Source organism: Strongylocentrotus purpuratus, unplaced genomic scaffold (genome assembly GCF_000002235.5).
Source record: "Strongylocentrotus purpuratus isolate Spur 01 unplaced genomic scaffold, Spur_5.0 spur5_scaffold_8, whole genome shotgun sequence".
Taxonomy (NCBI): domain Eukaryota; kingdom Metazoa; phylum Echinodermata; class Echinoidea; order Camarodonta; family Strongylocentrotidae; genus Strongylocentrotus; species Strongylocentrotus purpuratus.
In genome coordinates, this window is record NW_022145614.1 from 18,928,513 (window position 1) to 18,996,834 (window position 68,322).

The following is a 68,322-nucleotide window of genomic DNA, read 5'->3' on the forward strand; positions in this document are numbered from 1 at the left end:
GCGCTGTCTGCAATAAGTGCGATAGTGTAGTGTGCAGCAATCCTCTGGCGATAAGAAGAAAGCGATTTCTACGTAACCTGCATCACAGAAGAAGAAGAAAGAGTTTTTTTACGGTTGCAACCGAAAACCAAGTGATGAGGTATTGAGGGTATGTAAACGCACAATGGATCAAATGATCCCGGTTCGAATCCAAGCTTCGGCGCCTATGTCCTCCGTCAAGAACATTAATCTATATTTTGTTTCGCTTTACCCAGGTGCAGAACAGTGATAGCTTAGAGGTGGGGGGGGGGGGGTGTAATGCGCAGTTGAGCATCATTCCAATAGAAACTGCAGTAGACAAACTTCCATATCAATGTTTTTAAGACAGTTTATTCAGAACAAATGTTTTCAATTCTTCCGTGACAACGCTCAAAGCGCGCAACATGACATAATGAGGGCAGCGTCCAAAATATATGACCAATATAATGTACATATATATTATATAAGCCTTTATGTCGCAACATTAAATGTCGGTATGTTCTGAAGCGGCAGTTTTCGCGAATACGTTGTATGTACCTAGCACACAGCTTTGCCAACGGTTATCATGTTCATTAACGACGACCCCGCCAACGAAAAGCTCATTAAATCATATCAGGGAGCGCACAGGCGTCTATTATTTTACATGACGAAGCTCTCTAGTCGATCACGGCTTCACTACAGGTAACACTCTAAACTTGTCGTGAATTTCGCTAAATGAACGCTTCGTTACAAGCTCCGATTGTATCGATTTTTTTTTCTTCAAATAAACTTGGGTAAACAACTTTGCCATTCGCCAGCAAAGTCCTATATTTTTCATCCTTGAGTATATACAATTAAAAAATGCGGATACACAGCGCTAATTTTTCGTGCCGGTACTATATGCAAAATCGGATGAGTGATGTACACATCCTCTCAATTTAAGTCAATACAATGAGTAAAGCAAGAGAAATGAAAATCTGTCGAAAATCTTTTGTTTGCGGAGCACTAACTGCTATTGACACTTAAAAACTAAAACACTGCAATGACAAGCGAAATGCATTTTTATCATTTTTAACATGTCTCAAAATTATAAATGAAGCGTGATATTCTGGTGATAAACAATCATGAACAGTAGAATGAAACATTATGAAACCATTGCAAATATCGAGGAAAAAAAATACAAAAGGTAATAAATGACAAATGATGGAATTGGAAGAGAAGATGCACCGTCGCCTGTCATCATCGCTACTTTCTTATTCCATGCTCAAAATGTACGTTACTAGTTTGGTTATTTCGAGCTTTGTGACGAGGCATTTCGATTCGGCTTACGAGCAAGCGCGATTTCTTGACGTATAGTTCAGCACATGAACATGTCTGCATGAAGCCGCTTTCTATACTCGATTGCGTTCTCTGGGCAGCAAACATTTCGCGGTAACTGACTGAACTTATTTTTAAGAATGAAATATCCAACTGGAGAAACTTTGTCACGGAAACGATTTGTATACGATACGTGTGTATGTAGACGATGTGTATTCCTCGCTGTTTTTTAAAACATTTTACATTTTTATAGAATGTATACCAACTATTCAGTGACGAGATGTTATTGACTTAAGCTTCATGCCATAACTACCTAATTATTACCAACCACACCATCAAACTGATTACCACAGCTAAAACATCTCAAATAACAAACACGCAAAGATCAATTTATATTCACATTCACAAGATAAGAACAATGATCAGTTTGGCAAATAGTTTAAGAAGGAACTTTATTAACGCCACATAACATCAACAGGGAAGTGATTTTGACAATACACACAATAAATCGTTAATCGTTACTAAAAGAGTTGGTGATTAGTCTAGTGAATTCTCGAAAATTGCATTTCTTGAAATGTTTATCATTTTAAAGGTGAATTTGAACACCAATATTCTCTTGGGTCTTTTTTTTTAGGGGGGGGGGTCAAAATTACCTTGATATCTTAACATCACAATACTCTTATAGAAAGCACAAAGAAGTTTAAGTGTAATCATTTTCCATTATAAAAAGCGAATTCAGAGGAAACATTAAATACATGTACACATAATCAATTTTCAATAGCTCCTCTAAGAGTACAGTTAAATCTGGGCCCTACTTGACAACTGGGGCAAAAATAGCACATCTATGCAAATTTTAACATTTTAACATTGATCTCGTAATTTGTTTACAATTGATGTGCCAGCTCTCTATAGAATTTCCACACAATATCATAATGGAAATATATGGGTTTCAGCTAATAGTACATAATGCACTAAATCACAGTAACATAATAAATGATGTCAATCATGTCATAATCATATATTGTACACAACTTTTGTAGCCTGTCGGTTTAGCAGGAATCTCTTTTAAGTGAGGTTTCTCAAAACTTGTGGAGTATTTATTCACCATTATCTTGCAAAGTGATGAAACGTTCCTCTCATTGTGAGCTGATTATGAATTGAGACTTTGTGCAGAATAGCATGACACTGGGCATTACTCGTGGCTTTCTTAATTGAGGAAAAGCTAAGTTTTCATATAAAATGGCTCTATTTACAGAAGCACAAACCCTAGAGGAAATAAGGGTTGAACATGGATATAATGGACAACCAACTGATGGCTGTCTTTTTACATTTGAAAACATTGATGGAAAACAAGTCACTAATACATGATGAAGCATGACCTCATTTGAGCATACCAAAACAAAAATGTAATGTTCAACATAATGATTTGTTTATCAAATCAATATTGATATAAATGATGCTCTTCCAGAATAAGCACTATCAATATCCATTAAGTGATTGAATGCTTTGTAACTGCCGTAGGAACTGACATTAACTAAACAAAGCTCAGGTCCCCTTATTTCGGACATACAATAGTAAAAAAGAGTATATACAACATATCTAACGAAAATTACTTTACAAGATTGGTAGATAATTGTAGAAGCTTGCTATGATAGCGACTGCAAGCCCCTATAACGCCATTTTCATACATGTGTCGTTTAGGGACATGGACAGCTTAATACATGTGACGTCCAGGGGGTGGGCCAACAGGAGGTGGAGGGGGCTGTCCCCTCATGCTGTAGGCCATACTATGGGCCTGGAGGGCCTGAAGCTGCTGAGCAGTCATTCCGCCAGGACCAAGGTTGTTTGGGTTGATACCAGCAGCCATGAGGCTAGCCGCACCGGCCATCTGGATATTCTGCTGCATGTGCTGAGGCGCTGGTGCAGTGAGTTGGTGCATTTTGTGAATGGCTTCGGCCTGTGCCCGGGCAATCTGCTCCTCGGTCATCATGTTGGGGTTCACCTGGGCTGCTTGATGGGCACCTCTTGCCCCAGACATGGCCGTAGCAGGGGGCTGGACAACCAGTGCAGCGGGCTGGGGTGCACTGATTCCACGCAAGAGGTTAGGTCCGGTCTGGATGAGGTTGTCCAGAGCCTTCTTGACAGTCGGGTTGTCCAGATTGAGTGGCTTAGCAGCTGCTGCAACAGTCCTGGCAGGAGGTTGGGCGACTGGAAGGGCGCTCTGAGTAGGCCTGCCTCGATTCATCAGTGACTGAGGAAGGTTGGACTGGGAGTTTGGGGTGGCAAGCAGGCCCATGTTTTGTTGGGTTGGGGTGGACATTGGGACTTGCCTGGGGGACTGCGATGGGATCACAGGAGATGATGACACAGAGGTCACCTTGGAAACAGCAGCTGCTACAGATGCAGGAGACACATTGGACCCAATTAAACTCAAGATTTTGGCTTGCAAGTCCTCTTGTTTTGGAGTGCTATCTGCTGGTTTAGCAGCAGAAGCAGCTAAATTATAAAAAAAAATACAAAGAAACATGCATTAACCTGAGAAAGAGAAATCACAGAGGTCAGGTACAATATTGAAAAACATTACAGATTTCAAAATGGAAGTGAATGAAAAAGAATTATATTGAATCTTAATTGCATCACATTTGTTTACTCTTTCAAGATAGAAGATTATTTCATTATCATTTCATAGCTTACGGGTACACACAGTGATTTCTCTAAGGAAATGGTGATTTACAAAGTCAATGCAAAAACAAATATTTCATCGTACCTGGATATTCTTTCTTTCTGAGGGAAAGTCCCTGATCTTCAGCCATACGGTTACGCATCTCCTCCAGGAACGTGATGACCCGGTCAACCTCAGCCAGGGTCAGCTGACGACCATCGGCCAGCAAGCTGAACAACTGTGTAAGGGTCAGCTCTGTTGCTGCCGACTGGCCATCAGCGCCCACTTTGGCTGTGGTTTCGCCAGAGGCCACCAGGCCACGCTTTTCTCGCAGCTCCAGGATGTAGCGATCGTAGTTGCGGGTAACAAGGTTCATGGCATCTTCAAGGGGCATGTTCCTGTGTTCTAAAATTGTAGAGAAATTGTACATGTGGGGGAAGGTTAGTGGGAAAAGAGATTGGGACATGTTTGTTCTGCTCTCCAACATAAGATTGATTTGAGACGTTATATATTATTTTTTTGGTACATGGAATAACGATAGACACAATATTCTGTGAACGTGATGAGAAGAGAAGCCCTAGAACCACGTGTGTAGTCAGTCCAAGCGTATCCATACTTGTATTATCCAGCCTCCACACTGCAGTGTAAATCTATTTCTACGTTATATCTAAAAGGCACCTCTCTTTTGAATTAACAGGGGGAAAATGAAGAAAGGAAATGGAGCAGACTAGGGAATCACTTCAATAATTACAGAGCCAGGATTACATTATAAACATAATTATGTATTCATTTTATTATCAGGTTATTTTAGAAATATGTCCAATCATTCACCTGGGATACTTTAATACAATAGGCATCAACAAAATCAATTGCATATTAACCGTACCATATGTTAGCATTCTACCATAATAATTGACAAATTTTTATAAATATGGCCCTGATCTAAGGTATTGGGACAGTATACAAATTGCTAATATATACAAAACCTACAGTGCATACTGATACCCCGCTCAAGTTGATTTACTTTTGGAAATAGAGAGCTAGTAAGCTAATAGTTCATGTTATTTGACAAATGGAATAAAGACTGATTTTCTACATGAATTGTTGCAGTTTTTAAAAAATAAATAAATAATAAAATAAAATCAACAAATAAATATATAAACAAGAATTGTAACTAACATAAAACAAAACAAACATTTTCAGGGGAAATCATTACCCAATGTTATACAAGTGAAATCACTACTTTCATCATCCAATGGAATTACAAAAAGTATAAATAAACAAAGACACAATAAAATGCACAAATCAATTCTCTAAAACATGTTTGCTCATCTTCTCTTCTTCCTTTTTCTCTCTCTCTTTCTCACTCTCCTGTTTTGTAAATTTTATTGGAATTTAATAAACTGAATTGAATTGAATTGAATTGAATGTGGTTCTCTTACTTTTTCCAAAATGTCTACCTAAAAAGGAAAACATTTTTGAATACCGATAATGAAAGAATGCATTCAATGTAATGTTGCATTTTAAAAAGAAGATACAAACACACCCAAGATGAGTCTCATATCCAGCACCTAGCCTAAAGGAGAAGTGAAATAGGTAAAGATCCAATGAAGATATTTCAATTCATGTTATAAAACTACAACATACGACAAAAACATTGTAAAAATTGTGATAGATGTACTGTATATTTTCAGCAGGTAGGAGAAAATCCAGTATATAAGAGGGAAAAAGAACACACACTGATGATCATTACTACATGTATGTAGTTATACTCTAAAGTAAAATTTGAACAACAAAAATAGAGAAATTGCTAAGCGTTTCCATTAACATTATATGTAGCATCATTTAAATAAATAATTTTTGCATTCTACATACGCACTTCTTCAAATAGACTTGTTCGCATACACTAACACACTGTCAACAAATCATGGAACCACAATCTGCATCACCACTCACGCAGTATACAAACTGAGAGGGCACCATTCAAAAACTTTTACACAGATGCACACACCATTCTTATTTATAACCCAGTCACACCGACAAAACTGACCCCGGACCAACCCAACAACGACCCCAGACAGACAAGAGTCAGGTCGGTTAATTTGGAATCGGTTTTTGAGTTAGTTTGACGGTGTGACTGAGGTATAAGTGATTCATCCAGCTGGCACAATGGTACAACCAGAAAGAGCTTCACTTTAATAGCAGACATATATAAATAAATGTGTATCTCAGTCTCATCCCAAGTTGTCAAATACAAAATCTAATGACCTCAAATTCCAAATATATTCGCATAGAATCACTAAAGAAAAATCGACAACAACACATACATTCCATCAGAGAGGGCTTCACTTTCAAAGACAGAGAACCTCATGTTTCTCAAATTCTCATTTCAATTAAACGCAATTGTACAGCCTGAACGTTTCAATCAGAGAACATGCATGCACATGTAACACCTCTCTGCATCCCACAAAGACATAAGTCAAGACTGAAAATATGCTCACTTTTCAGAAGATTTGCATCATACATACACTGTAACTCACCCAATCAGAAGAGCCAGAAAGAACTCCATTTTACAGAAAAAACATAATCTCTCATTTTCTACAGTCCGTAGCTACACACTAAAACCACACAATCTATCCAACAATGATCAAATACAGAACCACATCACTTCATATCATCAATCTCAAATAGTCTCATTGTGCAGTACATGTACATTGCATGCTGAAAGTAGATAATTGATATGTGCAGTCCTAACATACTCCTGGCTCCTATGCAGTAATGTTGTCATGCTCTGCTCCTGAAGACACACACACCTAGCTAGAGGACATCGATCTTATACATGTTAATGAAATGGACTTAAAATTTACAAATAATATGTCATGTTGCATAATATGAGGGTTGGTACATGGTACACGGACAACACGATATACAGATGAGGTGTGATGAATGCTATTATAATGTATTATAGTTATGTTATCAAGAATCACAAGTCAAATACAGAACAAAGTAGAGAGCTATGGGGGGGGGGGGGACAAATTATGAACATGTGCTTCTCCTTCCAACTTTACGACTGATGCTTCGGTCTCTGAAATCAAATTCTATATCTAAAAAAAAGATAACGAAACACATCACAGAAGATAAGAGAGATATAAATTTGTGTTCAATCAAAAGGAAATGAAAGTACACATGTCATACAAACATTCATGATCTCCAGGTGTATTGTAGGTTTGTCTACCACTATCAACCAAGACAAAAATCTAATGAACAAATACAATAATCCTCATTTTTCAATCAGTTTCTTTCAGTAACTGCTCAATATTTCTCACAAGTCACAATATTTCATACATGAAGTTGTGTTTTTCAAAATCATATCCAGTTGGTGAGTAAGCGATTATTATGTGGGATCCGTACATGCATCTCTTTCACTTACTCACTCTCTCTCTCTTTCAATCTCGTTGTCACATCCATGAATAGAATAACACATTAAAAAAGCAGACATTTCTTGCATCTACAAGTATTTGATGTGGTTTTCTCACTCTCTCAATCTACAAAATTTATGCAGATTTATAAATGGCTACAAAATTTTAGCATGTCTCTCAACTCTTTGCCGATTACCTTTAATTTATTTTAATACCATCTTGCTTGTCTTTTTCGCACTGCATGTTTCTCTATTTGAGTTCAAGACGTAACTATATGTACATTCGAGAGAAACCACGCAGGATCGCAAGAAATTGCAAGATCACGAATAAGACTGTGCATCTTTCTTCCTCTCTCTCTCTCTGTTTCAATCTTTTTACTAACAGATATTGAGAATGATAATTTTTTACTGTAAAATGAGGAGAAAACAAAAACCAATGCTGTACAATGTGTGGATACATTGAACAGGTATTGGTTTGTTGATAATACAAGCAAAAGTTCAAGTTTAATCAGTGATCAACTACTTCAACAGCACTCAATCCAATGCATCTCATTCTCATAGACACATAACACATTTAAATTTTTAATTCAGATTTTTTTTTAATGGAAAGATATTTTCTAATCTGTTTTTGCGTCATTTAATCATTTCATTTTCTTCACCAGGTAATTTGAATTCATGCAGTAAACCTTAAAGTAGTGACCAGTACCGGTAGTGGCCCCAGAGGCCGGCCAAGGCAAGGCAGCTGGTGTGTGAACGATCGAGCATCATATACCGACTTTGCTCTGAGCTGGCACAGCGCAAATACATGCTAAGCCATAGCGTTACTAATGAAGTGTGAGCAAACCCTCAAAACACATGAACAACATGGACATCAAGAGATAAATGAGTTGAATATTGAAGGGTAATACATGATGGAAAATCTAGTTTCGTCATACCTTGTGGTGTGCCATGGAGGATATTGAGAGTTAAAGAGCGATGAACTTCGTGCTGGCTGGACACCATGACAGCATAGAGGGCACCATTGCGGGTAGCTCCGTCCAAGACAGCAGTGATGGAAGCCTCAGGGTTAACAAACATCATGTCAGTCGAGATGCCCAGCGTCTTCAGGCGTCGCTCAACCATTTCAGCATACCCTCTGGAAAAAAAAAAAATCACATTTAAGGAACTTCTACATGAAAACCAGATTATCAACTTGTTCTACAATATACAGGTGTAGGTGAGTAAAATCACTGCTGCTTCCGCACTGAAAGGGCAGCTATTCAGGTCAACCAATACAATGCACTACTGCTACTACTACTACTAGGTCAAGCGTACTCGCACTGATTAGACGAGCTTTATCCATTATTTCAGTGCTATTCTCCATGATCTTTGGGAGCTCCTGCCTTGGTAGACAGGTGTCCTTTTCTAACTGGTCAATGAAAGTCATTGCTGGGCGCCCTCTGGTGCGTTTGCCCCTTGAGGGCTCCCAATGCACTATGGTCTTTTGCTTGACAGTTACTGCTAATACTATTTCTAAGGGCAAAAATGAGTGCCCGCACCTCCGTGTACATGAAATTGCTACATTTAATGTATAAAGCATGTGGCATGAGCGCACTAGCCCAGCGAGTAGCCTGGAGCTCCAAATTATAGTTGGCAATAAAGTACCTAAAACGGAATTAGCACTTTTCAGAATACTTTTTGCTAGTCAGGTGCTCAGTTAATAAATGTTAAACTCAAAATATTCATAATGGAATATCACAAGTGTCAGTCTGTATCTTATTTTACTAATTCTAAAGGGGAAAGGGCTGTTCAGAAGTTCTAATTTTGCTTTCACACCATATTGCAAATGTACCCTGCTTAGTTGTTGGGTAAACATGGATGTCAGACCAATGTCCACAAATGTTTCTGTAATGACAAAGACTACCGTATGCAATTTCTTGAAACAAAATGACAACTTTTTTTCTTCTCAAAAGATTCCTACGACTATTAGGGCCACCAATGTACATGATTGTTTAATTTGATCTGCATTTATGCACACATCTGCTCATCTAGACTGTAAAACCACTAATACAAATAATGGACAAATAAGTAGCTGAATCATGAAATAAACAGCAACTAATAGTGTGGTACGGTAGGATTTTTACCCGTAGGATTTTTATGCCGAAGTTGATTTTTTTTTGTTGTTGGATTTTTGGATTCATTGGGGTCCAAGCTATCAGAAATTGATGGGGTTCAAATTTTCCCGAAGACACCAAATTTCCCTATTGCGCGTTATATAAGCCATTTTGGCGCCCAATAGGGACCCCCCAGGAAATGAAGGAGGGGTCTGAAAATTTGAACCCCATCATTTTTCGCCACTTGGGACCCTTTTGAAGCGAAAACAGCAACAAAAAAACAAAAATCAACTTTGGCATAAAAATCTTACGGGATTACATACCATACCACACTATAAGGTGACATGGTATCTTACCTTTGTTGCTTGTTCAGAACAAGAATCTCGCAATCCACTGGCTTGCCCAACACCGGCGGCAGATACTCTGGCGTGGTAGCTGAAGCAGCAGCAGCAGCAGCAGCAGCGGCAGGTGGTCTTCGATCCACAGGTGCATCGCCCCTCTCCCTGGAGTAGGGGTCACGGGTGGGGTCACGGTGGGGGTCACGCCTGAAAGCAACACTACGTGGATAATACCAAGGGTGGTACGATTACATTCATGCAACACAAAGGATAACAAGACATTGGATACGTGGGTTTGTCACAGATCAGGGTATTACATGTACAAAATAAAAGAACATGATGGTTGTTCTAGATGTTAAATTCATATTTCTTTCCAAATCATAGGGTTAGGAGAAGGAATCAGGAACGGACGTTTAAAGATCTCTCTATAACATGCATAGATCCGACCTTCTGTCTTGTTTGAATTTTCAACAGTAGTTATAACATTTAATGAGTTTCCTCAATTATTAAATTGGACTTCTGTGTGTATTCACTATTAAGGCAGACCTTACTCATTATGACAATTCAGAAAGATCTTGGACATGTAGGTTATGTTGATATGAAGGGTTCACTGATAACAGGGGTACAGTAGGACCCCCCCCCCCTCCTTCTCACTTCCCTTGTATTTTACTATAGACTCAAAAGAAAATAATAACAGTAATAAAAGTCACATTTGTATAGTGCTTGACCACACTTTTAAGTGCTTTACATTATATATACTTATTATCAACCCGGGCATTGGATTCAATTGCTAATCTGCACATGCTTGTGCACAGTGACCGCTCCCTGAGGAGTATATAACATGCTAGTATCAAGCCTTGATGTATGTTTCCCATTTAACATGATGGTTGTTCTAGATGTTAAATTCATATTTCTTTCCAAATCATAGGGTTAGGAGAAGGAATCAGGAACGGTCGTTTAAAGATCTTTCTATAACATGCATAGATCCGACCTTCTGTCTTGTTTGAATTTTCAACAGTAGTTATAACATTTAATGAGTTTCCTCAATTATTAAATTGGACTTCTGTGTGTATTCACTATTAAGGCAGACCTTACCCATTAGGACAATTCAGAAAGATCTTGGACATGCAGGTTATGTTGATATGAAGGGTTCACTGATAACAGGGGTACAGTAGGAGCCCCCCCCCCCCCCTTCTCCCCTCCCTCGTATTTTGCCCTAGACTCAAAGAAAATAATAACAATAATAATAGTCATATTTGTATAGTCCTTAACCGCACTTTTACATATAAGTGCTTTACATTATATATACTTATTATCAACCCGGCATTGGATTCAATTGCAAATCTGCACATGCTTGTGCACATTGACCGCTCCCTGGGGAGTATATAAAATGCTAGTATCAAGCCTTGATGTATGTTTCCCATTTAAAAAAACCACACATGCTTTGGCACAAAGGTAGCAAGTAGCGCCAAACATTCAGCACATTGAAGGTTATTTCACATTTTCAAGGCAAATCATAGTACAGGCAATAAATAATTCATTCTTTCTTAAAGGTATTACAAAGTTTTGGGAAATTTTGAAAAATGGGTGAATGTGATTCTTTACCAATTTGATAAATTTGGATCCCCCTGTGGATGTATTAAAAACACCAGAAATTTTAGCCCCTAAAACACTTCTGCTTACGAAAAATTGAATATAAAGATTTACCGGTGCTCCCGGTAAATTTTGATAAATTTCAAATAGCTCCTACGGCCGTACAATGGTAGCTGCGACCATGAAAATCTCAGAGTATGTAGTTGTGGTATATAATTTCCGAACGAGAATAGCTAATCAGTCAATTTTAGTCAATAAACATTGTTTTATAGCTTAATTAATATCTTGACCTTGAGAGGGAGCTATTCAGCATAAAGTGTTTATTATTTACAATTTTATAACTTTAGAGTCGATTTCGACCGCGACAATGATCACTGAATATTGTAGGATCGTATATGCTTCCAATATGTTCATTTGAACCAAATTCATGACCCCCATACCAAAACTTTGTATTACCTTTAATCTGTTGCAGTATAAGAGAAGACCTTTGACATTCTTAAAGCTAATACTGTGCTTTGCTTTGCATTGCACCCCCTCAAGACAAGAACATAGATTGCACACATATATTGTGTATTTGAACAAAAAGCAGAACTGTATGCTTATGATTAGGGCAAACTGTTTGGCACAACGGTATTAGAGTAGTGTGTTAACTCAATCAATATCTTTTATTAGGGACCCTATCTTTTATTAAGGACAAAGACTATACATACTTCAAGCAATTCATATAATTTCTAGAAATTTGGATTGCTTTTACCCTAGATATACAAATCAGAAACAACAACAGTGTACTTTTTAACATACCCGTCTCTGTCTCTGTCCTTGTCCAAGGAGGGCCTGTCCCTGTCTCTCTCACGCTCCCTCTCTGGATCTCGGTGATAAGGGTCGTCACGCCGATACGGGTCGTCACGGTAGTAAGGATCATCCCTCAGATCTCGATCCCGTGGTTCACGAAGATTATCACGAAGGGGGTCACGATCGCGCAGAGAGTCACGTAGAGGGTCACGCAGGTGGTCACGCATAGGCTCACGCAGGGGATCGCGTAAAGGGTCACGTAGGTCCCGATCACGAACATCACGATCCCGGTCGCGATCACGTGGTGGGAGAGGAGGAAGGGCGCGGTCGTAGGGATCTCTTCTGTCGTCTGGGTAACGGTCAAGATCACGCCTATGACAAAAAACATCTAATCATAGCAATTACTCCAAGAGTGATTATAGATGCATGAACAGGTAATATTCATTCAAACTGATACTTGACTGTTGAAAGTTGTAGTCTTGGTCAAGATTATGGAGTTGGTTTTATCCGTCTCTGTTGGTACATTAGTTTTCATATCGAACAATACATCAATCTGATAGCATTTATGTCCAAATTAAACTCTTTCTTTTCTTTCGGCCCCTTGGTTCACGGAGATGATCACGGAGGGTGTCCCGATCACGCAGAGTTCACATAGAGGGTCACGTGGTCATGTACCATCATAAAGTATTTTAGTTTAACTAAACTAAATGGTCTATTTGGAATCTTCTCTCCCTGCATACCAGTGTACAAGAATGATGAAAAAAGTGAAACCTTTGCTCTAACACCAGGCTTCTTATTAACTGTTGTTGACAGTCTCCCATTCTTGATGCATGCAGGAGTGAGAAGATCATTGGTTACCACCTTGATAAAAATACATCAGGGCTTAAATTAATCCAAGGCCATCAAGGCCATGGCCGTGGCTGCCCCTTTGATTGCCCTCAATGTCCGTCTCATTGGCCTTGGAGATTTTTTTTTTTTTTCCAATTCCTTTATTTGTGCTGTAACATAGGAATGTGCCCTACAGAAAAGTGGCCTTGCCCTAAAAATATTGAAATTTAAGGCCTGATACATTCATTATTCAAAGCTCACCCACAAACAGTGAAAGTAAATTCCAAATCATTAATTCATTGATAAATAATGTTCGACAATCTAAAGGTTTTAAAAAACATTGAAAACTGAATAATGGATTTTTTTAAATCAAGAGAGGAATGTTTTTACTTACCGTGCTGGGTCGTCCCTGAAGTAGCTGTCTCTGTACCTGTCATCGTAGCGGTCTCGCTCTCTGTCCCTGATTGGAGAACGCTCTCTCATTCGTGGGGGAAAGTCCCGGCCTGGCATACCGTCCCTGCCGTGAGGACCGTCCCTGCCATTGGGACCGTCCCTGCCTAGCATACTGTCCCTGCCTGGCATACCGTCCCTACCATGAGGACCGTCCCTACCATTGGGACCGTCCCTGCCGTGGGGACCGTCCCTGCCCAGCATACTATCCCTGCCTTGGGGACCGTCCCTGAAGTAGAATGTAATGATTTAGAAAGTAGGGTAGAGATTAGAAAATGTTTGGCATATTGGAAATCATACATGTATTGTTCCAAATAAACATGAATGACTCATAGGACTTAATCATTGATTATACTATTGCACATTAGATGGAAATAATGATAAGAAGACAAGCAAAAAAATAAGTTGTGAAGTGGTGGTGTGGTCCAGTCACAGTGGATAAGGCTCAGGGGCTATGAATCGCAAGGTATGGGGTTCGAATCCCTGTCGCAGCACAAATGTCTTTTGGCAAGACATTAATCGACAATTGGTGAGGTAAATGGATAACTGGCAGGAATTAGTTTTTTTGAAATGCTCGAGCTATAACCACAGGCGTCCTGAAGCCAGGGTAATAATAATGGAGCGTCGGGCAAAGTGTCAGACATGAGCACTATACAAGACTCAATTATTATTATTCATATGGCTTTCATACATGAAGCCAGGTTTTACAGGTAAAGCATCACAATGTAATTAGAGACTTTTAGATTTCTACGTCGACATAGTGGACTGCTACGTGAGACGTCATTTTAAGGTACTGCGCATGCGTCACATCATCTCCTTGGTCAACTATCAGAATTGAGAACGTGTCCACCTTGATTTACCCTAAATCTAGAACACCGTAATTTATTGCCTTAGTTACTACAAAATTGCATGCAAAGCTTTCAAGGCCCATGTAAATTGAGGTAGCCCGGCCACGCATTTTTATCTTACCTGTATTTATCGCGGTAGAAATCATCATAACCACCCTGAGGTCCGCCAGAAGAGGGGTACCTATCTTGGTCACCTTTCTCCCTGGCCAGTATTGCAGCTGTGGAGTTTGAGACGTTATTTCCTGCGGGCCCTCCTCCTCCTCTTTCTCCTCCGGGCTTGTCTTCCCCTGGCTTCCGCTTAGCAAGGCTGCATTCTGCGAAGAAGATCATGAAACCATCCAATTGAAATAGCAATGACACAAAGATGCCAACACAAATTTGGTCTAAAGGATAAACAATTTTTTTTCTTCAAATTAAATACAGAGAAATGTAATCCATCAATGTTAACAATTTGAATGGTGTTCAGGCTGTAATGTGTTGTTTCAATATAGTTGAAGAAAGGTCAACACTTGAAGATGAGTGTTACAATAAGGAAAACCTTTGGCCATGCATCCATTTGAGCCCTTCTGCTCTTGATGTAGACAAAGGGTCTTCTTGCATAATTTGAATCCAAGGACACTGCCAATGTTTATATTTCACAGATATAGACATACATGACATATTCATAACTCCTGCAAAGTTCTACAGAATTTGATGTTAGCATGCATTAGTGCATCTCACCTATCTTCTTGCCGTAGAGTATCTGTCCCGATTCAGTACGGATAGCATCCTGTGCTTCTTGTGGTGAGCCGAACTGGATAAAGGCAAAGCCTTTCTTCATGAATGTATCTAGAATATGGATGAACAAGGTAGAGCAAGTAAGGTAGACTGAGCATGGTTCCAGTAGACCGGTTCACTAACATATTCAAATTTATGCATACTTTAAAAAAAGAAGAAGGTTGTTCTTGACAACCTGAACATTTGCCTGACATAGCAACACATACATTGCAGACTGGATTCCAAGTATTGTGGTTCATTCATTAATAACTAGTCACTAGGTCCCCAGGAAAAAAAATGACAATGAATCCTCATACACCAATGTTCATAATTGCAAATACATTGGAGTGACTTAAAGGTAATACAAAGTTTTGGGAAATTTTGAAAATTGGGTGGATAGTGATTCTTTACATTTTTGATAAGGATGCCCCTGTGTATGTATTATAAGCACTAATAAATTTAGCCCCTAAAACACTTCTGCTTTTGAGAAAAATTTAATATAGAAATTTAACGGTGCTCCCAGTAAATTTTGATAAATTTCAAATAGCACCTACGGCCGTACATTGTTTAGCTGTGACCATGAAAATCTCAGAAATGTAGTTACAAACGGGAATAGATAATCGGTCGATTTTAGTCAAGAAAAGTTGTTTTATAGCTTAATTAATATCTTGACCTTGAGAGAGAGCTATACAACATAAAGAGTTTATTATTTACAATTTCATAACTTTAGACTCAATTTCAACCGCGACAACGATCATTGAGTATTGTAGGATCGCATATGCTTCCAATATGTTCATTTGAACCAAATTCATGACCCCATTCCAAAACTTTGTATTACCTTTAATTCTTAAAAAAAAAATCTTTTAACAAACTTATCCCCCCCCCCCCACCAATATATTTCATTCATTTAACAAATATGTACAGGTATTCTAGAACCCACCCCCCCCCCCCCACTCCCTGTGTTTACTTGTATTTACTTCTTACATGCAATTTCTCTCTCATGCAGAGTTTGAACAGACTTTTACGTTTGCTTGGGTTAATTTGTTTATGCACTGTACGCAGCAAATAGGCACGTTAAATGACTGACAGTGTTTGAGAACTACAACATTGCCCGTAGAATGTAATTAATTACTTACTGGAAATGCGTCCATATTTTTCAAATCGCTTTATGAGCTCCTCTTTGTCCATCTGTTCTGTGGGAAGGTTGGCCACAAAGACCCTGGAGCCAAGGTTTATCTTGATTTCTTCCCCCATGGTGCAGGAAGGTAGTAGACCTAGGTTCACTTACAAGATATCTACAAAGCAAAAAAAGAAATCAAATTTGAATTTAAATCTTGATGGACAAAGGCGTTGGATGCAGAGTGTAACGGGGGTAACTGTAACGTGTATGATGAGGGGTTGGCTAGTTCTACAATTACGTATGGCGGCCGAGCAGTGGCGGTATCGCGATATCCACTTATCGGCCGCCGTACGTACACAGAAAAAGTTAGAAAAAGAACTACATGGTTCTGAAAAAATGCCTATAATTAGCCAAAATGAGCTTCAATGTTGACCTTGGAAGCTTGAGTGGGACTAGTTTATCAGTATGAGCGCTGGTCCGAGAATAAGGATTGTCCGTACAAACGAGGATCGTCTTCGTAAACGCGAAGAGACGCGTCCGCAAAATTAAGCCTTAAGGATCGTCTGGATTTTTTGCTGACGATTCTGATTTCAGATCTGCGCGTTAGCGATGCAAAAAACGGGTACCGCAATGATTTTCTTGATGCATTTTACATTGACTTTGTATGAGCGATAAACCCACGGGAAAACGGACAACCCATAAAGGTAGACGGTGAGCTGGGGGTATTTTATTATGCGGAATCCTTTTTAAGCATCGCCAGAGCGTGGATAGGGAACCCGAAACCTGCAGAGTGTCGAAGACAAAAAACATCCTTATTTTTTAGGACGCATTTATTCTTGTTCATGTGGACGATCCTCATTCTCAGACCAGTGCCCCTGATGGTTATGTAGTGACTTGACCTTTGGAGAACTTTGCATTTGTAAATATTATTGTCTTGTCTTTATTGTGTGGCTTGAAGTCTAGCCTTTTATTCCATTGTCACTCATTTCTTTACTGACACCTGTTGCATTACTAGAGTGCCACAAATACTTACTCTGGCAAGCACATTCCATACCCTATGGGTTGGGATGTGCAACCACCTAATGTACTGGTATAGCTTATACTGTACAGGGACATTACACTTGCTTGCTTTATTTGCCACACCTATTTTCATCACTTCTCCTGAGCTGTTCATATAGAGCACACGTATTCTAGAGAGTCTATCTACAGCAAAGCTAATTCAGCTTCATCTTAATTCTTGTCCTATTTCTTCGCTTGTTTCTCTACTCGGTTCTGAGGCCTTATTACTTTATAGAGATTATAAGTTTCTTCTTCTTTACTTAACTCGCGAAGAAGCGTCATTACTTTGTACATGGTCTTACATATTCTTTCTACGGGTGCTGTGCAATATTTGAACTACTACTTGTGATATAATATATGTTCCAAGTATCTGTACTCAACAGGTGTTTCTACGAGACAAGGTAGGAAAGAAATCTATTTCTATTTCATTTATTTAGGTGATTAAATTCCCTAAACTGGTGACCCCGACGTGATCCAGATTTTTTTTCTTCTGTTGATCTAATCTACCTTGTCATCGTCATTATCATGCCTGATACTGATAGCAATGTATTACCTAGTGAGGCTTCTGAGCCATCCCCTCAAGTCTCATATGTTAGTTTAAAGCTTCCACCATTTTGGGCTCATGATCCTGATATTTGGTTTGCTCAGGTTGAGGCTCAGTTTCAAACTAGAGGTGTCTCAGTTGAGTCTACAAAGTTTGCTTATGTTGTCGCCTCATTACAACCAGAGGTAGCTCTAGAGGTGCGCGATATTTTAATTGCCCCTCCCCAAACAGAGCCGTACAAGATACTAAAAGCAGCACTGGTTAAGCGAACTTCTGTCTCTGAGCAAAAGCGTCTGAACAAATTGCTGACGAGTGAAGAGTTAGGCGATAGGTCGCCCTCCCAACTCCTTAGGAGAATGCAACAATTATTAGGCTCTAATACTTTGGAAACTAGTATACTTAAGCAATTATTTTTGCAACGCCTGCCAACCAATGTACAGTTGATTCTCGCTTCCACAAGCGATGATGTCAGCTTGGTTGCGCTAGCGGCATTAGCCGACAAAATTGTTGAAGTTGCTGGTCCGCCTACTATTTCTCATGTCTTTCCTAAAGAAGTGCCAGCGCAGACTTACGCTTGCGCTCCTTCCAATGACTCTGGTGAAGTACATCGACTTTCTACCCAGGTTGCTCAACTGGCTGCTCAGGTGCAAGCCTTGACTTGTTCTATACAGGAGGACCGCAGAAGTCGCAGTCGACAGCGAGGCCCGAAGAATTCCGGCCCTCGCCAATCAGCTTCCCGTAGCCCGAGTCGGCATCAACAACATGCTGGGGCTGAATGTTGGTACCACTGGAAGCATGGCAAACGAGCCCAGAAGTGCATAAGTCCTTGTTCATACTCAGCAGGACAAAGCCACCCTGGATATGTCCAGGGAAACGGGCCCGCCAAGGAATAGCGGCGACTAATTCACTTGGCACCATTCAACCCAGTCGCCTTTTCTTTGTTCATGATAAACAATCAGGCACGCGTTTTCTTGTTGATACTGGGGCCGAAGTTAGTATTTTCCCTCATTCCATGTTAGGAAAATCGGCAATGGTAAGTGCAACAAATATCCAACTTCAAGCTGTTAACAAGTCACCCATTAAGACTTTTGGCCAGAGATCTTTCACTCTTGATCTTGGGTTGCGGCGAGTTTTTCGTTGGATTTTTGTTGTCACGGACATACCTACACCTATCTTGGGAGCCGATTTCCTTGATAACTATGGACTATTAGTCGACATCAAACATCGACGGCTGATAGACACCACCACCACTCTTACAGTACAGGGAGTCGGTACATACACAGGCATCATTAGCCCGGTGTATGTCAAGCAAGATACTTCGGAGCGTTTCCACTCCCTTCTTCGTGAGTATCCTGACATCACCCGGCCAGTGTACAAGCACTCAGAAGTCAAGCATACAACCACCCACCATATCCAAACTCGAGGCCCACCTGCTTCAGCTCGCCCTCGTCGGCTTGTTCCAGATCGGCAGCAGATTGCCAAGGCAGAGTTTGAACACATGCTTGAACTCGGCATTATCAGACAATCTGATAGCAACTGGTCAAGTCCCTTGCACATGGTTCCGAAGAAGACACCAGGGGACTGGCGACCTTGTGGAGATTATCGCATGCTTAATGCTCGTACTATTCCTGATAGATACCCTATTCCTCATTTGCAAGATTTCTCTGCGTCACTTAGTGGCAAGACGATCTTTTCCAAGATTGATCTCATCAGGGCATATCATCAGATCCCAGTCGAGCCTAGCGATATCCACAAGACAGCTATAACCACCCCTTTTGGATTATTCGAGTTTGTTAGGATGCCGTTTGGCCTTCGCAATGCAGCTCAGACATTCCAAAGATTGATGGATGATGTCACTCGCGGTCTTCCTTTCGTCTATGTTTATCTAGACGATATTCTTGTAGCTAGTACTACCAAAGACGAACACGAGACACATCTCCGTTTACTCTTTGACCGCCTGCAAGAGTATGGAATCATTCTCAACCCCGCTAAGTGTCAGTTCGGAGTACCTTTACTGTCCTTTCTAGGGCATAAAGTTGACTCGGAAGGAATACAGCCACTTAGTGACAAGGTGAAGATCATCCGTGATTTTCCGATACCTACATCACTTACCAAACTACGAGAGTTCCTCGGGCTGATCAATTTCTACAGACGGTTCATTCCGCGGTGTGCAGAAGTGCTCCAACCTCTCACAGATCTGTTGAAAAATAGATCGAGGAAGAACCAACCAATCACCCTAGGTGAACAAGAACTTTCTGCTTTCAATCAGGCTAAAGATCAGTTAGCTAACGCTGCAGTTTTAGTTCATCCTAGAATCGATGTTCCTCTATGCCTGTTGGTTGATGCATCTGATGTGGGAGTTGGGGGAACTATCCAACAGCTGGTAGATGGTATTTGGCAACCGTTGGCTTTCTTTTCTAAGAGACTACAGCCTGCCGAGACTAAGTACAGCACTTTCGGTCGGGAACTGTTAGCAGCCTACCTCGGTGTAAAGCACTTTCGACATCTACTTGAAGGTCGCACATTTACCATCTACACGGATCACAAACCTCTCACTCATGCTTTGAATTCAAAGCCTGACCGACACTCACCTCGTGAAATCCGCCAGCTTGATTTCATATCCCAATACACATCTGAGATACACCACATAGCAGGAAGGGAGAACACAGCAGCAGACGCTCTCTCCCGTCTGTGTATCGACAGAGTTGATTCATCCTCGGTCATAGATTTTGCAGCCATTGCGAAAGATCAAGAGGATGATAGTGAGGTACAGGACTCCTCGCTTCAGCTCAAGTCTATATCGCTTCCTGGTTCTCTTACTACCATGCTATGTGATGTTTCGACAGGTGTTGCTAGACCCCTTGTTCCAGTCAAACACAGACGAGCTATTTTTGACGCCCTCCACGGACTATCCCATCCTGGGATCAGGGCCACTCAAAAGCTCATCACGGAACGTTTCGTTTGGCCTGGTATTAATCATGATATCAGGAAATGGGCCAGAACATGTCTTGAATGCCAGAGATGCAAGGTGCATAAACACACAAAAGTTCCACTTGGCACTTTTACCTCACCTGATGCGCGTTTCTCTCATGTGCACATCGATCTTGTAGGCCCACTTCCTACTTCAGAGGGTAACACGTACCTTCTTACTTGTGTGGATCGTTACACCAGATGGCCAGAAGCTATACCTATCCCAGATATCACTGCGGATACTGTAGCACGTACTTTTGTGGCCAGATGGGTAGCGGTGTTTGGTGCTCCAACTACTCTTACTACAGACAGGGGTAGACAATTTGAGTCAGCACTCTTCCTTGCTCTCACTAATCTTCTTGGCACTAAACGCATTCGCACAACAGCATACCATCCAGCAGCCAATGGGCTTGTTGAGCGTTTTCACAGGCAACTCAAAGCCTCTCTCAAGGCGCATAACACAGTCCGTTGGACTGAGGTCCTTCCCTTGGTATTGCTGGGTATACGTACAGCTATCAAGTCTGATCTGGGATGTTCCGCAGCAGAACTCGTTTTTGGTACTACGGTCATGCTACCGGCCCAATTTGTGTCTCCTTCACAGACTGACTCTGCTGGCGATCCAGCTAATTACGCCCACAGACTGAAGAGACTGATGCGTGAATTACATCCCACCCCTACTCGCAAACAACGAGCTACCCCTACACAGGTACACCCAGAGTTGCATTCCTCATCCCACGTCTTTTTGAGGGTTGATGCAGTCAAGGGGCCCCTTCAACCTCCTTACAGGGGGCCTTTTCGAGTCCTTCAACGCTCTGACAAGTTTTTTACTATTGATTACAATGGTAAACGTGAAACTGTCAGTGTTGAGAGACTTAAACCAGCTTTCATGGAGCAAGATCTCCCTGCTCAATCTAAGAAGGGTCAAGATCCACCTATCCAAGTCCCTCGGCAATCCAACTCCGCAGACTTAGCACTGGATCCTGCTCCGTTAGCACTGGATCCTGCTCCGTTAGCACTGGATCCTGCACCGTTAGCATTGGATCCTGCACTGAAGCAGAACACTCCTGAGATTCGAAAGACCAGGTCTGGTCGTCAAGTTAGATGGCCAGTGAGGTTCGTGGATTTTTTCGAAGTCGGGTGAAGCATATTAAACTTACTGTGTTTCAACAGTATTACCATATTTTCGTATTTTCAAGTCAACATGCATGTAGGTCTATATTTCCTCATCGATTTGTTGCTACTTTTCATTCGACAACAAATCTAGAGGGGAGCTACTGTAGTGACTTGACCTTTGGAGAACTTTGCATTTGTAAATATTATTGTCTTGTCTTTATTGTGTGGCTTGAAGTCTAGCCTTTTATTCCATTGTCACTCATTTCTTTAGTGACACCTGTTGCATTACTAGAGTGCCACAAATACTTACTCTGGCAAGCACATTCCATACCCTATGGGTTGGGATGTGCAACCACCTAATGTACTGGTATAGCTTATACTGTACAGGGACATTACACTTGCTTGCTTTATTTGCCACACCTATTTTCATCACTTCTCCTGAGCTGTTCATATAGAGCACACGTATTCTAGAGAGTCTATCTACAGCAAAGCTAATTCAGCTTCATCTTAATTCTTGTCCTATTTCTTCGCTTGTTTCTCTACTCGGTTCTGAGGCCTTATTACTTTATAGAGATTATAAGTTTCTTCTTCTTTACTTAACTCGCGAAGAAGCGTCATTACTTTGTACATGGTCTTACATATTCTTTCTACGGGTGCTGTGCAATATTTGAACTACTACTTGTGATATAATATATGTTCCAAGTATCTGTACTCAACAGGTGTTTCTACGAGACAAGGTAGGAAAGAAATCTATTTCTATTTCTTTTATTTAGGTGATTAAATTCCCTAAAGTTACAATATATTCAGTATTCTGCATCAAGTCTTTCAAGACTTTCAGTTTCATTTTCAAGTCATTTCAATTTTTAAGAGACATAAAGGTATTTTTGAACACTTTTTTTTAGTCTACTCTAGACCTAGACCACTCCAGCAAAGCATAGAGAGTCAATGCTTATGCGTATTGACCTCTAGCACTGCATGCTTGCTGTGAGGCGGGTATTATTATACCTATACACAAATATACACACCACACATTATTGCATAGACTGTACACAGTCATGTCGATGCAGCTGTAAGCAAAGTTTGACACTAGACTTACAATTTGAATTTTTTAATTATTCTTTTTAACATCAGTAAGTTAAAAAAAAATGTATTTTACTGCTATTTAGGTGTCATCAATTGTCACTAAAGTATCGATTTTGAGCGAAATCAGTTGAGTTTTGTACAGTGGTGTTTGAAATGTTGAGAATCAAAAGCACAGCTTTTACTACACAGCCAGGATAGTGATGCTCCGAGTCCTATGTGTGACCTAGACTAGAACTAGAAGTAGTCTATCTTTTTTGTTGTCATTTTAGTCTTAATATAAAATAATAAGGGCATTTTTAGGATGTTCTGGAAGTTTCGACCAATCTGGGCAAAAATTGTAGAATTACCACTGCAGTCTATTTATTAGTGAAGTTTTAAGCATTTCAAAACAGCCCACAGCTCACACTGTATCACAGCACAGTCACCTGCATGCATGCATAGCATTGATCAACTCATGCACTCACCAGTACACACGGCACTGCACAGCACGGCAGCGCAGATTTACACGCACAGTGCAGTGTCAAAGACACAGACAGTCCCAGTCACTCGTACTGTAGTACTGTAGCCTACGTACGTCACCCTAAACTCAACTTAAGACAGTGTTTGCAGATGAAGTTTGAGGGAAGAATCTACGAGATGAAACAGTAAAATGCATGTTTTCCTAAAACTAAATAATATCCATTGATTTACCGGGAGAAAAGTAATAAATCAGCACAAGTTATACTCACAAGTCAGACAACACGGTGCACACAGGTAGGTCGATCGTAATAATTGTTTGATGATAGCGCCAGCTACCGTTCTGTTTTTTTTTGTTCACACACTACTCAAATTCTTCTATTTCACATATTCTATTTCACAAAAGTTTTCTTATATTATAACTGGATCTACACCATCAACCAGAAGCCCGCCCCCTCCCCCACTTTACCTTAGTATTGCTTAGACATTTCCCCCCGGCTTACAGGCAAATATAAAAAGCATTCATACATTCAAAACAATGGTATGTTTTTCTCCCCCCCCCCCTCTTTTGGGGATATATCCTGTCGCTTCCTTTTTGTTTGTATATTTATTTATATAGTATATGCATTTATTTAGTTTCAATTTTAGTGGAACGGAAAAGTAATTACCACTACTACAACTTCTTGTTACGAAACTCGCTGGAAAAGATCTGATTTTTTAATAAAACCTAATACGAACATGTTTGTCACAGGTATTTTAATATTTTGTTTTTTATTAATTTTGTTTCTCATGTTGTGTTGTAAAGTTCAGGAAGATGTGATTGTGTAATCTATTGTCACCTTATTCTGACCAAAAAAAAACTACAATTACTACTACTATTACTTCTACTACTACCACTACTACTACTACTACTACTACTACTACTACTACTACTACTATTACTACTACTACTACTATTACTGCTACTACTACTATTACTACTACTATTACTACTACCAGGGGCGGATCCAGGAATTTCTTACTGGGGGGGGGGGGGGGGCACACGGTGGAAAAGAGAACATATGTATATATATATATATATATATATATATATATATATATATTTGTTTAGTCTCCCAAAACAAATCGCAACGACTTAGCCAGTCGCTGAATAAGCGGGGGGGGGGGGGTATTTAAAAAAAAAAAAATTATTAAATATAATTTTTTATTTTTTTGGGGGGGTCGGGGGGGGGGCACGTTCCTGTTTTTCAGTACATTTTGGCGAATTTAGGGCTGGTTTTAACAAATTTTTGGGGCCGGGGGGGGGGGGGCAAGTGCCCCCTGTGCCTCCCCCTGGATCCGCCAATGACTACTTCCACCACTACTACTAGCTACTGCTACCTGACTTCTACTACAACTACTCTCTCTCTCTCTCTCTTTCTCTCTCTCTCTCATCCCATCCTCCGTCCCTCCCCCAACTTTTCTCTTTTCTCTGTTCTCTTTCTCTCCCTCTCTCCTTCCCGTCTCTCTCGAACTCGAACTCTCTCTTCCTCTTTTACTATCTCAACCTCTCCCTTTCCCGCCTCTGGATCTCGTTCTCCCTCATTTCGTGTCTTCGGATATTCCTTTATTTTTCTCTAGCCCTACCATTTGCCACTTCTATTCTTATGTCACCCCTACCATGTTTCCTTACTACCTGCTGCCTCCGTTCAGGTACATGCATTATCATTCCTCTGTTATCCCTGTTTATTTGTTTACATGACTATACCCCGTCTCCCAAGCGCGTAGCCAGGATTTCATTCTAGGGGGGGGGGCGGTAGCGTGCGAATCACTTAAAGAGCGCGTGTAGCGCGCTCCCTAGGTGGGTGGGTGCAGGGAGGTGGGAGTTTCCCCCCTCCCGCGCAAAGCGCGGAAGCTTTGAAAGAAGACGAATCTTGTACCTTTCTCGACTCATAATCCTTGTCTAAATTCAGTCCGCCCCTCTTGCGCATAGCGCGGAAGCTTTGACGTTTCATTAATTTATTAGAGAAAGAAGACGACTCGATGTACCGTTCTTGACTCTTAATCCTTATCTAAATTAGTTTCCTCCCCTCCCGCGCAAATCGCGGAAGCTTTGACGTATTATTAGACAAAGAAGACGATTCGTTGTTCAGTTCTCGACTCTTAACCCTTAATTTGAACTCAATTTCCCTCTTTACGCGCGAAGCGGGGAAACTTTGAAGTTTCTTTAAATTATTAGAGAAAGAAGACGATTCGTTGTACCGTTCTCGACTCCTTTTCCCCTTTTCTTCCTATTATTATTTACGTCCTCTTCCTTTTTTTCTTCTCTTTCTCTCTCTCTTTTTTTTTTTTTTTTGTTTGTTTGGGGGGGGGGGGCGGCGTTTGCTACGCGCCTGCCGTCTCCCGCTCTCGTTCTCTATAGCTATTTACTGCCATCTCTTTCTCTCTCTCTCTCTCTCTCTCTCTCTCTCCCCTCTCTTTCTACCTCTCTCTCTCTCTCTCTCTCTCTTTCTCTCTCTCTCTTACTCTCACTCTCCCTCTCCCTCTCCCTCTCCCATTCTCTCAATTTTTCCGTTAATGCCAGATCCTTTGAGAGAAACAAAACAGGCAGACCACCTCATTTGTCTTCAAGTGACGAATTCATATCTCGTAATATAATTTGAGTTCTTTATTTTTTGTTTTGTAGTAACATGAAAACGATTAAAGTAAGAAATTTTCTTTGAACTGGATTTAATCGAATTTTTAAAAATACAACACAAGTGTTGAATTAACCTATTGTCAGAACTATGATGTGGACTAAACTTGAATGATATAAATTCGATTAACATTACTCATGCATTAGGAACAAATATTTGATTCCTCACTTGATATTGTCAAAGAAGGTAAACTTTCAATTTAGCTGATAACTGTTTCAAGCATGTTGACTATCAAAATGTGATGAGTGCTATTGGTTCTCTTTTCCTCTTCTTTTCAATTCTTCATTTTATTGACTTTTCAGTACACCGTCGACAAAATGCCACTTAGTTTGTTGATATGGCAAACAAAAAAGCTTTTAGAAACAAGCTGTATACTTTTTTTTTTATCGTTGATCGCTGATGATGGAGATACAGGGGCGTACGCAGGGGGGGGGGGTTGGGGGGTTCAAACCCCCCTTTGGTATTTTTATGTGTGTAAACCCCCCTAAAAAAAACTAAACCCCCCCCTTTGTATTTTTTTTAATTAAAAAAAAAAAAAAAAAAAAAAATTATGCCCACGGCTAACGTAAAGTGACCTTACCCCCCCCCCCCCCCAACGAAAAAAAAATGTAAAATTTTCAAATTTCGAGAACAAAAAAAAAAAAAAAAGTGTCCGCTTACCCCTTTTTTTTCCTTTTGCACTTTTTACAAAAAATCCGAGGGGATATTCCCAGGGTACGTCCCCCCCCCCAAAAAAAAACCCTCTCCTACCAGAGAATAAACAGTGTGAAGTTGTAACTCTTGCTTCTAAACTTCAACGTCATAGCAGATCGACTTCCTTGCGTGACATACTAATTGCTAAATAAACGGATGTATCGATGACTATATTTAATTTTTTTTAAATTGATCTGGAAGCCCGACTGCTGAGAACACAGCATTCTTCCAGAATCTCGGGTAAAGGTAAAGGTAATAACATTCTTACTACTCTTCTCCTCTCTATATCTCTACGTTGTCCTTTCCCTTCAGGGCATTCCCGTTGTTTAGAATCTCAGTACTACGAAATTTGAGGACATTAAAAAGAACCATTTTGTTGACATTCATACACGTTGAAAACATGCTGGGATATCTGTTCCAAAATTTAATATGTACGCTCCTGCTCACGGATGCTTTTCATCATGTTGAAGGTTTGTATGTAAATTTAAGACATTTTTATTGCCAACTGTTTCTTGTTTGTGGCATTTTCCGAGACAACCTTTATAACAAAAAGTGTCCCTGTTTTTTTTTAAGCGAACACTTTAACTTCAGTTATGCGGTGGTCACATCCCGCCGTACTTGCAAGTGCGTGCTGTCTACGTGCAAAAACGTGGGCAAAATTTGGGTATCCGTACGTGATGAGTACCGCCTCCGTACGGATTTGGGAGCACGCAGACACACCGTAGCACTTTTAGTGCATGAGGAACTTTCGCTGCGTTCGGGCTGCGTTCGGGCTACCGATTCACCCCAGTGCGTGTGACGCGCGTTGCCGGTACTCCCTCCCTGCCTTTGCCACTCCCTCCCTACGTTTTCAGAAAAACGTGGCAGACGTGGCGGCCCCAAATGGGATGTGACCAACGCTTAACACATCTATTGCGTCAGTCTTTTACGTCTCTTTATACGTCTAATTACGATATTTTGGAACTTTTCTAATTTGTTTTTAAATTAAGTGTTGCCGTCATGCCTCGGAGTAAACCGATATCTCTAATACTTCTACTATTAAAAATTAAAACGAATAAATGTTACTACAAATTAATGTCACCGCAGTTCATATAACCCTCGCTATAATTTCAGCTGCTCAGTGGTGGCATAAGTTGTGTGGACGTCCCCCTCCCCAATCTAGTTACGGGAGGGGGAGTCTATCGAGGGGCTTTTGGATTGCTTTAACATAAAAACATGCATGCCTACTGACGATGCAGTGTTTGTTTCTTTTGAATCCCACTTTCTTTCAATGAATTTTGGAGAGTTGTACTGATATACATACCTCTTCTGCTACTATTTCTACTACTCCTACTCCTACTACTATACTACTGTGACTACTTTCCACTACGTTTTGAATGATATTATTCAAGTCGAATGTTGTAAATAGAAGAAATTTGTCGATATTTTGTCGATCATGGCATAACAAAAATGAAAAAGAGCATTTGAATCCCTCAACCTCTTTGATGCCTTCAGGTGGTGACGTCATTCCCGATCATGGCTGTCCATCGGGATGGGACAACCACCTCACCCGATGCTACTGGTACCTTGATGGTTCAGCGCAGAGGGCGTCGTGGGAGGATGCTACGCAGGCCTGCCAGGACATCGGGGGCGATCTCTACATCCCAAGCGACGATGAGGAGAGCGCCTTCGTGCATGAAGCCCTTGGAAAGCGCGAATCATTCGGTTCGATCACCAAGGGGATCTGGATCGGATGTCACGACAAGGAAGTCGAGGGGAGGTACGACTGCTACGTGGATAATGGATATCGGAGTAAGTATATAGTGCATAACATTGTTCATCACTTTATAGAATAATGTGCCCTTTGACGAAAATGCAATAGAATTTTTATTCGAGAAGGGAAATGCCGGATACTATGGGACATGTATTATGTATAAATTATATACAATAGATACATGTTTAATCTCAAATTATTGCATTCATAACTCCGTTTTGCTCCGTTTTTTACTATTATAGGCCCTACCGACGGAAATAATGTACGTAAAAGTCACATTCCAGTATTCCACCCCCCCCCCCCCCCCTCACCATTGCATGGCCTAAAGCTGTTTGCAGAGGCAACCTGTAGGCCGACAGAAAAATACGTCTATTCGGAGGAACTTTTTTAAAAATCTTTTGAGTTTTTACACTCTCCTCCAAAAGATATATAGGAGTGGGATTCGGTGAGCCATTATCTCATCTGAGCGGATCGTTTCCCCGAAATGAATTATACTTTGTGTATGTCCTATAGGTCCATAAATACTTGCTTTCTCAGTATTCAGATAAAAACATCGACATCAACGCCAATCGTATTATTTTGATTCAGATTGGGCTGCAGATGAACCAAACAACCTTGGGGAGGAGGATTGCTTTGCAGTCTATGCCAGTGGTTCTAACGTCTCTCTTTGGAATGACAAGAGTTGTCTGGAATTGTACAATGCTGTCTGTGAACGTACGTAAAATATATGGTTCTAGGGGTACGTTTATGTTCAACTTTTTCTGGCCAGAATGAGGCATTTGTTTCGCGTTTAGTTAAAAACACGGTTGCGTCCTTTCTCATTTTTGTAGAATCACAGAAAAACAGCGATCGTAATCGCCGATCGTAAACTCACAAAAAGGTGCGTTTTGGATCGGCGATTCTGCAAAACCAGCGATTCCGGGGAAGCATAAACGCACAATCATTAATTTTGTAAACGCGTTTAAATGGGGTCATCGTAGCATGCGCAGTGCAGGTTTGCACTACACTTTTCTGGCTCTTCCAGGCATGATTCTGGCTCTGAGCCAGAATCATGCCTGAAGGAGCCATAAACAGTACACCGTGGAACTGCGATTACGATGAGCGTTTACGATGAGTGTTTCAAATCGCTCATTCTGCCTTCAAAATTGAGCATAAACGTGCCCTAGGACACCTACCCCCTGGACATCCAACCCCAGGATATCCACCCCAGTCAACTAACTACCCCATAGGACAACCACCCTCTAGGACGACCACCCCCGGACAAGTACCCCCTATGACGACTACCCCCGGACAACCACCCCCAGCCAACTATCCCCTAGGATAGTTGTCCGGAGTAGGCCTAGTTGTTCTAGTGGTGGTTGTCCTAGGGTTAGTTGTCCTAGGAGGTAGCTGTTCGGGGGGTAGTCATCCTAGAGGGTGGTTGTCCTTGGGGGTAGTTGTCCTAGGGGTAGGTGTCCTAGGGGGTAGTTGTCCTAGGGGGTAGTTGACTGGGGTGGTTACCCGGGGATGGATGTCCAGGGGGTAGGTGTCCGGATACGAAAATATATCCATAATAATAAATAATAATAATAATATTAAATTTTTATATATAGCGCTTAATACAAATGTCTCTCAGCGCTTTACAAATATACTATTACCCCGGTCATTGGATTCAGTGCTTGCCCTCTCTCAATACTAGGCCTAAACTATTGATTATGAAACATAGATAAAAATGGTTGCCAAATATGAGCGCTCTTGTTCATCCAACAGTGCCCAGTTGTGTATAGTAGATGTGACTTCCGCAGAACCCCTGTAAACAAGACCAACAACCTACGTACGAGACTGACAACATTGGTCTGAAGAACCCCCAGAACAGTTTTCAGAAGGCCCACAATTATGACCGACATGTTGAGCTCTTGGGTTGTCCAATATGCTGTCGTGGTCCGTCGGTCAGGTGGGCTGTAGCCGCGTACGGTACTTCGTCTCGGATTCCATTCAATTTCTGATCATTCCCATTGCAGTTTTATATTTTACACGTTTTTATAAGTTTTCTAGGCAAAAATTAAAAAAAATAAAAAAAAATAAAAAATTAGTTAGCCATGTTTCCAAGCTTTATCCAGACCGCTCATCGTTCCCTTTGCAGGAGCTGGTACCAATCTCTACAGCGTAACTCGGAGATTCCAGATGTTGAGCGATATCTCAGGCGGTTCGGCCTCGTTGCTCCCCGACCACTGCCTGGTAGAGTTGCCCGATTTACAACCCGATGGCTTTACCGTCACCAGCCTTATCCGATGCGCTGCTGCCTGCGCACATGATTCAGAATGCGAAGCCTTCAATTTCCTACGTCATGGTGATGTACCGCTTTCATCTTTATCATCGTCGTCGTCGTCATCGTCATCGCGATCACCGGGGACTTGTCAGAAGCTGTACGTGAAGAGTTTATCCGAGAGTTATGTCATGACTGAAATAGATGGTTGCAGTTTTTATGAGATGAACTAACCGGACTATAATTAAGTAAAGCGTAACATTCATTTCCAGGATACAAAAACTTTAAAGTAAATCAAAGAGTATATACTGCACTATGATAGAGATAAATATTCATGATAATTGATCTAATATTTAATTTATTTTTTTTCCCCTTAATGTTCAAAGAAAAAAGTACCAAAAAAAAAATCTTGTATTGCCCTTTGTGACCGACTATCTAGGTTCGGCTTTTTATTTAAAGAAAAAAAGTATAATGATACAGGAATAGGTATAAACCGTTCAAAACTGAAAAATATCAGCCCAAAGAGGGAAAAACAGCTACCCAAAAAAAAAATGAATAAATAAATCGACCGACCGACCCAGGAGCTGGCACCTAAAGGGCAATACAACATCTCTTTTGTTTAGGCCTTATTGATTCCCTTATTTTCTCTTTATTTGTTGATCTTCTTCGACGCTGACCATTTTTACCAAATAGTACGGATCAGTATTTGGAATATCGAAATAAAATGCTAAAAATCAATGTTGAAGTCTAACAATGATTAATGCACATTGACAATAAATAATTGTACCAAACAGATTTTGCGGTGTTTACCGATCAAATTCCATGATTTTTCTATTGATGATCATGTTTGTGTACGCTGCACGTCATACATGTACGTAAATGAGTCTTTTATTATCTGTAAGCACCCGACCTTAAAAATATTGAACTCGACTTGCGCAAAAGTATTAAGTGAGACAATGAATTGAATTATCAAATGAGATGCATTGCATATTCTTTTTACAGGAGCAAAAAAGGGGAAAAAAAGCTACCCCGGGGTAAGAGGACATTTTTTTTTTTTTTTTTTGTGTTTCATAATTTGAAAATTTGGTCGATCGGTATGGGGGGGGGGGGTTAGGTCTGTCATTTTGGGTCACTAATTACCACAATTTTTTTTTGTTTTTTTTGTTTTGTTGTGGTTATTATATAATTATTATATATTATATTATTATATTATTATTATATATATTCATTTGTGGCTGTCGGCTGTGTGACAACTTTGTAAGCGAAGCATATAATGATATACAGTAAATATATCATACGAACAAAATGTGCAGGGGGTGCTGTGCCCCCCCCCCCCTGGGAAAATTCCGGGGTGCTGCAGCACCCCCAGCACCCCCGCTTCCCAGGGCCATGTTTGTGTACGTTGCACGTCATTCATGTACGTAAATGAGTCTTTTATTATCTGTGAGCACCCGACCTTAAAAATATTGAACTCGACTTGCGCAAATCGACTTGCGCAAAAGTATTAAAGTGAGAGAATGAATTGAATACATGAAATGCACTGCATATGCTCAAATTCGCAGAAGCAAAGTCACACACACACAAACACACACACGCACACACGTGCACAGATGTTCTTTGATATTTGATATGTGTGGCATGATTAATTTTGTTGGGGATGTTATTTGGATCTGCAAAGACCAAATTACTATTACTACCCAAATCCCAATTGTTTTATTCAAACATAACATAAGCATTACTGGCGCAAGTCGATTTCTGCTCTCTCTTAAACAATGTCTCCTGTTCATCCAAGCATAAACACATACCACACACCAATGATACCAAATGATTTTGGATAAAACACTCTTTCATAAGAATAATAATTTACTGTTCATTGATGATTTTGCAAATAATAAGCAATTTCCTAGATGTAAACTTGTTTTCGACTCGCACTGTATATATTGCGAACGATCAATCCTAGGGGATGTTCAAGGCGCCTTCAAAGTGCTATTTTTACCTTAAGCCTCGGTCACAAATGCCATTACGAACTGCTACGAACGGCTCACGAACGATTTTCAGACAATGGAAACTAGGGAAGACAATGGAAAACCAAGGAGATTCGTACGAAATTATCGTTCGTACGAACCTTTGTGACCGTCGCATTAGCTTTAGCCCAGCTGCCATAAGACGCTCAAAGCATTCAAGGACTAAATTCCTACTATATAGGTACCCATTTAATACACCTGGGTGGAGAGTGGTCTACTGGAACTGTGTACTATGTGATCCATAGTCCAGTGACATCCACTCAGTTAGAACATGACACCTTTACATAAAATTACAGTATTTGTGGTGTTATTTAGATACAAAATGAAAGTGTATATAGTATGTCTGAAACGTCTTGGTTTTAAATAATCATTAATACAAATTCGTTAGCATTTCAACAACTGAATATTCGTGGATATGTCGGTTTCGTGGGCCTCTTGGCAACTTGGCCTAAACGGTTACGCGATTCCACAATTTCATACTCGGGGGGGGGGGGGGGACTTTTGGTTAGATGCAAGGACGATTTCCGTTTAGGATTTGCTCAGCCAAGCTAGAGGTGTGTGAAATAATATGTACTGGTCCAGGCAGAGAGCATAATTTTGTTAAGTTTAGTATTTTCTTTAAATTTCGATATCATTTTGTTGAATCCAGTATTTTCTTGAACTTTCATTATCATGATTATGATTATGATTATCACGAATGGTCAAAGTGGATGTGCAGGACATGGTAGGCCGAGTGGCTCCAGACCTCGAACACCAAGCGACCCCAGCACTGGTCCCGTTTTACGTACGTGCTTGTCACTATGGCTACCTACCAGAGCGAACAAGCAATGATGACTAAATCTTCTAATTTCGCCAAACATTTCCATGGGAACAGTAATGTTTTTTAAAACCGCTTTGAAACACATGTATTGGTCTACCCACCTTCTTCAAATAGAACTAAAAAGAATGTTCAAGATGTTTTTGTATTTTGTTTTTTCTTCTGACGTATGTCTGTATTGTAAGTGTGATGACAACGAACGTCAGTGTTCGTTCAGAATCCGGTTTCACCCCCTAAATTAGACCCCTTGTCAATGAAATCATATTTCTATTATTGAAATAGAATTTATAGAACAAGTAGGAAGCACTTGCGTGCGTAAGTCCAGTGTAGCGTGAATTACATTCTCCCCAAAATAACGAAAATAGCCTCAATCGAAGGCAACCACTAGTTTTTTTTACCCCCCAACTCAGTCTCTTTTGGTCTTCTTAAACTGTGTCATTATTTGTGATAAGAAAACTGAACTTTCTCCTGCCTATTGGATACGTATAAGCGTAATTCTAGGATATTTTGAACGGAAATATATAAGATGTGATAAATTTTACAGACCGCCTAGAAATGAGGACAAGAAAATCACGTGGTCTTGCTCTGAATTTTTCCTTTTACCAAAACTTATTCTAACTCAGTTAGACATGAGCCTAATAAACAGTATTTCCTTTTAAACCAAATAGTCAGGACTTTCCTTGTTCATATTTCATATTTGAAATTCATGTACATTTTGTTCACACCCCGCCCTCTCTCAATATTTCTTTTTAAAATTGCAGCAGTCTGGCACCAAACCTACAACTGTACACAAGTGACGTCAAACAAAGTTAGCTACGCGGAAACTTTTAGAAAACCCGGCAAACAATCGCCAGTCTATATTCATTTCAGTTATCAGAACGCAACGGAAGAACACCTTACAAATCAATTGCACAGCGACTCCTAGTATAGTAGTAGGCCTAGCATAAGGGTTAATACTTGACAGCAAAACATTTTCTATCCTGAAAGAAACTGGTCATCCCCTCAACTTTCATCATGAATTCAAAAACAAGTTTCTCACACCTCAATTTAGTATTAATTTGCGTTCTTTTGAGCTTGGGCGGAAATCATGTCCTCGCCAAGGTGTTCGGGGACCACATCGCCGCCGGAGGAGAGGGGGCACGTGTTGCCGAGAAAGAGCCCGTACCCGAGTACCTCCAATCGGTGGTCAGCTGTAAGTTGGGAGAGCCTCATCGACAGTATCCGGAGTGCCGGTGTGGAGAACGAGTCGAGATCGTGCCGGTAGACGAGATTCCATTCGAAAGCTTGGGAGACTATCACCTCAGAGATAAGCACACTCACAGAGGCACAATTAGAGAGATGTAAGTAGTAGGGCTAGACCTTTCGTTATAATGTTTTGTTGCCTGATATTGATAAATAGAGTGCGTTTTGTTCTTTAAAGAATCGCACGTTTCTAGCATAAAATCTTTATAATATATTTGTCAAGGTAAGGATATGAATTTGTATGTGTTGCAGTGAAGCTTCATCATTTCTGTTTGGAGGATTTGAATGGGTTAATGTATAAGGCTTTAAAAAAGTTGATGTATTGCCCCGCCCCCCCCCCCCCCCCCCCCCCGCTCAGTGTTATTTAGGGTACGCATATGCTCGTTCCCTCTTTTTGAAAGCACCCCCTATCTGAGGACTGCCAACATTTCCGGACCCCCCTTTCGCGGGCTTTTCGCGCGCTTTTCCTGCTTTGGAGACCCCCTTAATCAGGAAAAATGCTCAATGTACCCCCCTAAATTCGGAATAACTTTTCAGGAGTCCAAAGAGATGAGAGAAAAAAAGGAAAAAAACACCCCCTTTTTAAAGAAATCTCCGGGTGAAAAGTCAAATACACCCCTTTTTTTTTTACAATTCTCAGGCCGGACTTTGTCGCACGAAAAGTACCCCTTTACCGGACATTTTGGCAACACGCATGCGGTCATTCCGACCTCTGAGTGGGGGGGGGGGGGAGCCGGGTGTATTGCCTTTGCGACCGACCCTAAAATCTCAAATTTACGGTCGTTTTTTTTATAAAAATATTTTAAACCGTTTTTTCGAATAAAAATGTTAAAAATAAATCAAAAAATATGTATCAAAGCATTCAGGCGAAAGAAGGGAAAAGAGAAGAAAACAAAAAAGAATAAAAAAAGAGGAGAACCGACCGACAGGTGCTGGCACCTAAAAGGCAATACAACATCTTTTGCCAGATTCGTTTTTTATTCTAATATTGCCTTAAATCAGTGATTATTCTTTTGCTGCACATGAATTTAACACACTGTGAACATTAACATGATGTTGGCTATAGTTTACACTATTTGGGTATATTGTGCACACTGTGTCTTCACATCGGCATTGCTGTAAAAGTATTCAAAATTCTCTGTTGTCAAAGCGTAATGTGTACACAGTAAGATCCTATTTATGGCCCCCTTGTGTGTGCCACTGTGTGACTGGGTGTAACATATTGTGTTTACATTATGGAAGCGTTTCCTGTGTGTGACAATGTGTTCACAGATGGAACGCCAGGGGTGCAACATCAACATGTAAACACTGAGATTATTTGCAACACCTTCACAATGCTGGCAAAGTGAAAACAACGAATTCAAACTGTGCATGGCCAACTCATTGCATGTGCTCCATACACTAATGATTATAATTGTTAACGTAACACAAATGTTCACAGTGTGTTGACACCTTGATTGACATTGTGTGGCCACAGACGAAACCACAGTACAATGTCTCCACAGGGAAAATTTACAACACTTTCACAATGTTGGCAATGATAAGATAATGTGTCCACATCTGGAACAAGGAATTGAAGAAACTAAAGGGAGAAATAATAAACCTTGCTCCTGTTATGCGAAAGTTCAAACTTTGGGGCAAATCGTGCACAAGTTACATTAAAATATTCTAAGTAGATAACTGATCTTCTATAAATTGGACCTTAAGAGTAGACTGCAATTGTGTAGGCATAAAAACAGTCAATTCTTTAACTTTGATATAAAGAAAATTAAGCGAGCCCAAAGTTTTGTAAAGTAGATTATGAACCCTCAATTTTCCCCTAAAACATTATTCACCAAGTCTGATGATCTACTTGGAGATAAAAGTGATATGAAATAGGATGGAAGCCATGCACAACCAATACAGTTAAAAAGAAACTATTTGCGAAGAGCAGATTCGCATACACTGATTTACGTCAGAACGGTGTATCAACAATGGCGATAAGATACTGACAAAAAGATGAATGAATGAACTTTGAAACTCAGGTGACTCGCGACCTGGAAAACGATTGCAGTAATGATCTATCAATAGCTTTACAAATATAAAACTTATAAGAGATAGTCTGTCATATTCAGACACATTTAAAATGTTGAGCTGTGACTGTCAATAAGCATGATGGTTTTACTCTGCCAAGTACGCTCAACCCAGGAGTAGGACTTGTGTACCTGATGTGAAAGAAATCCTTGATGATTTGAGCCGATTTCTGGCGCAAGATTTGAGGCTGACAAAAATGAACTGAAAAACAGAGATAATTCTTATCATCATCGCAGTTGTTGTCAACATCATCATCATCATCGTCAAAATGAGAAGGAAAGAGGCAGATGATTACAGTTAAATCTATTAACAACATAACGATACAAATGGGATCTCTCTTTCTCTCTCTCTCTTCCTCTTTCTCTCTATCTCTCGCTAAACGAGTGTACCTTTAATGGGCCATATTGATGAGTTCTGTGCAGTACTTTAATCAACCAATTCAGTTTTGAATAACAGTTATTACTAATTAATGTAACATTAATGAACATGTAAACTCTAAATTCGATGATGTAATCATAAAATCACATTCAGTTCCTAAAACGATTTTATTTATCCAACTATGACGACGAATTCGAAGCTTTTAAGCTGACGTTTCAAATTAAAAAATATTGAAAATGGCCCCCAAAAAATGCATTGCATGGATAATATTGGCGTAGTAGCGGGCCCTTTTTCTTTTAGTTTTCCTGCTAAGAATAATTAAAACATCAATGCGGCAAACAGCAAATGTACTAATGTTCTTGTCTTTGTGACTTATTTGCAACTATAAACTGATAAACACCTGAATTGATAGACTGTTCCAAAAAACTACTTTAACACTGTTCTTTCGGTTCAATCTATTGATAGAATTCCATAAATATAAAAAAAAATACTTCTGTTTGCTCTTTCATTGTGTGGATAGGTATAATCACGATATCATTGACGTCAGATGACGTAGGTAAATCTTTATGTCTGCTTCATGTTGGGATCTTTCAATCTGGAATCTATAGAACAACGTGCTGAATTTGCTTTAATATGATAAGCCGTAGTATAAGATAGAACCACACCCTTAGGTCGTAATAGGGGTCAAACTCGTATCAAATTCACCGAATGCCTTATTTGGAAGTACTAGAATAATCATCATTAACTTTGTAGTTTGTTATAAAGCATAACAGTTACTGCAATTAACTGAATATAAAAAAAGAATGGGACAAAAGAGGGATTTTTTTATCGACAGTTTTATTGAAAGGCAATAGGACTTAATAAAATGTACATGAGAGCAAATGTATATTAAACTAGCAAATAAAAGTCAAGTTCTATTCTGAAACGTATATTACTTCCTTTGCATTACAAATATCTTAAGATAGTCAAGAAAATCAGTGATTTGAATAATCAAATTGCAGTTGCCGAGAAGTTTTGTTTGTGTGTTTGTGTTATTCTTGGTGTTGCATGGTTATGCATCGAACACCTCTCCTCTGTTCTTGAATGGAAAATGAACATGTCCATGTCGAGGGAAACGAAAGGAACAAAACTTCGAACCCATAATTTCCGCTCGCTTTTATCTTTCTCACGTTTCTATTTTTTTTAAAACAAAATTTTGACTGTAACATGACCCACGCTTGACAACTATTGTTCACTGCCTGCGTGGTCTTGCTCCACTGAATATGAAAAGAGGTTACCTTGACAGTGACTACGAGTACCAACGTCACAGGTTTTACATCCTGCATATTCCAAATTCATTTGAAACTTTTTTTTTTCTCTAATAAAGCGTGGGTTCTCGGCTAACAGAACAACTGGATTTCCATGGAAACTTATGACGCATGACCTTGCCTTCATTTGGGCCTTTAAACATCGGCTTAAACTGGTCAAGTTTATAAAAAGTTTAAAAGAACGACACCAGTCAATGGTGAGATCTGATTGAAAAATGCTCTTTAGCTATCAACATGAGTCATCGTAGTTGAATGTACTCGGCGACTGAATAGTGCAAAAGTGTTACACCCTGCATATTCCAAATTTCTCTAAAACATTATTTCTCGAAGGGTAGGTTCTCTCGGCTTCACAAAATAGCAGAACGAATGACCCTGCCATCATTTGGGCCATTGCAAATCGGCTAAAACTGGTCAAGTTTAATAATGAACGACACATGTCAATAGTGAGATCGAAAGATCGTAGTTGAATATATTTAGCTCCTGAAAATGCAAAAGTTCAAAATTGTAATTTTCCTTTCTAGGCCTGTGTCAATGGCTCAGATAAATAACATGCTTTTGAAGATTAAGTATTCAAACATGCAATCAAAATCATGAACATTTATATGAAACAAAATATAATATTATGGTGATTCATGAGCATTTAAATTACAAATTTGTCACAAACTAATACAAGACGATTAGCTTCTACACCCATGTGACTTTGGATAACATTTACATGTATCTAGGCTACTTCCGAACTGTTCAATCTCCTTGGGGTCGACGGTTTCACACCCGGCAATCAAGTTCATAGTAATTGCAACCATCTATGGGCGTCATGACAAACCCCGATTCGATATTCTTTGTAGTAAACGTCAGCTTCTGACAAGTTCCCTTTAATTTCCTTGTTGTCGTAGAATTGCGTTGAAGTTTGCGGAAGAAATTAAAGGCTTCACATTCAGAGTCATTTGCGCATGATGCAGCGCACCTGATCAGGCTCGCGGTTTGGGTGCCTTTAGGCTTGAGATCTGGTTGCTTAACGAGGCAGTAGTCAGGGATCACCCGGGCAGTACCGCCCGTGGTAGTGTCGCTAGGCATCTGGAACTTCCGAGTCATGGTGTAAAGATTGGTGGCAGAACCTGAAAAGAACATGTTTTTGTTTTTGGTGTGTAAGGTAGTCGATATTAATTTGGGGGCCCAATGGCGAAGAATAACAGTTTACTTTAACTGTTAACACATTAATCAGAAAGAACAGGAGTGTCGGAATGCGCCCAGTCTATGGGAGGCCACCGTGTCTTACGGTGTGAGTCACAGAAAGTCTCTGTGCTCACAGTGGCGTACGGTGACAGTACCACACAATATGGGAGCACTGTGTCAGTTAAACTCGTTCAGTTTTCACACATATTAATTTTTGTACCGTAGAGATTCATCAAATACAACAGAAAACTTTTTTTTCATTTCATTTGTTACGTCATTTATTACGCTAAACTACATTAATAAAAAGGAATTTTCTTGAACGTCGAAGACCAGTGCATCGTCAATTTTTTATAAATACGATATGCGTTGCGAGAAATGACACTTAAATTCCGAGGAGTTTAAAGCGGCGATTCGCAAAGCCACAATTTATACGACTCGGCCTACGTCCTATAGAGTTCACATGGAACAGCATAATCTATGCTTACGTTCACAGACAGCATGGTACCAGACATCATTACAGGCCTTATCGTTCCATAGCGGCACGACTGAGTTGTTGGGTCTATCGGTGTAAACAGCAATGCAGTCCTCTCCCCAAATCAAATTCCAGCTGTCATTAGGTTCTTCGAACGCCCAGTCTGTAAATTAACAAAATTAAAAGAATCATCTGGGAAGACGGAGTTGACCGTCAACCCGCAAGACCGACAAGCGTTTAGACCTCTCCGACGGACTTGGTAACGAGGGTCAAAGCCTTACCGAGGGCACTTATTAATACGAGGTTTTAATTTTCTTTGTGTTAAACGTTATGTTGAACACAGGATCGGGTTTAACCTTACGGACTATATAATTATGGTCTACTCACGTCTGTATCCGGTATCACCACCCTCTTCATGGCAAATGATCGTGCCTTCGTCTTTCTTGTCGTCACACCCAATCCAGATCCCCTCCGAAATGGAGGCGAACGAGTCGCGTTTCTCGAGAGCTTGCTGCACGAAGATGCCTTCCACATCGCTGCTTGGAACGTAGAGGTAGCCCCCGATGTCTTGGCAGTCCTCGTTGGCTCTGTCCCATGAGACCTTTTGGGTATCAAGGTACCAATAGCATCGGGTGAGATGATTGTCCCATCCCGTTGGACAAGCATGATCAGCCTGGACCTCTCCACCTGAAAAAGAAGTGTTAGTTGCTGTCAAAAAAAATATTGTGCCGCACTGTGCATGTCAAGAGGAGACTGGAACACTTTCAGAGTGTTAATTATAAAATTATGCTGTATTCACACACCTTTATGCATTGCCATTTTAGTTGACACTATCCAGCACGGTATACTAATTATGATTATGATCATGATGAGGTGGAGGTGCATCTGAGTGTGCAACACATTGCATTAACTGTGGTATGCTAACTGTGACGAAGATGACGTATTGTAGGGTACAACACAGTGTGGTAACTGTGACAAAGATGACTTATTGGGGTGCTCAACACAGTTTGGTAACTTTGACGCCAGATTATGTCCATATCTTTTGTGGATAGCAGGATGGTTTTATTCTTTTAAAAAGAAGTACGATGAAATAAAAACAATAAAATATACTGACCACTGCATCCAGGAGAAAATCTTAAGAGCAAAAGTGTAAAATATCCGATCAGATACTTCCCCATGTTTAGAAGACTTCTTTCAAATTACCACTTTCTATGACCGACAACCCCCTTTTGAATCACGGCTTAAACGTGATCAGTGATGGATAGGCAGAAAGAAAGAAAAAGGGGGAAATGAACCCATAAAAGAGAAGGAAAAATGATGACGGAACCGTATGACAGGTTTGTGGTAAAGACCCTTAAGAATTTTTGAATGAAATAAATTCTCCTCACTGGTCGATAAAAGGTTATAGATAAAGGGTTTAAACATCATTTGCACCTGGTTATTTTACAGGTCATTGATACATTCTGTAGTATCAGGAAAGTAACAGGATAGTGCACTGAATGTTTGAGTAACTCGTGATAATGCTTCGCAGGACTTCATTCGCTGAAGTATGATGAAAGAATAAGTGGCGCCAACATTTCTCCCTTTCCCGCGTTTGCCTCCATGGGGGTGATTGGGGTTGGGTTGTTACCCCCTCCAACTGAATGCATTAACCAGTGGTGGGTTTAGGGAAGCTCGAATGGTCTATTTTAGAACCTAATTGGCACACCTTCAGTACACAAGATAACAAATTGTGCTTCAATAATTACGTTATTGTGCCCCTTTGAATATTTAACCCTAAAGGCATCTCAAAATATGAAGCCCCTTTTTTAATTGCTTGTCAGGGATTTTTTGGAAATGTCCCCTCCTATTTCAAATGCCTGTATCCCCCCTTCAATTGATGGTGTATCCTATGCAGTATATATGCTTCCGATCAATGTGTTTGTCCCGACCCCCTTCCATCGTGAAAAAAGTGATTGACATCTGTGCTGCCTCTCATATTAACATGTGCCAAATATAGAGATGAAAACGGTCTGTAGCAAGTTCTTGAGACATACTTGTATATTGACTATCTATAATCAATTACTTCTCTACTCTAGAAGTAACTCCTTCTCACCTTGGTGGACAAACGCGTTGTATTAACGTGATATAAGATAGGTCTAAATTAGTTTCTTCATTTGACACATATTCCCATGTGCATGTATTATGTGCGAAGTGTGACAATATATTCTAAATTTGCGTTTGTTTGTTGTTTATCTTTAAATTCTAGGATTTACGGGGAAAACATTCTCAAAGGTTATGAACATTTTTAAAACGATCATATGACGTTTATGTGGGGTGAGATACGGGGATAAAAACTCGACCAGAGTGAAAATAGTTGTATAACAGAAGTTATACAAATCACAGTGACATAAATTGTCGTTTAGATACTAATGACAATGATTACTAGATTGCGAGAGGGTTAAGGCACTATACAACTTTATTTCAAAAGTGTAAAACTGTATGGACTGAAAAGAAACTGCATGTATTACACTACTTCAAGGATTTCCCGTCGGACCATTCATGCAGTAACAGAAGTGTTCAATTTGTATTTATTGTGAACTCCCTTCGAATGATCTATCTTACCTCTTTCATTTTTCTTTCTTTATCCTTACAGCTTCTACCACTGCCTGTTCTGTAGCCAGTGCCTCGATGGCGTTCGCATTCTGTCTAATTGTTCTAGAATGATAGATACTCAATGCACATCATCTTGTATTAAAGCAACCGATATATTTGACAAGGGTAGAAAGGCCTGCGTACCAGACCCGCGATTCGAGGAAGAACCAACGAAACCGACTGATCAAACAAGTAAGATACTTTCTTTTTCATTTATATATGTCGTAAGAAATGAATGAATAGATCAAAAGAGAATAAACGTTTTCCAGAAAGAACAAATCCAGCTAAACCATCCTCATAACTCCTGATATTGGATTATTTGACAGTCACGAGGTGAATGAATAAAAGTTGTAAGGGAACATAACTTGGTAGATCCTACCTTGCCTGATATTATAGGCCTAGTTATATCCTGATATTGCAAGGAAAGGTTGCTGTTTGATCTTGGCTTTGTCACAAACACACACACATGCACACTTGCACACGCATACTTGTAATGACCTATGCGGGATCACACACACACACACACACGCACACACACACACACACACACACACACAATTACACTTTTTTAAATCATGCATGAATAATTAACGAGGGCAATAAAACATAATTTTACAGAAATATCGTAGGAAATAATTAATTGACACTATTTTTCAATATGTGTTTTATATTGTTTCTTTTTCCAGACTTATTTAATGTCGAAGAAGTTCAGGCAGAGGGAGAAAGGACGAATAGACCATCGCCGATGCGCAATTCAGGTAAGGATTACTATAAATACCAAGCTTGTGGACTTGTGGTGGATATGCTCATGTACTGGCCTACTTTAATACCCAATCCAGGGAAGATGAAGGGGAAAAGGTTTAAAAATGATAAAGAATTGAAGCAAGAAGAGAGAGAGAGAGAGAGAGAGAGAGGGCGCCTGAACAAAAAAACTGGTCACTTTTTATGCCAACAAGTTCGCCCACATTCAAATGAAAGGAGCAAAAATTGTAACACACGCTTTTCATTAGGATGTTGGCAAACTTCAGTCGGTTTCGTGAAACGTTTCCCAAAATTAGTGTAGTTATTTTAAATGGTGTGGGTCCGTATCCCACTGCTGCCACCACCATGCTGGCACATGCTTGGAGCAGAAGTTACACATCGGATTTGGTTATTATATCCACTGCTGTTTATTGACAAACATTTAAACAAGTCCCATCGGCTAGAGGGTGGCTTACTACAGTATACATTTCAGAGTGGACAAATGGCAAGGAGAAGAGAAGGGGTGAATTGAAAGAGATAGAGGAGGGGGTTTGGAGAGGCAAGAGGAGAGAGAGAAGACAAAGTGTGTAGCAAAATGGGAGATGGAGATTTCAAAGGGGATAGAAAGAAATGAGAGGAGAGAAGGAGAAAAAAAAGGATAGGATGATATGAAATTAGGAATACATTGAAAAGGAAGGTCGAGAATGGAAGACAAAGCGAAAGAATGGAGGGAGGAAAATAACATGTGTTGTGTGATACGAGGTGTCTATCTACAGAGAAAATATATCCCATTCATGCATTATCAACTCTATACCTGTCTATTCCAAAAAATCCTGTACTTAAAAACTGTACAAATAATTGTATCTAAACCAAAGAATCTTTTTCATTTTTTGCACAGACAATCATACTCCGAATGGTTCCTCCGGCAAATCGCTGCTCCTCGCTGACGACAAATACCTCCTGATCGTTGGCTGGGCCCTCGTCGCCGCCGTGGTCATCGTCCTGATCGTCAACATTTTCATCTGCAAGTACTTCTACAATCAAAGAAAGGACGACCAGGAAAAAAAGGACTTAATACCGTCGACATCGAATGAGTCTGTGATCGATGTGGGAAGATAGCGATGATCATTGTCATCTTCAATAACTAACTTGATCTTGCCATCACCCTGCTTATAGAGATATTCTGCTATTGATAGGATCATTTCGGGACAGAATTTCCGACATTTGTTTTTTATTTCGTAAAAAGTATAGTGTTAGGGCGCATAATAAAACAGCAATGGACATGTAACAGAAAAAATAATGATGTGAAATATGGGGAACCTATTACGAAGCAAAGCTTGCATATTATAGTTTCCCGATTAAAATGCAAAAATATTATTACTGAATTCGACAGCAATAAAGAAAGACGTAAATAATAAGTTTGAGGCACTGTCACATAACATGTCAGCAAAAACTAATACATTTATATCGGGTTTCCTCAAAATCTTTTTTCTCTCCCACATTCATCACCAACAAGCTGAAATATGATTTGCAAATTTATCTGAAATGATTTACATTGAAGTGTGCATTTGACATATGTCAAATGCACACTTCAATGTAAATCATTATTATTGTGTTTTTGCCCGAAACTTTTTATAACGACTAAGAGCCATACAAAATATATCAGAGGCAGGAGTAGAAAAGATTTTTTGCACTCTCTGCCGACACTTTTCTTGTCGTTTTAGGGGTTTTGGGGATTTTTAACATTCGTTTGATGCCTGCAATTTTAAAAAGGAAAATATGCTACAAAAAGCCTTACATCGGCAACACATTTATAGGGTCAAAATCTTTATTTTCGATCGAACTTTGTTATTTCAAAGATACCATGTCCCTTTTGCAGCCAACATCAAATTCTGTAGAACTTTGCAAGAATTATTATGTCATGTATGTCCTATTTGTGAACTTTAAACGTTAGCAGTGTCCTATTATTCCAATTATGCAAGGAAACCCGTTTAATTGTTAGACTTCACTGTCATACACTATTGAGTGACTGACTGGCCTTTTTTCTTCTTTGGTAATAACATACATTAAATTTTTTTTGTAAAGGGTACATGAGCATTTGTTTCCATCCATAACCCACTTCTTGTGATGGCCCAAATTAAACTCTATTGCTCCTAAGTCGATCCGACAACTAATAGTAATTTTTTTCCCACTTAAAGACATTTTCAAGCCCCCCTTTTTAAGGGAAGTTTTACATTAGTATTATCTTTCAAATGCCGTTGGAATTTAACCTTTTCATTTGTTTGGCCTGCAAATGGGACATAGTACCTTTAACAGCTTTTGACTACATTCCTACGCACAGATATTGCTTTTAGAGTCATTACGTTTTATTAGACCAATGTAGCGATAAATGGAAAGTGTTTGTTGCCAATTTCAAGAACAACATGTGATCAATTCAGTCCTTAAAATGAATCCTGTCCTGAAATGGTTTAGGAAAGTTATGGATGGCGACTGTGTGCAATACAAAATATGTATCTTCATAGTCTTAGGAGATAGATTAGAGTCACGAAGCCTGATTGGACGAGTGCTAGCTAATGATGAAAATGAAAGTAATATTTCTAAAAATCGTTTTATCTCAAAGTGGCCGGAATCCACTTACTTTATCATCAATTTTCAATCTTTCAACTCGAACTTTTGTAAATGCTACGTCGATCAGCAGCTAAGCTGATTATTATCTCCCAAACAATCAATCGGTATACAAAATTAAGATTATGGAAAATTAAGTAACTTTTAATGGCTTTAAGAAATAATTTGATCCCGATTGTAAAGGCCTGATTTTGTAAAACGCGACTAGAAACAGTAAAATATACTAAAAATGAATAATGCTTTATATCGTACTTGAATGCTCGACACAATAAATTGAGTCGCGGCGGTTTATAAGTGTAGCGGTTGTTAGGTCTTAAGGTAGCAAAATGTAAAGAATTGCAAATACCCAAAGAGCTGGATTCAACGAATTTTCATCATTAGTAGGCCTATTTAATAACTAGTAAACGTTATACCAGTATCAATTACAAAGAATATTTTAATATGGACAGGCACAATGACGGGTGTAATAATTTCTACGTTATTATTGTAAATACGATATTTATTGAATTAATTTTGGATAATAAAAAAATACTTCATTCCACCATTGTGCTTCCAATATATATAACTACAGTTACTAAAATGTTCATGATGCACTTTTATCAAAGAAAACTATTCATATAGCCTATAATAGTAAGGTCATTATTGTAAAGCGTATTCTGTTTTATATTATATATTAATTGTATTAGATGTTTATTTATGTCTGTCGGGCTGGCCCGATAAGCTTTTTTTTAATGTGATATGGCTACGTATAGTATATAATACATATATATATTAAATTGCTGATCGGTTTGTAAACCTGGAAAATAAGAGAGGCGTTGTATTTTTTTTATTTTGCATTGTGATTTCGTTCATTTATTTTAGACTATGAATTCTCATTCATGATTTTTGGTCCCCAGTACGATAACAGATAAATGAAAAATTGAAACAATATACCTCATGCATACCAATAGTTATTCTGTATAATATCATTGGAAAGAATAAACCCTCTTCCCCCACATTCATTTCGATAAAAAAAAATTCTTCAAGTTATGTGCGCTCTCTCTCTCTCTCTCTCTCATCTCTCTCTCTCTCTCTCTCTCTCATCTCTCTCATCTCTCTCTCTCTCTCTTTCTATCTCTCCCCCTCTCTTTCTTTCTCTCTCTCATCTCTCTCATTATCATTTTTTTTGGTTACAATTTCCGTGCTCTACTTTGCTCTTTTCCTTCTTTTTTTTAAATAAGAGTTGTTGCAAAGGTGCCATATCCTTGAACGATCAAAATTTCTTTCACTCAATAAAACATTTCTCTACGTAGATCAAAGTCAATCAGTAGGCCTAGAATAATTTCACACACTACTTTATCACCATGAAATACCGGTACACTAATATAATAAAACACAATTCCAATCGTAATTCAAAAATCAATAAGATATAATAATCGGCAAATCTATTTTTAAAAATTTATAATAATTATCTGCTATATTACTGAGCCAATATTTTCATAATATTTATAATTCTCACAATTACAGGTTTATTATACAATAGGCCTAATATATTTTTGCGAGTGCATAAGTGAATATGCCACTGTACGCAGGTTAGAAGTCAGGATAATTATTACGAGACTTCTCGAGTTTATTCTCTGTCTCATTGTGACTTAACCAAGTGCAGTGCATATCACCAATGCACGAGCTAAACACATGTATCATTTGTTTTATAAGATGGGTCTACAATGTGCGGAGTAAAAAGTAAAGAAATTGCACACATGGTATAAAATAATGCACTCACATGTGATCCCTGTTGACGCTTCTCATTGGCTACATTCTTGAACCCATCTTATAATAATTAATAACACACTTTACATGATGTTCCAGTCACTTTTATAATATTTGCAAGCCCTATAGTACTAGTGATTCATTTAGTCAAATTAATATATTCTGCCTTATATACATGTACATGCGCAGTTGATAAAGGATAACAATAGGGAATATTAAATTTCCTATATCGATACTCAGTGATAAAAATGCTGTCACATGACCATCGCTACAAGGATGAATAGCGTTCATAGAGCTATATAGGCTACTACTAACAATATATCTCTATGGAAGCGTTATATTTTCCAACATGACGTAAATTACGTCATACCTCAGGCTCTGAATGTAACCGTTATATCCAGAGGTATGACGTAATTTACGTAATACCTCAAGCACACACTAATTCAACTAGTCCAGTGCACTACACACGTACACCGCCGTTTCGTACACAAATACACGCATTAATTGAATGCAGCGCGAAATATGAAATTGCAACAAATTAGTTTTCGCTTCGCTTGGTGAGGAAGAATTGGACTAAATAATATTGATGAAAAAGATTCTCGTTCTACTGAGAAAGTCATCAATATAGCTGAGAATGTGCTGAAAGCTTACACTACAGTGAACACAAAGGATTTACAATTTTAGAAACAATAAATATAGCAACTGAACTGAGTAAGTTTCTGTCTTCGATCATTTTTATGCGGAGGTTTGTGAATTGAACAGTAAGCGTCCATGATCCATGATAACACTGCGATATGGAATGCAGAGAAAATTCGTTAAAGGTGAGTGCTTTCGGTTTTGACATTGTAAATAACCTACAGCACCATTCACTTAAGTCTGCTAGCATTCATCCAGCTATTAGTCATACTATTCCAGGACCAGGACCAGGGGGGTGTTTCACAAAGATCCTAAGTTGAACTTATCTCTAAGTTGGACTTAAAAAATATGGAAAGCCATTAGCATCTTTGAAAATATTTTGTAAAAGTTATTTTGAAAGGCATTCATTGTTTATTGAAATCATTCATATTTTCTATCATCAAGGAGATTTCATGTTCTGGATGTGGAATTAATAAAAAGTCTAAAATACTTGAATTTCTGCTTTTGAATATATTTCATTTAAAGACTCCAATGGCTGTCCATAATTTTTAAGTCCAACTTAGAGTTAAGTTCTACTTAGGATCTTTGTGAAACACCCCCCGGGACGCGTTATTTTTTTATGCGGCACAGATTGGGGCTTTTTTTAAAAAGGGGTCTTGATTTACAGACTAATACTGGTCGTGTGCGTACTAGACAGTATAAGTAGTAGAGGTCTGTTTTTAATAGTGTTACATGTAATCCACTACCGCATGGAAAATCATTACATCAACAATTAAAATCAAATTGGAAATCTGAAGAGGAGGCAGCACGTCAATAAGGAGAACATCACAATAATTAGTCAATAAAACTTAACTAACTTAAACGAAGAGGAATTTTTTATTTATTTATTTATTGTGGTATAAAAAACATTGTACATGGCAGCCTTTCGGCTGAATTGAGTGCAATTTCCATAAATATTAACACACGGATACTGCACAAAATACAATAGTATTACAAAGTCATTAAAAATAGTACATTCATAACAAACAATTATAGGTACATCTTAGATCAAAGAATATTGATGGTGGGATAACGGAAGTGGGTAATGGATGTGGAAAAATAAGTGTTTTATGATAGGACTTTAAAAGCAAATTCATAGGAAGAATATAACAGTTGAATAAATTATGACCAGTGCTAAGAAAAATTATCTGTTTTGCATGCTTCAAAGTAGGCCTATTGTCATGTGGGTGCAATGTACATGTATATGGAGAACAAAATGGACGTATGGTTGGTAATGCAATATTGAAATTAATATAATCCGTATAAACAAAACAGTTAACCTTCAGTAAACAATATAAGTTTTCATTCAAGCACATCTATAAGATAACAATTTGATTTACGTTTATGCTCAGCATTTATGAACAAACGATATGTCTTTACATTATTCCTGTTTTGAATTGAGTAACCTCACAATGAAGGGGAGTGCGCTCTTTCTGTAGCGCTCATTTTTGCATTTGATTTCGGAATAGTCATTAGCGTTGCGCAGGTTGCGGGAAGTGCGGGAAGCTCGCGTAGGGGGGAGCCAGTGATAGAAGGGGGACGTTTCCTTTGTGAGATTACTCGCAAATTTCTTTGTTAACCTTTCCCTCCTCTCCTCCAGTGTGGGAAGGTCAAGAACATTGAGGGCATCATCATAACTCGTGTATCTTTGGCCAAGCATGAGGCGACACGCTCGTTTCTGAATTCTCTCTATCAGTTTCTTGTCTGCCCTAGTCAAACCTGAATGCCAAACAGGTGCGCAGTATTCGACTTTCGGGCGCACGTACGAACAATACACAACTTTCAGATCCTCAACAGGTAGCCGAAAACCTTTCAAGATACGCATCATGTGTAGCCTCATGCTTGCCGCCTTGACCATTTCTGTGACATGATATGACCATTTTAAGTCCTCCTGTACAAACACACCCAAAAGCTTAACTAGTTGTACTTCACTTATTTCCAGGTCACCAATTTTTAGTTTTGGGACGGTTGCCTGGTTTCTCATGAACTGAATGTTCATGACGACACATTTGCTAGGGTTCAGTTTCATGCTATTGTCTTTGGTCCATTTCTCAAGATCATTTACCACTTCTTGGATTTTGGGTTGATCCGTTGCCTTCCTACATTCAAGCAGGGAGAGGTCGTCGACGTATTTCCAACACTGAACATCACTGTCCTTGAACACGTCGTTGATAATGCAGAGAAAGATAAGCGGCCCAAGTCGAGTGCCCTGTGGGGCACCTGCCGAGATCTCCATCCAGTCAGAGAGCTGTGACATGTAGCGCACACATTGTTCTCGATTGGAAAGGAAGCTGGAAATCCATGCCACCAAAGACGGGGATGCCCCCATTTCGAGAAGTTTCCTAACCGCTAGTCCATGATCTATCCTGTCGAAAGCTTTGCTGTTATGTTATCTAAACACATAGTTCGCGATGGATATACAAACTTCTTCGCAGCGCTAATGCGCTAGCGAACATGACTAGTCTCACGTACGTGCAGACACTATTCAGAAGGGAAAGAACGTACTTCCCATAGGTTTAACACGCGCCATGCCCCAATCTGTGCCGCATAAAAAAATAACGCGACCGGGACCAGGCCCAAGTACTCTGTAGTTCTTGTGTCGGTAAAATTGCACACATAATGAGACTGCTTCTTGTTTTGTATCGGATATAGGCAGGCGCATACGCAGGATTTTTTCGAGGAGGGGGGAGGGGGGTTAAGTTTTTTGTTTGTGTCTCAACATTTTGAAATTTGGCAGATCTATATTTCGGGGTTTTTTTTTTTTTTTTTTGGGGGGGTAAGGTCTGCTTTTTAGGGCACCCATTACCACATTTTTTTTTAAATCCTTTCAAGATACGCATCATGTGTAGCCTCATGCTTGCCGCCTTGACCATTTCTGTGACATGATATGACCATTTTAAGTCCTCCTGTACAAACACACCCAAAAGCTTAACTAGTTGTACTTCACTTATTTCCAGGTCACCAATTTTTAGTTTTGGGACGGTTGCCTGGTTTCTCATGAACTGAATGTTCATGACGACACATTTGCTAGGGTTCAGTTTCATGCTATTGTCTTTGGTCCATTTCTCAAGATCATTTACCACTTCTTGGATTTTGGGTTGATCCGTTGCCTTCCTACATTCAAGCAGGGAGAGGTCGTCGACGTATTTCCAACACTGAACATCACTGTCCTTGAACACGTCGTTGATAATGCAGAGAAAGATAAGCGGCCCAAGTCGAGTGCCCTGTGGGGCACCTGCCGAGATCTCCATCCAGTCAGAGAGCTGTGACATGTAGCGCACACATTGTTCTCGATTGGAAAGGAAGCTGGAAATCCATGCCACCAAAGACGGGGATGCCCCCATTTCGAGAAGTTTCCTAACCGCTAGTCCATGATCTATCCTGTCGAAAGCTTTGCTGTTATGTTATCTAAACACATAGTTCGCGATGGATATACAAACTTCTTCGCAGCGCTAATGCGCTAGCGAACATGACTAGTCTCACGTACGTGCAGACACTATTCAGAAGGGAAAGAACGTACTTCCCATAGGTTTAACACGCGCCATGCCCCAATCTGTGCCGCATAAAAAAATAACGCGACCGGGACCAGGCCCAAGTACTCTGTAGTTCTTGTGTCGGTAAAATTGCACACATAATGAGACTGCTTCTTGTTTTGTATCGGATATAGGCAGGCGCATACGCAGGATTTTTTCGAGGAGGGGGGAGGGGGGTTAAGTTTTTTGTTTGTGTCTCAACATTTTGAAATTTGGCAGATCTATATTTCGGGGTTTTTTTTTTTTTTTTTTTGGGGGGGTAAGGTCTGCTTTTTAGGGCACCCATTACCACATTTTTTTTTAAATTATTGTTTAAAAACAAAGGGTATTTGTTTCTACCCAAAACTCACACATAAACAATTAAATTGGGGGGGGGGGGGAGGTTCAACCCCCACCCCCCCCCCCCTCCCTGCGTACGCGCCTGAATATAGGTCTTCATAATACATATATTGAATATTTCCTTCGGGAACAATATCACATTTCATTTCGCTTGTGGAGTCAGGCGCGTACGCAAGGGGGGGGGTGTTTGGGGGGTTAACCCCCCCCCCCCTTTGGTATTTTTATGTGTGTAAACCCCCCCCCCCCTTTGGTTTTTTTTTTAATTATTAAAAAAAAAAAAAAAAAAAAAAAAGCTGACCTAAGAAAGGCGACCTTACCCCCCCCCCCCCCCAACGAGACCCAAAAAAAAGTGTCCTCGTAACCCCCCCCCCCCCCGCTTATTCAGCGGTCGGTTGAGTCGTTGCGATTTTTTTTTGGGACCAAAAAAAAAAAAAAAAGTTTCCGCTTATTCCCCTTATTTTCCTGAGTCGTTGCGAAATTTTGGATCCGATTTTAAACCCCCCCCCCCCTTGAAAAAATCCTGCGTACGCCACTGTGTGGAGTTATATTTTTGTCCCGGAATTCTATATTTTTCCTCGGCGCTACGCGCTTTTGAAAAATATACTTCTACTTCTACTTCTACGACGATACTCAGCAGGATCCATAAGTCAGGATGTAGTGCTGAGGAATAATGTCCCTCGACAAAAATATAACTCCCTCGAGAATCTTAAATGTTATATTGCCCCTCTATAAGCAGTCAATATCTGTATCCTTTTCGATTTGCACTTCATTTATGACACTGCCAGTGCCTTAAAAGGACGCCACACGTGACTGCCAGTGACTTAAAAGGAAGTCACACGTCCACGTCCATGTCCACGCAAATCGATAAGTCCCTAAAATAATGTCTATGCGGCATCAGCTAAAAAGGCACTAGTTTTCACTATCACTATGACTGTCAAGATATGCTGTCTATCATTTGTCATGTGACGTCATTTAGACCAATTGTGTTGCAAGTTTCTTGGTATGTGGTATATAACATACATTATATATTACCATATAATAACTTATAATCTACCAATCAACAAGCCACCATTCACTACTATAGCACAAATGATTGTCAGTAAATAAAATGTCTACCTACTAGTTACAATATTTAAAATTTAAAATATATAGAAAACGAGTTACAATATTCAAATATACAGAACGTCACTCTGTTGAGATTCAGAACGGCATTCATGTTGTGCTAAATGATAAGAGTTCATGCCCTTCTGGCTCTCAACAGACCGTGAGGACGATGTGCTTCTAATTCAAAGATCTTTCAACAGCTCCCATGAATCTGTCTTTCTAGTTTGACCATGCAGATACCTGGGTGGTGTTTTACAAAGATCATAAGTTGAACTTTTCTCAAGGAGATTTCATTTGCTTGATGTGGAAAGTTTAAAATACTTGAATTCTGGCTTTTGCATTTACTTTATTTAAGGCTACTAACGGCTCTCCATAATGTTTAAGTCTAACTTAGAGTTAAGTTCGACTTGGGATCCGTGTGCAACATCCCACTGGACCTGAAAAGGTTTAGGCTTGCGGGCCAAATCCAAGAGACCATCCATTGAGAGTGGGTCGCCACCAGGAGGGAGAGAGAACTTGATCTGCTGAACCATCTATCTTTCTAGTCAGACCATGGAGATACCTGGACCTGGAACGGTTTAGGCTTGCGGGCCAGATCCAAGGACCATCCATTGTGAGTGGGTCGGCACCAGAGGGGAAAGGGAAGTTGATCTGCTGAACCATCTGTCTTTCTAGCCTGACCATGTAGAGACCTGGACCTGGAAAGGTTTAGGCTTGCGGCTAGATCCAAGAGACCATCCATTGGGAGTGAGTCGGCACCAGGAGGGAGAGAAAACTTAATCTGCTGAACCATCTGTCTTTCTAGTCAGACCATGCAGAGACCTGGACCTGGAAAGGTTTAGGCTTGCGGGCAATCTCCAAGAGACCATCCATCGGGAGTGGGTCGGCACCAGGAGGGAGAGAGAACTTGATCTGCTGAACGATCATGGTGAAGAAAAGAAACAGCTCCATCTTCGCCAGCTGGTCTCCCATGCACATGCGTTTTCCTTGAAAGAAAAAAAGGAATGCCTGTTTATTGAACAATTTACTACCATTAACTGACTACATTGGTGTCAATTCCAGGAGCCCCATGGAATTTTTTAGGCGCATAGGGACATCTTTGTAATGTTTTATGCGCTATTTAAAAATGGTTTATTATTATTATTATTATCCCAGTAACTGGATTCAATTGCTATCCGCACATGAGTGTTTTACCACCCGACTGTGAGATTGGTGAGTGAGTAAAAATGAATCACACTTACCAGCAGAGAAGGGTAAAAAACTCTCGAGTTGTTTGACAAGGGTGCCATCATCATTCAAGAACCTGTCAGGGTTGAACTGCTTAGGATCTTTCCACACGTCCTGGTCATAGTGAAGAGACCTGTCAAGAAGTCATATGTTCATTAGAATGAGGTGCTCGTGGACCTTGGGGAGTGTTTCACAAAGACTAAGATCGACTTTTAGTTGGACTTAACTATGGCCGACCGTTCATGCCACTGTTTGCTCTCACCATCATGATCTTTAGATAATATTTTTTCCTTCAATAATGAATTATTTAAAAAATGTTGATTCTGTGGATTTGTGACCATGATTTGTAAGTCCCTTGAGTGATCAATGCCATTAAATGATGAGAGGAAACAGTGGCATGAACGGCCTACCGTATTTAAGTCCAACTTAAAGTCGATCTTAGTCTTTATGAAACACTCCCAGTTCAAATAAATTGTTTTAATTTGTCATAACATTTCCATAATACCTCAGTCACTCAAACGACCGGCAACCAAGACCAACAACAGACCGAAAACGGACCGACCAAGAAAAGAAAAGGACCACAAAATGGCCAAACATTTGATTTGGCTGGACAGGGGGTGTCATGGCGGCGTATCGTACGCATCCCCGCCCAGCCGGCTCGCATGGAGCCAGCGGCCTGTTGATTGGTTGAGCACCCGTGTGCTTCGACCAATAGGCCTTGTCCGTTATTGTTCTAATTATTTTTCACGAGACTCACGACCACGCCCTCTCCTCTCACCATAGGTTGATGAGCAAAGTTGTTCCTTTGGGTAACTTGTGTCCGCAAAGAACGGCATCCCTGGATGACTCCCGCGGTATCAGGGGTGCTACGGTGGCCAGGCGTTGGACCTCTAACAGAGCTGCTTGGGTGTAGGTTAGACCAGAGCGATGCGACATTGAGACCTCTTTGTCGCCGATTTCCTGTCAGAGAGGAAAAAAAGACATGATTGGAAGACAAACTTGAGGGAGAGGTTGAAAAAGACAGATTGAGAGAGCAGTGCTGTGATTTAGTTGAAACAGGTACATCTGTTTTCATGAAATATTTATGTGGATCACATCAGTGTTGTAATCGAGTCCCTCGTCCAGAGTCCTCATCGAGAATGAGAACGGGATCTCACTTCTGAGAGCGAAACGAGACCGACATCTCCCCCCCCCCCCTTGGGCATAAGCATGCTGTGTAATCAAAATCTATCTGTGGAATAATCGAAAAGGATACTATTGAAAACCTTCCATTAACTCTTCCCCACCGCCTAATGCAATTGTTGTCATTGATTATAGGCCTATACACACAACTTGAAATAAAGAGAACTTGAAAGGTAATGTTTGCCAAATACAATATTATTTATCAAATATTAAAACCTTTGGTAAGACTTCCACAATACGATGCAGGGTTTAAAGACTAGAGGACACAACTGGTCTGTACCCCCATTTTGAAATCCAATTAGGATATTTCAAAACCAATTGCGTGATAAAGATACCTCCTTTTGTATCCCAATTATGCACAACAAAACTGTTTTCTCCTTTCATTGTTCGTTTTGTTTTTCCATATTATGCCCACATCCCTTATCATCCAACTTGTAACATAATTCTAGTAGACCGACTAACATTTATGATCTCGTCATGGATTTTCTGCTGAATCTCTGGGTGACTGACGAGGTAGAGGACCGCCCATGTCAGTGTAGTCGATACAGTGTCGGTTCCAGCCAAGAACAGGTCAACCAGAACGAAGTCCAGGGCTTCCAGTGAATAGCCCTCTGGGTCTGCGCGACGGTGAATAAGGTAGGCGGTCAAGAAATCGCTGGCCTCCAGCTCGCCTAGTCGATACGAATGATCAAATATTTAATTGAAAAACAGACACACACACAAACATTCCTTCAAAAACAAAAAAAAAGAACAAGAATTTCACTACAATGGATACATTTTGTTGATGAGTAATGGTTTAATGCTGGAACATCACATATTAAGCTATCTTAATGGGGGCGGGCCAAAATATTTTGTTGGTCTGTTCACCAGTTAATCTTTAAATCAAAAGAGAAATTGTTTCCAGCTTTAACGTAGCCAAGAATAAATCCATGTCGTACTTTTTAAGTATAGCTATGTGTTTGTTGTAATGTAATGAGACAAAATCTATATCATCAAAGAAAAACACACACATATGTACAGTACATCAACATAAGCAGATCGTGATCTAAGGGCCACAACGGCTGCCCACCCCCATTGAGAGACAGAAAGAAGATTCCGGAGGAAAAAATAACAACTCTTGATATGTGTTTTACTCTAGTTTGGAAAATAAACCTATATTAATACAGTCAAACCTGTCTACAGCGACCGCCCAAGAGAAACACAAAAAGTGGTCTTTGCAGACAGGTGGTCTTTGTAGACAGGTTCCTTCAGTACATGTTTCAATGAGAAACCATTTTCAAGGGAAACAAAAATGTGCTTGTTGTAGACAGGTGGTCTTTGTAGACAGGTGGTCACTAAGGCAGGTTTGACTGTATTTACAATAATATGAACAAAAGTAGAAGAGTCATCAAAATAATGTCGATTAAAAAATTGTATCTAAATTAATCGGCAAGATCTAAGGTTCATACCTTTACAGGCATCAATTCTGTCCTCTCGAATTTTGATCTCCTGGTGGAAAAAGGACTCGATGTGTGCCCATGAATCATAGAGCTTCGTCCATTTCGAGTCAGCGTATTTCATCACGGGCCAGAGGGAAGGGAAGAGAGTTAGCACTGCTCCCTCGTCACTCACCATCAGGTTCCGTACATGCCTCACCAGTTCGTCCCCGCTCTCGGAGCCGTGGTCGACCCGACGATTGAACACCAGTTTGTTGATGATGTTGGAGGAGGTGACACTGAAAGCGACGCTCGGGTCCAGCAAGGATCCTACTTTGGTCTACAGGTTATAGAGGACAGTGAAGAAAGGGGATACCATTAGTCTATATTTGCCACTACATACCTAGCAGATGATTGGGAATTTGGTCGGATACCCTTTGCCGAAAACAACTATCCATCGCAAATCCCACTTTGGTCTAAAAGCTTTAATTGATTTTATAAAACAAGACAAACTGGATTAAATACGTCTTTCCTTTGCCTCCACTCTAAATTAATTTTGGGAAAAGGATGGACTTCAAATCATTACTTCAAAATCTAATCCGACTTTCTGCCTATGGATGGTGATACACTTCATGACTTTCTTTCTTAGAGTCTATCACATCTTTTGATACCAAAGTTGCGCACACCGGGTCAACGGTCTGGGTGTTAATTATGTACAAAAAATTACCCCCCCCCCCCCCCCGAGTTTGTTAAATGTTCAAAATAGTCTTTTTAGGGTTAAGGCCAATACCTAGAATTTCATAATTTGACCTTTGTGATCTTTGACCACCTTCAATGGGCGAAGGAATTTTAAAAAGAGAATAAAGCTTAAGGGTGACATTATTCTACATTTGCCACTCCATACACAGGAGAGGAAGTAGGAATTCGGTAGGATGCCCACTGCAAATTTAAAAAATCAATATGGACACCAAATGTGACGCTTGGAGGGGTTCCATTTTGGTTTACAAGTTAAAAAAGACAGTTAATGAAGGAGGAGGGCATTGGCATCTGGTGGGATTCCTCTAAACTAGGTCCCCAAGGGGTTTTGAACGGAATGGTGTAGGATCAAATTTGAAAGAGGTCTCCAAGCAAAAAAATAGAATATGGTTTGAAATTAGGCTTAAAATTGTTAATAATATCTGAAGGGTAATAAAATTATTCTTAATTTAATCGTATTTTTTACTGTTACATATTCTTCTTTTAATTTTGCTGATAATAATGGTTATGAAAGCAACAGGCATATTATTTCAGCGCTCAAAATACACGGGGGCGATGGGCGATTCGCCCCCGTGAGCTCCATATTCGCCCCCGTCAGGTTGCTCACGGGGGCGATTGAAAAATTAAAAATCGCCCCCGTGGAATTATAAAATTAAGATTGTCTTTTCTGATATAACTTTAACACAATATTGAGTATCAATTTTCAAACCTTAAACCAATGAAATAGAACTTAGATGGCGCTTTCTCTCCCATCTCTATGAGTATTACCGATACAAACAACGGAAGCTCGCAGTGCAGCTAGTGCGGCCCTCAGCAGTGGCTATACTGCGCCGGTAGTACCGGTGTGCACGCTGACGCCCAATATCTGCTGGAGCTGGAGACGATCGCGCAAGGACTGAAACATGGAGAAGTTTTTCGTTGTGAAAAGTGTGAATCCTCTGAAATCTGGTTATTCTAACAGGCCAGCAAATAATGTAACTCCACCAGTAAATCAATATTGAGAAGAAGATCACCAAAGATGTTGCAGGGGCGGATCTAGGCGGTTTAGGGTGTTTAACCCCCCTCCCCCCCCCCCCCCTTGGCTGCCAAGTGAAAATGTGATGTGCATAGAAAATGCTATCATGTGTTCAGACCTACACAGTATTAGTAGATGTTAGTAGATGCCAGGAAAACATCTTTTACGGGGGTTCAAAATAGCAACAACGAAAATCGCCTCGCCACTACGCGGCTCGTGGACGATGCTCCACATCGTATTTGGGTTACCCCCGCCCCCCCCCCCCCCCCACCCTTAGCAAAAAGATCCGCCTCTGTGTTTTGGAAGGATATGGTAAAGACTAAAAGTAAAGAAAGAATGTAAATAAGGTTGCTCTGAATAATTAATAAGTAAATTCTAAGAGGGAAATTGTCGACTTAAATAAATGATAATAATAATAATAATACTGTGAATATCATTCATTATCATTAACATTTACATTTACATCAAATGAAAGAAGAGGATCTAAGCTTTCCAAATATGTGTCATTTATTAATTATAAATGTGATTAAGTTATGATAAAACATCGATAATTTCGGTTTCGTTTTTTCGGGGACGCACTGTATAGTAACATGTAGACAGAAATCATACACTGCGAATTCGTTGTGTAACGACTTTACACAACATTGAGTGGTTCACTCCTTACACAGGGGTTGTGTTAAGTTGTGTGAATAAAAATTACACAACTTTACACTGCAAATTCGTTGTGTAAAGTTGTGTAATGTTTTATTACACAACCCGTGTTTAAGGAGTGAACCATCCAATGTCGTTACACAACGAATTTGCAGTGCACACACATGTAAATCTGAGATTGTTCATTAATATTATGTTATTAAATACAGTTTGCAGAATCATCAGTAAATAACTATGTTTAGCATTTACAGTCTATAAAAAGTGGTTCCACAAATTGATATCTCTGTGTTTGGATCAAGTAAAAAAAAATGCGTTTCCGGAAGCGAGAAAAAAAAATATGGAAAGAGGGGAAGGTCGAAATCTGTTTATGTGCAATACTTTTAGTGCACCACGAGGACACCTATATTATGTCAAAGTCATGTTAATCCAGATAAGGTTATTCGAGGAATAAACTTTCAGATTCATATTTAAATCCCAATCAATAATATGTAGTCAAAATTAGATATAGTAAGGTACAATCGACATGTCTACGGGTGCTTCCACTAAACGACATGACTTGAAAAAATAATGTGAATGGATATATATGTAATGTTATAGATTAATCATAGTAAATTATAAGTTATTACCATGGAAATATGTAGTTTGTTCTCTTCCTACTTGTATATCTTCTCTCTTCTCTCTCCCTTTCCCCTTTCCCAATCTTTCGTAAGTACATCTATATTTACGTAAGATAATAATGATAAGACGGAGTGAAAAAGTATCAAATATTTTGTCTAGATATCAATTGGCACAAGGTGATAAAGCATACATTTGTTTGTCTTGTACAATGGCCAAATTTCTATTTCGAGATCACCCCCGCGCGAGAACAGTGAAGTTATATATTTTCGAGCTCAAGTACTTCCTTTTTTCAGCTTATAATCAACTACAAAGGCGATATGGGCGCGACAAAAAAATTGAACAAAATAGAACAAAATAGGCTAAAGTTCAGTCGATTGCAACGGTTTTTCCCTCTGGCATTCACGAGTTTTCATAAAATGATATAATACTTGTATATGTTTAAGAGAACTAGTCCTAACGAACAAAGAAAACTCCAATTTTACTATACTACATTGCGACGATCATATCTCCTACAGATTGAGTAATGCGTATGCAAATGAAGATTAGATTTATATTTTTACAGCGAGCACATTAAAGATAAACTCCAGTTCTGGTTAAAAAAAGAAAATTAATTCGCAGAGAATCAAACGAACTTTACACTGAATGTTCAAGATTACAAATAAATGACATGTGCCAAACAATTTTGGAAGAAAATGTATACTGGCTGAGTAATGAGCATAGAAAGACAAGGAATCAAGGTAGTACTAGCCCCGACACCATGTGTGTTGTCCCATATATAGCTTTCTGTGTACAGTGATTGTTACTTTACCAAGACTCGGTCAAATTTATTATGATTTTGATGACTCCAGAACCTTGCAGTGCACACCAATCCTTACATGCTACATGATCAACTGATTCAGATCCTTTCTACATCTTTAAGGCAAAATTGCCTACATTGATAAGCGTGGTATCAACGCAATAAAAAACAGCTCGTTCGAAAAAATACAAGACATGAAGTAATTTGCACCTAGTAGTTAAACGTGGTCTTGTTTCTGTAATAACATACGTATACACAGTGTCTATGTAAGATAAAGTTAAGTGATTGTGACGATTGGTTTATTGTTCTGAAACTTGTTTGTTTCTTTATAAGTTTATGGATTTATGTATTTAACCAGAGAGTGAAACGAAACAAAAAATCCAATCTAAAGCTATACTAACTTACACATTGCGTCTTACGCTGTCAACTTTATATAAATATAACATTTTCAAAGAAAAATCGTCAACATCTATAGAAATGTCATAATCGGTTTAATTTCTGAAAAAAAATCAAAGCCTAAGGTTTTGTTTTCAAATCACAAACACGAAGTGAAAGTTGTTTACATCACAAGGCAATGTTAAAAGCTGTCTTTTAATTTGTCGTTACTTTTCTTTATTGATTTTTATTTGATAGTTTGTATTTTTATATGCTTTTTTCAAGTTTATACTCATACGCGAATGTACAAAGGGAAGAGATCTGACCACTAGCTGCATGTTATAACTTGTAAAGTTGTAAGAGAAATAATGCCGACTATTAATAATAATGATGAAATAGCAAATAATTTAGGAGTTTCATGGGTACCACCAATTTAATGGAAATTTTTATTAAAAAAGAGCCCCTGTCTTTACTAAAACAGCCCCCGTGAGAAGGCTCACGGGGGCGCTTTTTATTTTGGAAGAGCCCCCGTGGACAAAAAATTAATTTGAGCCCTGGGCATATATGCTTAAAGATAAAGTTGAGTTCTGGTCATGCGATTGCATTGTGAAAGAAACGTTGTGGAATCGATCAGAGAGGTTGATCATCTAGCATATACGTATTGTACTGCAAGGTTCTGGGATCATCAAACTGATAAGAAATGTGCCCAGTCTTGGTAAAGTTACAAGCAATGTACACAGAAAGATGTATGTGGGACTACAAGAACATGTGGCATAATCCGTCCCGATTGTTATGATGTTACACGTTATAGATCCCACATTTGGAATATTAAGGAATTTAAGGATCCATGCTTTTCAGGGAACATTTGTTATCTGATTTTCTTCCACGTTTGCATATATAATGATAACGCTCACAAATTATATTTCACCTCTTCAAAAAACTCAACCTTCTCTTGGTATATCGAAGCACTGCGACTCACCCTACCCCCACCCCCTCCCCTCCCTAGCTACACGGTTAATGCCCCATTTGGAAGCCCCTGCATCATAAACCATGGACCCTACCACAAAGGTCCGGGCATATACAAACACAAGTATTGACAAGACGGGAACTTACCTTGAAGTAGCTGATAACATGTCTGGCCTCTGTTTGGATAAGGGGCTCCAGAGATACCTTGCCGAAGCCCATGCCACGTAGGGTGGTGTGGGCGAATTTTCTTTGGCGTTTCCATTCCTCATCTGCCAGTGTGTCGAAGAGACCTGGGGGTACATTTGTACATGCGTCATCAAATAAAATTGCATATATATATATATTTAAAGCCAAAGCTATAATAAAGATGTTATTATCATAAAGATGTTATTATCAGAATTATGCTATCTTGCAATATTTTATAAGCATTAATTAATTGTCAATAGTAAAATTCTTATTCAAATGATGCTTAGGGTTAAGTTTCTGTGTCAACTTTTCAGTCTTTGGTTTAATAGTTTACATGTATGATCAGCCATCCTTATTTATTTCATTACAATCATCATTGTCATTATCATTTATCAATTATGTTCATATTTTTATTTCACATATGCTTTCAATTATTTGTGATTGGCAAAATTAGAATCATGATAAAATTTCAGGACAGTCACAGAAAACAAAATTCAGCACATAACAAGAGTGGTAAAAGGGCATCGTTATAACAATTACAAATACAAACCCCCTCCCCCTTTCTTGTATTATTTGTTGACAGCCAGCTAGCTCTAGGCAGCCATAGAATCAATGACCGTCTGGTACTGAACAAACATGAGTCCAGGCTATTTACAGCAATCAACGTTTTTAAGAGGATTGATCGATTCAATTGAAAGCCTGACCAGCGTGAATTTATGGGCGAAACTGTAGGGTATTCCACTCCAGCAAAGCATAGAGAGTCGATGCTAATTTGATCTTAAGCGCTGCACTACGTGCTAAGAGGCATCACTGCACACATGAATAGTCAAAACAAACATTGCACACTTATGCACACAATACAAAAAAATATTCTTTTTAACATCGGTAAGTTGGAAAAAATTGAATTTTACAGGTACATGTATTTAGGTATCATGAATTGTCACTACCAATTTTGAGTGAAATCGGTTGAGTTTTGGTGATTGAAAGGGTGAGAATGAATAGAACAGGATAGTAATGCAGCTATGTGTGGTATGGGCCAAGTGATGGCAGATGGCAGTATTTTCTTTTAGTACCGTGTGACTGAAAAAAAACAAGAGCACAACATAACAACAACAAAAACAACAACGTCAAAGAATACCTAGTCGATTGGGGTTGAGAGCGAGGAAAGCAACAGACTCGCCTCGATCTGCGAAGTCCAAACCAGTCTTACAGGTGAGTTCTTTCACAGCTTCAGATCCGTTGACGATCAATATGAGCTTTCGACCTAGATACAGTGAGTAAATGGAACCATATTCCTTGCTCCAGCCCACAAGCGAATCCAAAAATTCATCGTGGGGTTTCAGCGAAAATAGATTTCCGAAGAAAGGAAGTGCGGTCGGTCCTCTGGGGATGTTGAAGCCAGTCTTGGTCCTGTTCCTCAGGAAGGTTAAGACTATGGTAAAGGTGGTTACGAAGACGAGCAACGTTCCAGCATTCTCTGTTATAAATTCGACGGCCGCCATTTTCGTGGACTTTCAACTTGTCGTCCGTATTCAATAGAACCAATCTTGCGAGTAGTCAATGCCCGCATTCTCGATTGACGTACATTATAAATTGATTGTATTCATTTGAAAGAGTCATTGCAATCTATTTTTAGCATTACGTAATAGCTAGGTGGCAACGATTTGCAGCACGTGCACCGGGAGAGAGGGTGACGTGGAGGCCTCCACGTCACCCTCTCTCCGGGGGATGCAGGGTCGGGTGTATGTAGTGAGCACGTATACTGACAAGCCTCGATCTGCTGCCCAGCTAGGCCTTGTAAATACATGTATCCCCCCCCCCCCGCCCCCAACTCACCCCGCAAAACCTGCTTAAAAGTAAATATATCAAGATTTTTATTTTCTTCAATTTCAATGCTGTCGAATGCAATTCACAAAAACGAAGCAAAAAGCAATAACTCACAATATAATAAAATACGATATATATCATTTGCCTTGTAAATAATTGTGGACCTGCAAAATTATTGTCAATATCCTGACCTTGGTCGGCGAGAGGCTATTATAATAATTATAATAATAAATATTTATAAAGCGCATTTATCTAATATCTTACCCAAGGCGCTATACAAAACAATATAGACAGATCTCTCTCCAGAATTGTACCAACGTAATATCACTTGTAACTCTGAGCAAATAAAACCGTTTTAACATGTTTCTGAAAGGTATATAGGCACAGGGGCGTCGCCAAAGGGGGGTGTGGGGGGTGCGACACCCCCCCCCCCCACCTGTCAGGATATTGTCGGTAAACTTGCGCTGCCGTCGGGAAAAAGAGAAAAGGGGGAGGGAAAAAAAGAGAGGGAAAAAAGAGAGGGAAAAAAGAGAGGGAAAGGTAAAGAAAAGAAAAAGGTAAAAGGAAAAGAAAAGAAAGAAAGGAAAAGAAAGGAAAGAAAGGAAAAGAAAGGAAAGAAAAGAAAGAAAGAAAGAGAAAAAAGAAAAAGAGGGAGGAGAGGAATAAGGAAAAGAAAGAACAGAAAAAAGGAAGAAAAAAGAGTGAAAGGGAAACAAAAGAAACGGGGGATGAAAGAGAGGAGAGAGAGGGGAGGTAAGAGTCTGAGAGAGGAGGAGTGGGAGTAAAAGAGAGAAGGGGGTTGTTGGGTGGAGTCGTCTCGTCGAGGGAGCAAGAAAGACACGGGTAAATATGTTGCTGTGTCGGGTCAGCTGTGTCGGTATTCTTGCTCGATCCTCGTGTACTATATCAATGGAGAAGTTTGAAGTCGGTGAGATGTAATTTGTCGGTCGGCCGACAAGTTTTTTTCCCTACGAACTGTGACTTCTTATCCGCTGTGACGACTTCGAGAGTGACTACAACTTCAATACCTGTATTTTCTCGAAGTTTCACTTTCCTATAATAATAGCTAAAGAAATCAAAGGTTTAAAATTTTCGGGGAAGAAAAATTCAAACAAGGTTTAAGAGTCAACAACGGTACGACGAATCGTCTTCCTTTCTTTATATTGTGATGAAACGCCAAAAGTTCCGCGCTTCGCGCGGAAGGGGAAACTTCATTAAGACGAGTCGAGAACGGTACAACGAATCGTCTTCCTTCTCTAATAATTTAAGGAAACGTCAAAGCTTCCGCGCTTCGCGCGAGAATGGGAAACTGAATTCAGACAAATAGGGCTTATTAAAAGTCGAAAACGGTACAACGAATCGTGTTCTTTCTCTAATAATTTGAGGAAACGTCAAAGCTATCGCGCTTTGCGCGAGAGGGGGAAACTGAATTCAGATGAATAGGGCTTAATAAGATTCGAAAACGGTACGAGGAATCGTCTTCCTTTCTCTATATTGTGATGAAACGCCAAAAATTCCGCGCTTCGCGCGGAAGGAGAAAATTTCATTTAGACGAGTCGAGATCGGTACAACGAATCGTCTCCTTTCTTTAATAATTTAAGGAAACGTTAAAGCTTCCGCGCTTCGCGCGAGATGGGAAAAACTGAATTCAGACAAAATTAATAGGGCTTATTTAGAGTCGAAAACGGTACAACGAATCATGATCTTTCTCTAATAATATGAGGAAACGTCAAAAGCTTTCGCGCTTCGAGCGAGAGGGGGAAACTGAATTCAGATGAATAGGGCTTATTTAGAGTCGAAAACGGTACAACGAATCGTGATCTTTCTCTAATAATATGAGGAAACGTCAAAGCTTTCGCGGGAGAGGGGGGAACTGAATTCAGATGAATAGGGCTTATTAAGAGTCGAAAACGGTACGACGAATCGTCTTCTTTCTCTAATAATTTAATGAAACGTCAAAGCTTCCGCGCTTCGCGCGAGATGGGAAAAACTGAATTCAGACAAAATTAATAGGGCTTATTTAGAGTCGAAAACGGTACAACGAATCATGATCTTTCTCTAATAATATGAGGAAATGTCAAAAGCTTTCGCGCTTCGAGCGAGAGGGTGAAACTGAATTCAGATGAATAGGGCTTATTAAGAGTCAAAAACGGTACGACGAATCGTCTTCTTTCTCGAATAATATGAGGAAACGTCAAAGCTTTCGCGCGAGAGGGGGAAACTGAGTTCAGATGAATAGGGCTTATTTAGAGTCGAAAACGGTACAACGAATCGTGATCTTTCCCTAATAATATGAGGAAACGTCAAAGCTTTCGCGCTTCGCGCGAGAGGGGGAAACTGAATTCAGATGAATAGGGCTTATTAAGAGTCGAAAACGGTACGACGAATCGTCTTCTTTCTCTAATAATTTAATGAAACGTCAAAACTTCCGCGCTTCGCGCGGGAGGGGGAAGCTTCATGCAGATAAGGATTAAGAGTCGAGAACAGTACACCGAATCGTCTGCTTTTTTCTCATAATTTATTGAAACGTCAAAGCTTCCGCGCTTCGCGCGGGAGGGGAGAAACTGAATTCAGACAAGGATTAAGAGTCGAGAACAGTACACCGAATCGTCTGCTTTTTCTCATAATTTAATGAAACGTCAAAGCTTCCGCGCTTTGCGCGGGAGGGGCATCACCCACACCCCCTAATGAGCGCGCCTTTAAGTGATTCTCTTGCTCACTACCGCCCTCCCTAAAATAAGATCCTAGCTCCGCGCCTGCATTAAAATAGATAGCTATGATGCTGACTAAATTGAAGAAATAATTCGTATATTTATGTCGTCGAGGAAAATGACCATTTTGCGCATATGCAAGTACTATAGATAGTCCATAGGTGCCAGGTTTATATTGTAGATATTAGACATTTAATTTTGTCGGTAATTAGTGGCTAGTTTTGTCGGTAATCGTTGGCCTCTACACCCCCCCCCCCCACTGAAAAAGGTCTAGCGACGCCCCTGTATAGGCATTGAATGTCCCTCCCATACAGACCTTCATTATGAGAGTATGAGACCCTCAACCCCACCTTCAAGTAATTGGTCACAACAAATCACCATCGTGATCGCCTGATTAAAGTGTGCATGCATGTGCTTATACATTATATTTGCCCTAATTGGAAATGACCCAGAACTTCAAGCTTGAAGTTGAACATGGTGACAAATATTCGTTTTACATTGTGAGTACACCATTCAATAGCCCAATTTTTATTCCTTCATGGGGCTCTAAGGAGTCACATTTCTTCCCCGCCCCATCACATAAAAAACATGACATCTATTGCTTCTAGGGAATTTTTTTTTTTTTTAACCAATGACAATAGACCAATTCGTCGTTAGCACATGGGTCATATGACCCAAAATATCGACATATCTTTTAAACATAGATAAATCCAACTTTGTCCCTTTTGGAATAATCACAGCTAAAGTGATTCTTTGTTTGCCCTCTTGAAAAGATTACTTCCACCTGTGTTCAATAGAATGCATCACAGGTGCATGTATGAGTAATGATTACATAACCTTCGTGAGCATGTATCCAGTATTAGTTTCAGTGGGTTTTATATACGAAGTGGTATATTACCCCCCCCCCC

The 68,322-nt window shown here is 39.7% G+C and overlaps 5 protein-coding genes across 6 annotated transcripts; 2 read left to right on the top strand and 3 right to left on the bottom strand.

Annotated features, from left to right (window-relative positions):
• Window positions 1–1,749: 1,749 nt before the first annotated feature.
• On the bottom strand, window positions 1,750–23,749 carry LOC590195 (nuclear receptor coactivator 5). 2 transcript variants are annotated; one of them, XM_030975159.1, is made up of 10 exons: window positions 23,710–23,749; window positions 16,229–16,387; window positions 15,057–15,164; window positions 14,458–14,650; window positions 13,433–13,717; window positions 12,220–12,582; window positions 9,844–10,032; window positions 8,330–8,529; window positions 4,082–4,381; window positions 1,750–3,810 (listed from the first exon to the last, which is right to left on the bottom strand). In XM_030975159.1, exons 2-10 carry the CDS (start codon window positions 16,344–16,346, stop codon window positions 3,029–3,031), a joined length of 2,538 nt encoding a protein of 845 aa, XP_030831019.1. In that variant the 5' UTR covers window positions 16,347–16,387; window positions 23,710–23,749; the 3' UTR covers window positions 1,750–3,028. The 2 variants fall into 2 exon arrangements, with proteins under 2 accessions (XP_030831019.1, XP_030831018.1); XM_030975158.1 differs by having other exon boundaries at window positions 9,844–10,044.
• Window positions 23,750–24,175: 426 nt separating this feature from the next.
• On the top strand, window positions 24,176–31,147 carry LOC105436546 (E-selectin-like). Its single transcript, XM_030976091.1, has 4 exons — window positions 24,176–24,188; window positions 28,300–28,596; window positions 29,147–29,272; window positions 30,681–31,147. Exons 1-4 carry the CDS (start codon window positions 24,176–24,178, stop codon window positions 31,034–31,036), a joined length of 792 nt encoding a protein of 263 aa, XP_030831951.1. The 3' UTR covers window positions 31,037–31,147.
• A 3,268-nt stretch (window positions 31,148–34,415) lies between these two features.
• Window positions 34,416–44,783, top strand: LOC105436540. Its single transcript, XM_011662165.2, has 4 exons — window positions 34,416–34,984; window positions 42,925–43,115; window positions 43,610–43,681; window positions 44,563–44,783. The coding sequence occupies exons 1-4, from the start codon at window positions 34,659–34,661 to the stop codon at window positions 44,781–44,783; spliced, it is 810 nt and encodes a 269-aa protein (XP_011660467.2). The 5' UTR covers window positions 34,416–34,658.
• On the bottom strand, window positions 39,182–41,932 carry LOC115920337 (perlucin-like protein). Its single transcript, XM_030975963.1, has 4 exons — window positions 41,404–41,932; window positions 40,677–40,976; window positions 40,303–40,452; window positions 39,182–39,759 (listed from the first exon to the last, which is right to left on the bottom strand). The coding sequence occupies exons 1-4, from the start codon at window positions 41,465–41,467 to the stop codon at window positions 39,410–39,412; spliced, it is 864 nt and encodes a 287-aa protein (XP_030831823.1). The 5' UTR covers window positions 41,468–41,932; the 3' UTR covers window positions 39,182–39,409.
• Window positions 44,784–53,291: 8,508 nt separating the features above from the next.
• Window positions 53,292–64,427, bottom strand: LOC576954 (cytochrome P450 2J5). The gene is made up of 7 exons (XM_777216.5): window positions 64,015–64,427; window positions 62,838–62,980; window positions 57,547–57,853; window positions 56,561–56,769; window positions 55,695–55,876; window positions 54,931–55,049; window positions 53,292–54,675 (listed from the first exon to the last, which is right to left on the bottom strand). Exons 1-7 carry the CDS (start codon window positions 64,376–64,378, stop codon window positions 54,491–54,493), a joined length of 1,509 nt encoding a protein of 502 aa, XP_782309.3. The 5' UTR covers window positions 64,379–64,427; the 3' UTR covers window positions 53,292–54,490.
• Window positions 64,428–68,322: the final 3,895 nt, after the last annotated feature.

What these genes read in the sequence shown, in the direction of transcription:
- LOC590195 (XM_030975158.1), bottom strand. Translation starts at nt 16,346, where the DNA reads ATGGGGGAAGAAATCAAGATAAACCTTGGCTCCAGGGTCTTTGTGGCC. An exon ending in AAGGACAGAGACAGAGACGG is followed by an intron (nt 10,045 to 12,219) that starts GTATGTTAAAAA and finishes TTATCCACGTAG; the next exon opens with TGTTGCTTTCAGGCGTGACC. An exon ending in CAGAAAGAAAGAATATCCAG is followed by an intron (nt 3,811 to 4,081) that starts GTACGATGAAAT and finishes TTTATAATTTAG; the next exon opens with CTGCTTCTGCTGCTAAACCA.
- LOC105436546 (XM_030976091.1), top strand. An exon ending in CGTGGATAATGGATATCGGA is followed by an intron (nt 28,597 to 29,146) that starts GTAAGTATATAG and finishes ATTTTGATTCAG; the next exon opens with ATTGGGCTGCAGATGAACCA. An exon ending in GTACAATGCTGTCTGTGAAC is followed by an intron (nt 29,273 to 30,680) that starts GTACGTAAAATA and finishes TTCCCTTTGCAG; the next exon opens with GAGCTGGTACCAATCTCTAC.
- LOC105436540 (XM_011662165.2), top strand. Translation starts at nt 34,659, where the DNA reads ATGAATTCAAAAACAAGTTTCTCACACCTCAATTTAGTATTAATTTGC. An exon ending in GAAACCGACTGATCAAACAA is followed by an intron (nt 43,116 to 43,609) that starts GTAAGATACTTT and finishes TTCTTTTTCCAG; the next exon opens with ACTTATTTAATGTCGAAGAA. An exon ending in ATCGCCGATGCGCAATTCAG is followed by an intron (nt 43,682 to 44,562) that starts GTAAGGATTACT and finishes TTTTTTGCACAG; the next exon opens with ACAATCATACTCCGAATGGT.
- LOC115920337 (XM_030975963.1), bottom strand. Translation starts at nt 41,467, where the DNA reads ATGGGGAAGTATCTGATCGGATATTTTACACTTTTGCTCTTAAGATTT. An exon ending in TGGTGATACCGGATACAGAC is followed by an intron (nt 40,453 to 40,676) that starts GTGAGTAGACCA and finishes GTTAATTTACAG; the next exon opens with ACTGGGCGTTCGAAGAACCT. An exon ending in GTACCATGCTGTCTGTGAAC is followed by an intron (nt 39,760 to 40,302) that starts GTAAGCATAGAT and finishes TGTTCTTTTCAG; the next exon opens with GTTCTGCCACCAATCTTTAC.
- LOC576954 (XM_777216.5), bottom strand. Translation starts at nt 64,378, where the DNA reads ATGGCGGCCGTCGAATTTATAACAGAGAATGCTGGAACGTTGCTCGTC. An exon ending in TCCATGACGAGATCATAAAT is followed by an intron (nt 55,877 to 56,560) that starts GTTAGTCGGTCT and finishes CCTCTCTGACAG; the next exon opens with GAAATCGGCGACAAAGAGGT. An exon ending in TTTTTTACCCTTCTCTGCTG is followed by an intron (nt 54,676 to 54,930) that starts GTAAGTGTGATT and finishes TTTTCTTTCAAG; the next exon opens with GAAAACGCATGTGCATGGGA.